The following is a 70,797-nucleotide window of genomic DNA, read 5'->3' on the forward strand; positions in this document are numbered from 1 at the left end:
GCTCATCAGGGGCGGTGGATCCAGGGGGAAGGAAGAAGCAGCCTGGTGTCAATGCTATGGCTACAACCAGCCTCCGGCCCTGGGGGCCGGGCTCCCTGAGCTGCAGCTTCTTCACATGTGAAACACCAGGGCCTGTAAGGGACAGATGCAAGTGTAGGTTTAGGGTGTCACCCAGCCCCAGAACAGTTCTCATTACCCTCCCTTCTTCTGGGCGTGGGCAGCACCCCCGCCCACATGGCCTGCTCTGTGGTGCCCTCGTCCCCCTGCCTGGAAAGACCAATTGAGCAACGGGAGCCAGGCTTTGAACCCATGGGCTGCATGCATGGGGCCTTGCTGGGCCCTGCAGCCCAAGAAGGTGCCACCGGTGATGGATCATGGCAGGCAAATCATTCTGTTACGTTTGGTAGAAGGATTTCATGTGTCTCACCGGTCACTGATGATCAATGCCGTCTCCAGCTTACTGCTCAATTAGCCCTGATTGAGGCAGTGGGGTCAGGGGAGCAGGAGGGGGAATGCAGGGGGAAGTCTGTGCATGTGTGCATGTATGTGCATGGGTGTGTGTGCCTGAGTGCATGAGTGTGTGCCCATGCACACACTCAGGCTGGCGCTGTGAGGCCATGCTGAGTGGGGGAGGGGCCGTGGGCCAAGAGAGGCTGCATTTGGGGAGATGACAGGATGCTAACTGCTGCCTTTGGAGGGCTTTCGGTCAGTGTCACAGGCTGGCTCAGGCCCAGGCCTGCTTCACCACACCTCTGAGCAAATTCCTCTGTGCTTTTCTTCCCCCAGCTGCACCCTCTCCCTCCGGGGCTGTCCCTACAAACCAGCCTTCTGGGGCTGAGAGCTCGGGGAAGCAGGGTGGGGGACATAGCTGACCAGAATGGAATCAGCTGTTACAGTGGAGAGGCTTGAAGTCAGCTGAGGGCATTGAATTTTATTCTGAGGTCAGTGGGGAGCCCCGGAAGCGTCTGAGCAGAAGAGGGCATTGTGGGAGCAGCAGGGGCATAAACCTGACCCTTGTGTGTCTGTGGGAAAGGCAGGGGCAACAATGGCTCCCACTGCAAGACGAGATTGGTGGAACAGAGTTGTCCTGGGGAATGATCCAGATTATGTAGTAAGCCGAGGCCCCAGCAAAGCAGGCCCTTCCCTCTCAGGCAAACATGTAAAATCATATGTATAGGTGGATAAATCAATCAAACATTTCTCAGTCAAGTGACACAGAAAGATCCTGTTTTAACTTAAGCATTCATACAAGGCTTATGCTATTTCACAAAATGTTTCTAATGTTCACATGTGGAAGAGCGGCGCTGAATGCTTCAGGCTTGCCAGTGGACTTCGTTGGAAGTGGTGGCTGGGGTTGTGTTTGGAGGCAGGTGAGGCTCCAGGCTGCACAGGGCGCCGAGCCCTTCCAGCAGAGCAATGAGAGGTGCTGAGGGGAGAGGACAGCTCTGACACCCTGTTGGAAACTGTCTGCTGGGCCCCAGCAAAGGCAAGACTCCAAGACAGAGAACTTGGGGGTGGGGTGGGGAGAAGCTCCAAGTTAGGAAAGGAAGTGACTAGCACAGTCACCCAAAATGTTGAAGTAAGGGGACAGTTTGGTTCTCCAGCCTCCCCTTCCCTGTGCCAATCTCTCCCGTCCCCCACCCTTAGATCCAGCACCTATGCATAGACAGAGAGCAGCACCCATTGGGTGGAGGGCCATCTGCTTTCCTGGTTGCTTCCACAGTGCAAGGCCTGTGGGGAAAAGAACATGACTGTTTTGTCACCTCTGGATCTCTGGTGTGCAGAGCAGAGCCTGATGTCTAGTCAGCTCAATCCATGTCTGTCAAATGAACACACAGGAGGGAATGAAATGGTGATGTTGCATGCTTCACCTGTGATGCAAGGGTTGGGGGGGGCACTGGACACTGGGGGGCAGCATGACTTGCCTCACATCACTCAATCACCTGCTGCAGTGGTCGCTTGGGGACCATGGCTGCTGCCCCCTCTTCACCAGCACAGCCGCACAGCCTGCTGGCACCCCGTGAGGCCATGCCGGGGCTCGTGCTGCGTGTTCTTTCTCTCTCACTTCCCCTTTGTCCTTTCCCCCTAAAATAATAAGCAGGTTTGAGGGCTCAAGGGAGGCTTGTGTCCTTGGCAACAGTCTAGAGGGAGTGGGGTGGGGAAAGCCTCTGCTTCCTACCTGGCTGCCCCTCCTGCAGCGGGACAGTCACTTCCATGGCCCGTCTCTTCCCAAGGGCACTGCTTCCTGCTGCTCCTGCCCTCTGGGTGTTGGGGTGCATGCAAGGGGGCTGCCAGAGGGTTATTTACTTCTAGGCCACACAATGAATCACCCTGGATTTAGGGCTTGGAGACACTGCCCTTTCATGTGCTCTGAGGTCAGGATTGTAGAAAGGCAGAAAGCAGGGAGCAGGCCCCTGTTCCGAGGGGGTGGGCTGGATCCCGGTCCCTTGTTCGGCTGCACTCAGCTGGAGCTCAGCTGGAGCCCACCTGGGACAACAGGACCTTCTGCCCCATGGCGTCTCCCTAGCAGACTCCAGGAGCTTCTTACAAGGCTGCTCAGGGCCCCAAGAATGTAAAAACTGAAGGTCAAAGTGAGCCCTGGGGCCTGCTTGAACTCAAGGGGAGGGGCTGCCCACGGGGTGGGAGAGAGTGGGCGGTGAACCGTGGGAGGCTTTCAGGGCTGTCACCCAGGCAACAGCCTAGCAGCCTGGGGGGAAGAATGGGCAAGGCTACCCCACACCTGACATGACCCCTCTGTCCCAGTGCTGGGGCCCTGGCATTTGACTGATGTGGGGTCTAGTCCCAGCCTGGTCGCTTCTCAGCTGCCTGATCTCTCTCGGGCTGGAGGCTCCCAGCAGCCTGGCTTTGCTACCTCTCCAGCATGCCCCTGGCACCTGTGCGGGCACAGGGACCCTCGCTGCTATGAACAGCTGCCCTGGGTCCTCCCTCCCCACTCCTCTCATCCCTAGGGCCCCTCCTGCTGGCCACCTTCCCCGGGCACCCTGATCCGTTCCTGCACTGGGGCAGTCATCTCCCTGTCATGTGCTCCAGAGGTGCCTTGTGCTCTCGCCCCACTTTCCACGTCCCTTCTGTCACCTGCCACCTGAGTAGAAGCCTTCTGAGCCTAGGATCTGGGGCCAGGGCAGCAGGTGACACTTGCCGAGGTAAATAAGGTAGGCTGGCATCAAGATGGCTGGACAGATGGCCGCTGTGGTGATGGCACCTTCCCAGCTGGGAGGCCCTGGTAGTGGCAACGATAGGCACTCTGGACTCCTGCCAAAGAGGTCGTGTGCAAGAGGCCCAGGGGCTGGCTGGTGAGCTGAGCATCTAGGGGCACGAGCGACAGAGGCCTGAGGCTGGGGCTGTGGGAGGGGGGGTTCTTTTTTGGAGAGGACCCTCTGCCTTTGCAGAGGACCATACTCCTTGGTCTCCTGTCCCCTGCTCAGGGCCAGCCCAGGGCCCATTCACAGATAAGGTCATAGGACTGGTGAGCAGCGGGGTCCAGCTGGAAGTCTAGCTGACAACGAGTCCCTGCTTTCCTACCAGCCAGCATGGACCTCATCAAGGTGGTCCTGCCTCCTGCCCCGGTGGGAGGGGTGTCACCTTTCTTGTTCCTAATGGAGAAACCCCCAGAAGCTGCCGAACCACTGCCAGGGGAAAGAGGGTAGCTTGGATGGCATGAGAAATGGCATTCTTTATTCATAAATAAAAACATGAAATCACCAGAAATAGTTTATATGGCCAAAAAGGGGCATCAAAAATAAAATGAAAAAAAGCTGTCAAAGGGAAAGCAAGTCAAACAAGAAATGACGAAGAGAAAAATAACTACATATTCTTCAAAAGGCTAGTCCGTCCAAAGGCAGCCTCAGCTGCGGGGTCCGGCTCTGTCTGCGGCCAGATGCAGCAGGAACCCCGCACACTGCCGGCAGGGGAGGTCGACCCTCGCCGGGTGAAGCTCCAGCTCAGAACTTGGGCCCGCAGGGAACGCCCTCTCCTGAAGCTGCTGCTCCAACAGCCCAGCCCAGCGGGCCCCTGGGCAGCCCTGGCTGGGTGGGACAAGACCACGCAGGGGCAGAGGCTCACGGTTGCTTCTCAGGAAATGGCCCCCTGGCCCCATAGCGCTCAGTTCCCACAGTGGTCAGAGCGCCCAGCGGGAGTCACCTGGCGGCCAGAGGAGGCGGCAGCAGTGGGTGCCCCTGAGAGTCTGGTCATCCCCAGCCCGAGGCAGAGCTTCCTCCTAGGAGAGGTGGTGCTGGATGCTGTTCTGTCTGTAGACCCGGGAGCATTTTCAGGCCAGGCCTTCTTTGGGGAGTGGAGCCATTGGGTCTGAGTGAGCACCGAGGCCAGCAGCAGTGCTCAGGGCAAAGGGTGTTGAGCGCACGCGGGCCCCGCCCTCCGACCTCCCCAGTCTCTGCTCAGCCTCTGCTGCTCAGGGCCTCTTCTGAGAGGATGGGTCTGGCATGGTCCGGGCAGAGTAAGGATGATTCTCCACAGGAAGGGAAGAAAACCACCAGTGGTGAGGTTGCTATGTTACAGGACACTGATGCACGCTGCTGCCACTGTGGGCTGTCCTGGAGCCTCGGGCTGGTGGCAGCTCAGGGAGGGCATCCATGGGTGCCTGAGGGCAGGGATGTGGGGTGCAGGGTGCAGGCACAGCAGTCAGCAGCCAGCTCTTCTCAAGTGAGGGACTGCTCTTTGGGAGGGGTATCGGGGGTGTCTCCAGCCCGTGGAGGGGCAGCAGTCCTGTCTCTGTCCCATGGGGCAGTCTCACTGGGAGGAAGGACTTGCACGGGCTGGTGGAAATGGAGGGATGGAGGGCTATAGTGCAGGGAATTTAACTTGGGGGTTAGCACTCTGCCCAGTGGAGAGCAGTGGCCTCCAGGCAGGGAGGGGCTCTTGCCTATGGATTCCAGGATTAAATGTAGCTTATGACTAAACCATGGCTTCAAATTCCAGAAATTCTCCTCTGTCATGTGAAGGCAGCAGGACAGGCACAGCTTAACCCTGGGGACCAGAAGGCAGGGCCAGCCACAGAAGAGGTGACCCTACCTTCACCCCAGACTTGGAGAAGGAGTGTGGTGGGTCCTGGAGAGACAGTGGCAGGAAGAGGAGCAGCTCCATTCTCACCCAGGGGGGTCTGTGGCCAAAGGTCAGAAGTCAGAGGTCGGGGACACAGAGAGAGATTGGTGTGGACTGTGGATCGGCTCAGTACCCAGGCGCTCTCATCCCCTTGCCTCGGTGAGCCCCCCAGCAGGCAGGCATGAGGCCCAAGAGTGCAGCAAGGGCTGGCCGTCCTAGGAACAACAGCTGTGCCTAGGGTCAAAAATAGAACGGAGAACAGCCTGGCTGCCTGCTAGATCTGGCTTGCTTCTGAAAAGTCAAGAGGGAAAAAGAAAAAGTAAAAAATTTCTTGAAACAAGCAACTGAGAAACTCTACCTGTTCTGTCCTTCCGCAGCACTGCACGTCTTCAGGAAAGAAACCCCAGCTTCCCAGACACTGGCCCAGCTCCCAGCAGCTGCATCCTCTGGTTTCTTCCCAGTCAGGGCTCTTATGGGGCTCAGGGTTGGGGGAAGCCAGCCAGAAGCCTTGGGGATGCTCATGAGGTTGTGTCTGCACCTCTCCCTCTCCCTGCCTGGGGCTCTGACCACCGGCACCCTGGGGACCCCTCCTGACCAGGAAGGACTCTTGTCTGAACTTGAGGATGAGAAGGGGAAAAGGTGGGCCACTGCCCAGGTCATCCTGAACCACCTCAGTGGATATAGGTTATTTCGGATCCAGCAAAAGCTTGATTCTTGGGAAGAAAACAACTTCAAAGTAGCAGCTGGCCAATTTCAACCACACAGGGAAGCCCTGTCTCCAGACCCCACAGGAACTACCTGGAGGCTCTCTTTGGGACAACTGGAAAGCCATGCCTGCCCTGCGTTACAGTCCTCCGCCCTTCCCTTCCCAGCACCTATCCAGGTCCTCAATGTCTATGGCTTTAAGAAGAGGCTCTCCCACCCTTGCATCTCTCCTGCCCCCCACCCTGCCCCAGTCAGCAGGCCCAGCAGGGTCTGACCATGACCATTCAGGGATGCAGACTCTCCAGGGCTACCCCAGCTCTCCTGTCCTTATCCTTTCTGAGGCTGCCGGGATCAGGACCATGCTGATGGTGCCAAGCCAGGTCTCCACACCCCACTCCAACCCCTGCACCTCCTTGGCCAGAGGGAGATCTCAGGTTATAACCCAGCCAGGTTACAGAGATTCAGGTCACAAGTGGCTTCCTTATGCTCCCAAGGCATCCCAGTACATCCCGGGGAGAAAGACTGTGGGAAGAGAGGTGGTCACTGGCTGGCACGGTGCCACCACCATCCCTGGGGGAAGGCGTCTCTAAGTATTTGAATGCAAGCCAAGGTTTAGGGAGACCTTAACCAGATGTTGGACACCGCTGGGCCCATCTCTAGGGAAAGTTAGAGATCTGGTGGGCTGCAGAATGCTGAGCGCTGGACGCTGGGAAAGGGGAGGAGAGGCCACGTGGCAGTCCCCATCTCCCTTCCACTGCCTCCCCTTGAGGGTCCCAGGTCTGTGCCTGGCAGGCTTCCCTCTGAGGGGCCCAGTTACTGAGCAGGGGAGAAGGGGAGGGGAGCCCCCTGCACAGGCTTAGCATCCCTGCCTCCCAGTGCTAGGTCCCAGTTCTCCCTCTCCCTGGGCCCCTCAGATCTCGGTGGCAATGATGTCCTCGTAGGGGACGTCAGCCCCTTCAAGGTCAATCTCCACAGGCTCCCCAGCACTGTCCCTGTGTGCCAGCTGCTGCAGGGCCTTCTCCAGGCGCTGGTTCCGCTGGTACATGGCCAGGTAGCTCTGCTGTAGCTGCTTCTGGTACTGGATCACCTTCTCTTTCTCCTCCTTCCAAACGAGCCGCTCGTGCTGGAAGCCTGAGGACATCTGGTTGTGGCCTTGCCGCTCCTCCTTCAGCTCAGCCCGCAGCCGCTCCAACTCCCGCTGCAGGGCGGGGATGTCCTCTGCGAAGGCTGGCCCTGGCAAGGCCCCCAGCCCCGGTGCCCGGGACCTGCCATCGCACTGCAGGGCGGCCTGGGCCCGCAGCTCCAGCAGCTCCTGCTCCAGCAGGTTCACCTTCTCCCGCAGGAGCTCTGACTCATTCTTCTTGCGCTGCAGCTCGTTCTCGCAGACCTCCAGCTCCAGGCCCTTGGTGCGCAGGGCACTCTCGAAATCCTGCGTCTTCAGCTCCATGCCCTCCAGCTTGCCCCGCGTGTCCTTCAGCTGCGCCTTCAGACTGAGGATCTCGCTGGCCTTGGCGTTGACCTCCATCTGAGACTCCTTCAGCTGCTGCTTCAGGAGAGAGATCTCACCTGACTTCTGGCACACCTGCCAGACGTGGGATGGGAGAGAAGGAGAGTGCCAAGAGGTGAGAGGTCATCGCCCAGGGCAAGGTGCATCCTCACTGCCTCACAGAATGAAGCTTTTCTGACACGGAGACGCTGGAGAGTCCCCAAGCATGCGGGTCTGAGTGACCGACCCATGAAGGCCAAGCCCCTCTGAGGCTCGTTTCATTCTGTAGTCTGGCTTGGCCATCTGCATGCCTCCCTCACCCCCAGTTCAGAGGTCGAATCTCAATCTATACCCAAGTCTACAGTCATGTGTCAATAACTGACGACCAGTGGTTGAATTTGCCCACTGCTGGCATCTCCACCATCCACACCTAACATTAGTGGTGTCGATGTCCATGTCTGCCATGTTCTGTCACCCCGTTCATGCACATATATTCTGCCTCACCCCTGCACACACCTGTTTCCCTTTCTCCCTACTGGGGTGAAGACTGTATCCACCCATTCACCCCGTGATGAGCACTGTGCCTGAGCCAGGGCCTGATTCCTATCAACTAAACGATGGATGATGGGCTATGGTGTTCTCCCCCAGTCTCCACCATTTCTATTCCTAGTCTCCATCCAAAGTGGGCCAAGGTCCGCAAACAAAACCAAAGGCACTGAAGCAGATCTGTGAGTTTCTGGGCCTTTGCTGTTTAGGAGTGTGTGGCTCAGCAGAAGACCAAGGCCAGTCTGCTTGTGTGTCCTGGGAAGACTGGCGGAATGCAGCAGGCCTGGGCCTCTTACTGGGGGAGATTCTGGGAACCATACTGGAAGCCTCCTCGAGAGTCCTCTCTGTCCTCCACATGGTAGAAGCCCTTTGCTGTCATGAGCCACCTTGGAAGTGGTGACTGGAATCGAGAATGTCTTTCAGGGCTGAGGCTGCAACTGTTTCACGGAGGGAGCAGCACAGAGTCAAGGTGGAGGCCTGGGCCCGGCTTGGGGTCCCAACCTGACCACTCAGGACTGTGTGACCATCAGTGTCATGGCCGTATGGTGGCATGATGAACAGTTTGAACTCTGGGCCAGGCTGTCATGATCAAGTCCTGGCTCTGATGCTTATTATGGGGTGGCCATGGGCAAGTCATTTAACTAGCCATTCGCTATGATAACCACTCTGTGCCTCAGTCTCCTTAACTGTAAATTGAGGATTAGTAACAGTACCTACTCCATTGGGTAAGGAGTATAGAGGAGAGAACCTAGGACCTGGCACTTAACAAACACTCTATACACTATTATTATAAATATGTTTGATTACATCCATGTTATTATAAATGTTTAATTTAATTTATTTGACGTATTGTTTTCCTCTATGGTCTGACTGGACGGCCCGGAATGAAGTTCATAGCAATGTCCAGCTTAGTTCCAATGGGACAGACAGGGTTGGACGCCTGCCTTTGAGCTGCCCCAAAGTGTCCCCGAGCCCTGGCCGGTACCAATGTCTATGAGGGGGAGGAGAGGCACTGCTCCCGTTGGCCATTGTCCTTCCCACTCTGGGGAACCTGGTGAACAGGAAGTGGCTCTCCCTTCCCACCTGTCCAGTCCCCCATCCATCTCTCCCACAGACAGGAGCCTTTTCCTCCATCCTGGTGACACTGTCACTCTCATTTTCAGGGTAGTACAGACAGCTCAGTGCAAACAGGGGGCGGTGCTGCTAGGATGGTGGTGCTGGTCCCACCAGACACCATGACCCTAAGTCCCTTTTTAGGGTGAACTGCAGAGCTGCTGTGCACACGCTCCACCTGCACCGGCACTGCCTCCAGGGGCCTCCCAGGGAGCAAAGCTGCTCCTAGGCAGCGGGGGTGGGGGTGAAGCTCGTTCTCTAGCAAGGCCAGGTGCAGAGGCCCCACTGCCAGGTGTGTCTGAGTGCATGTGTGTGCACGTGAGCCCTTTTCTTTCTCTTCTGTTTCCATCTCGGACACCTGATGGAACCCCCACTGACACTTCTAGGGGGAACTGAGACCTGCCACACATAGGGTCACTCTCACAGTGGATGGGGTCCTTCCCTCAAAAGTAACAAATATTATGCTCTCATGGCTCTTGGACCAGCATGAACTCAGGTGTGGCGGTGCTTCTATTGGGACTCCTGTGAGCGGATGAAATGAGCTGGCCCTCGGACACTTACCCAGCTAGGCCTTGTTTCCCATGGTTCCAGCCTCTTGGTCAGTGACTGGGTCAATACTTTCAATTCTGGGGCCATGAAGCACTGAGACAGGGAGAGAGTGAGAAGCACAGACGGAGTACATCCGCGATATGGTTACCAGGGAGCCTCTCGTCTGGGTCATGAAGCTGGCCCTTGAGCGCAGCGTGCTGGGGCAGATTGTGTCCACACTCCACTGGCCAGAACCCGGAAGGGGAGGGGCTGGGCACCAAACATCGACCACCGGAAGCCTCACCTCCCACTGGGTCTCCTCCAGCGCGGGGACGAAGCTCGTCTTCTCCTTCTCATAGGACCGCAGCTTGGTCTCCAGCAGGTCCTGCTCCTTCATGAGGCTCTCAAGCTCTTGCCGCAGCTGCCGCTTCTCTTGCTGCAGCTGGAGCACCTGTAGGTGCAGCACCTGCTGGGCGCGCTGGCTCTTCTGCGAGGCCGCCCTCGTCTTGCTGCTGCACTTGTGCTCGGGGCCCTCCAGCTCGTCCTGGCAGCGCCACAGCCGCTCCTCGTAGGCCTGGCTGGAGGCCAGCTCCTTCTCCTCAAAGCTGCGCCGCAGCTTCTGCAGCTCGCCCTCCCTCTCCAGCAGCTTCTGCTCCAGCTCCTGGATGGCGCACTCGTCCGTGGAGATGGGCGAGCGCACGCATGAGGAGCCCCTGTCCGCCTTGCTTGGGTGGGCCAGCTTGCTGCCCCCATCGGAGAAGGACAGCGCCTTCAGGCTCATCATGTTGCTGTCCTGGAGGAGGATGCCCTGGGTGATGTTGTGGGCTGAGCCCCCAAAACGGCTGGCGGGCCCCACGGCTGTGACCAGCGGGTCCAGCTGGTAGCTGCTGCTGGTGCTGTGTGTGGGCAGGCTGGACATGGAGTTGCGGCCAGAGTCGGACAGAGCCCCGGAGCACTGGCTGGGCTTCAGCTCCTGCTCCTTGGGCTTGTCTGGAGGGGCGGGATGCATCTGGTGGCTGGTGTTCTCAGGGGAGGCGTGCAGGATGGCTCCTGACCGTGGCAGCACGGGCTTGAAAGCTGTGGGCCTCACCGCACCCTTCTCTGCGGCCTGGGGAGGAAAAGAACTGCATGACCTCGGGTCTCCCTCCCCACCCAGCCGCATGGCACCCTTCTTGGTCAGAGCCGTAGGTGACCTCGCCTGGTGCCTGGAAGCAGGCGAACGCTGTGTTGAATCTCTTTCAAGGAGAAACCCCTCTGTGCCTGGGGATGTCCTTAACAATCGCCCATGAACTGCCATCTGTCACTGGCTCGTCCCAGCCCCCCGAGACGATGAACAGCTCCAGCTCTGTCTCTGGGAGTGCAGCAAGGGCACTAGGCTGCATGAGCCTGGTGTCCCTGTAGAAGCCAACTCCTTGCTCACCTCCACTGCCCCTTCCAGCAGACACCACTGTGGCCTCCTCCAAGGGCTGGGAGCACCATTTGTCATAACCCTTTCCTCAAAGTTGTCATTTTCATTGCTAGAGTACTTTGCAGTTTGCAATCCCTTTAGTCTGAAAGCTTAAGGCTCTATGCAAACATATAGGGCCACTTCCTAGTGCATCAAAGCCAGCATGGGTCAGGGAACTGCAATAGGAATGCGGGTTTTGGCATCCATGGGTGGGCCTCATGAGAGTTTAATCTGGCATGAGGACTGGATTTCTGAGTGTGTAGGACTCTTCTGCCCTCATTTCTGCTAAAGATGATGGCAAGAAACTCAACAGCCCTCTTCAAGCCAGACGCTTCCTGACCTGGCTTGAGCGAGGAGCTGACATACCACCAAGCTGCAAGTGAAGCGTCTGTTAGCCAGAGAAGCTGCCAGCTCTCCCAGCAAATTCTCCACCTGCTCTTCCAGATGATATCAGAGCTCCCTCTCCTTCCTGTGCATTCGAAAATGCTGCTGTTGGTCTTGCCATGACAATCCAGTTACACCCCAGGGGAGCTCAGAAAGCCTTTCACTTCCCCTTTGCTCTCTGCTAATGGCTCACCCAAGACTGACCAGTGGTTCACTTCCCTTGTCCAGCCTCCGATCCCTGCAGTGCGGCTAAGCATTTCCGCACTCACCAAGCCACTCTGGCCTTTCAGAGATCTAGGTGTTTAGATCACCCCACCATCCCTCCCTGCCCTGTGCTCTCCACCTGTTTTGGTCTCTCCTGCCATTCCAACCTACTCGCCCTCACGAGAGATACCCACTTACCATTTCTAGCTGATTGGAGAAGGGCATGAGCTTGGGTGGGGTAGGCGGGCCAAAGTCCACCCCAGCTTGGCCCCCCAAGTCCCCACTGGACAGTGCAGTATAATCAGGGTGGTGGGAGCCCCGAGTCTTCTGGCTGACTTTGATGTAGAAAAAGTCTTCACTCTTTCCCATTTTGGAGCTGGACTTGCCATGGCCTGAGTCCTGGGAGAAGCCGAATCTGAGCAGCCCGTCCGAGTACCGGTTGAGTTTCTTGAGGTGGGAGGACTTGCGTAGTTTGTACTGCGATGCCCGGCAGTGCTTGCTGTGGAAGCCATGGCCGGAGATGAGGCTGCTGACACTGCCCATGGTGATGCGGGGCTGGGCACAGGCAGGGCAGTGTGGGAACTTGGTGTGGCTGTGGCAGTGAGGGGCAGTCCTGGCTCCGAGAGGAGACTGCGGTCATAGCAAACGCCTCGCTGAGCCTGGGACAGCGCAGACCTGGAAGGAGACACAGGGTGGCAGTCAGCCAGGGCTGGTCACTGCCATCCTCAATGGTGACTTGGAGAGGAGTCATTCTTACTGCTGGTTCTGGGCAGTGGAGAAGTGGATGTGTCTCATTAACAATCACTCAGCCCTGTCTCTAGGCTCTCCTCTTCTGGCAGATGCTGTTCTGAGCCCGGAGGACAGGACAGTAATGACTGAGACACTCACTGTCCCTGTACTCGTGGGCTCGAGCTAGCTCAGAAGTGGCAGAGAGTGCCGGGCACATGTGGGACCAGCAAGGAGACCAGGCCGGCTGGAGAGCAGTTAGCAGCAGGGAGGGAAAGAGGAGAAGCCAGGCGCTAGCAGGCCCTGGCTGCGGTGTGGATCTGGGAGGACATGGTGGGCCAATTAGGTTAGGTGAGTGACTACCATGGCTGGGCCAGGGGTTAGTTTTGGAATAAACTTCAGATTCAATTTTAGGGTTCAGCTGATTGGATTTGCTGGAGGACTGATTGCAGGGAGCAAGAGAAAGAGGAGTGAAGGATAACACCACTGGGTTTATCCAGGTAACTAGAATAAGCATGTGGTTATTTATTGAGATGCAAAGACCATAAGAGGAGCCAGTTTTGAGATGAAGTGCGGGTGGGTGGAAGCTAGGAGTTTGGTGATGGCGGCAAGGAGAGGGCCGTGGGATGGGTGGGAGCCGTGGAGGCTGCAGATTTCTGTGTGAACTTGTTTGTATGGAGAAGCCAGCTGTGAGACTAGAGGAGGTCACTGAAGAAGCAAAGGCAGGAAAATGAGAGGTCTGAGGACCAGTTCACCGTGGCAAGAAGGTGAGGAGCGGGAGGACAAGGAACCGAGAAGCTCCCAGCTGATGCAGGAGTCCTGAGCAGCCAGGCAGAGCAGGCATCATCCCACAGGATGGTGTCGGCAATGCGGACGTAAGGTGATGACTGAGAACTGGCCAGTGGATCTGGCCATGGGGAGTTGCCAGAGCAGTTTTGGTGGAGTGGTGGGAAGACAGGCCTGATTGGAGAGGGTTTCAGAGAGAAAGAGAAGGGAAATAACTGTACACTTGAATATCAAGAAGTATGTGATAGATGGTCTGGATTCCCAGGTGTATCCCCTGCCAGCTGTGCCACATGGGGTGAACTAAGACATCTTCAACCTTCAGTTTCATGACCTAATGCTAAGACACACTTAACTTTTTTAAAAAAGTAATAGGAATGTATCTTTAAAAATATATATATATATTTTATTGATTATGCCATTACAGTTGTCCCAATTTTTCCCCCTTTACCCCTTCCACCTGGTACCCCCCTTCCCTCCAGCAATTCCCCCCTTAGTTCATGTCCATGGGTTGTGCATGTAAGTTCTTTAGCTTCTCCGTTTCCTATACTATTCTTAATATACCCCTGTCTATTTTGTACCTACCAGTTATGCTTCTTAATCCCTTCACCTTCTCCCCTTTTCTCCCCCCATGCCCAAGTTGATTACCCTCAAATGATCTCCGTACCTATGATTCTGTTCCTGTTCTGGTTGTTTGATTAGTTTGTTTTTATTTTTTATATTGAATTGTTGATAGTTTTGAGTTTGTTGTCATTTTAATGTTCATAGTTTTGATATTCTCTTTTTTAAATAAGTCCCTTTAATATTTCATGTAATAATGATTTGGTGATGATGAACTCCTTTAGCTTTACCTTGTCTGGGAAGCACTTCATCTGCCCTTCCATTCTAAATGATAGCTTTGCTGGATAGAGTAACCTAGGTTGTAGGTCCTTGCTTTTCATCACTTTGAATACTTCTTGCCAGTTCCTTCTTGCCTATAAAGTTTCTTCTGAGAAATCAGCTGTTAGTCTTATAGGCATCCCTTTGCAGGTAACTCTCTGCTTTTCTCTTGCTAGTTTTAATATTCTCTCTTTATCTTTAACCTTTGGCATTTTAATTATGATGTGTCTTGTTGTGGTCCTCTTTGCATCCAACTTGTTTGGGACTGTCTGTGCTTCCTGGACTTGTATGTCTATTTCCTTTGCCAAATTAAGGAAGTTTTTAAAAATTATTATTTTTAAATAACTCTTCAATTTCTTGCTCTTCCTCTTCTTCTTCTGGCATCCCTCTGATTTGGATATTGGTACGTTTGGAGATGTCCCAGAGGCTTCTTATACTATCGTTGTTTTTTGAATTCTTGTTTATTCTTGCTTTTCTGGTTGACTGCTTATTTCTTCCTTATGTTCCAAATCTTTGATTTGAATCCTGGCTTCCTCCCCTTCACTGTTGGTTCCCTATAGATTTTTCTTTACTTCACTTAGTGTAACCTTCATTTCTTCCTTTATGTTGTTCTCAGTGAGTTCTTTGAGCATCCTGATTACCAGTGTTTTGAACTTTGCACCTTATAGATTGGTTATCTCTGTTTCATTTAGGTCTTTTCCTGGGGTTTTGTTCTGTTCTTTCATTTGGGCCATATTTATCTCCTCAAATTAGCAGCTCCCTGTGTTTCTTTTCATGTATTAGGTAGAGCTACTTTGACTCCCTGTCTTAGTAGTGTGGCCTATGTAGAAAAGGCACTTGTACATTGTGTGGGGCAGAGCCTTAGGTAATCACCAGGGTGGGGCAACTCACTTCACTGTTTTGTGGCTCTGCCTGGTGGGAGGGCTTGGAGAGGGGACAGTCCTGCTGCCTGGCTTCTGGAGGTTTGTCCACACTTGCCCCATTTCCAGTCACTTCATCCACTCCCCACATGTGACCTGCATCCTTCCAGCTGCTGCTCTGGTGCTGAATCCCAGAGTGGGTGGGATGCATATGTTCTAAGATCATGTGGGTTCTTTAAGCGGAGTCTCCTGAAATCTGGCAGTTTATTCCATCGTCCCAACCCCCACTGGTTTTTTACATCCAGAAGTTATGGGGATTTATCTTCCTGGTGCTCTAAAACTGGGCTGTGTGGTCTGTCCTGGGTCTGGGATCACTTGCTCCCAAGGTATCCCTACTGATTTTTATCCACCACACGTGAATGTGAGACTGCCCATTCCGCCACCACCGCCTCTTTGCACCACACTGCATCTCCTCGCCTCTCTACATGTCTGTATGAATGTGGCTTCTTGAAATCCATGGTTGTTCGACTTCCATACAGTTAGGATTTTCTGACAGTTTTGGGTGTTATCTGTTTTCAGGTTTAGTTGTAATTCTCCCTGTGGTTGCATGAGGAGGCAAAGCTTGTCTACCTATGCCTCCATCTTGACCAGGAGTTGGGAATGTATTTTATAATAAATGGTGAAAACAATAACAAAGACATTGCCTGTCATCGGTCATCAGACAGAGGAATACACTGTGGCATTAATGCCAATACATTTGCAGATTTGGGCAAAACTGTAAGCAAAGGAAGGCTGGGAAGTTGACATGCATCATGCAGGAGTATTTCTTAGCCTGTCAAAAGATAGCCAACCCAATTATTAAAGAGAAAACTACAAGTTTAATAAAATAGGAAATCAAAAGGAACTCTGTGCTCTTTATTCTGCTCTAAATGATGCTGTCGATCCTGAAGGGGCAAAAAAATGTCCCAGGCAGGTTATGGAGAGTTGCATGTTTACAGTGGAAGGAGACATTAGACTACTCAGCTCTGAATGTGAAGGCTTGGATTCAATTGTGCATTGTTATCCTGAAGAATAAAGTTGTTATGTTATGAATAAATATGTTATATACTCCATTAGTAAAAGCACAACACAGCAAAACATCATTGGGTAAGTGTAATGTATGTTCTCCTATGAAAAGCTTTGGTTAAGTTGATGGCCTCTTAAAACCAAAGAACCACAGCCATACCTACCCTAGACAATAGATATGAGGAGTGTGAGATACTACCGTAAGCTCACAGATATATACCGGGCAATCAATAAATGGTGGGCATTTTCATCGTTGTCTATTATTATACTACTGCCATTGTTCCTTTCAGCATTCCTCACTCCTGTGTTATCTTCAATACCCACTGCCCCCACCCCTTGTTTTCCAGAATGTGTTCTTGCTCTTCCAAATGCAACTTTCCTGCTTCCCATTCCCCGACAGCGCTACCCAGGAGTATTGGAGTTCCTCTGCTCACTTAATAGGTGACAATGACACAATGTTTTTCCTCCCTTAGGTCATCTATCTCTTACTTAGCTGAGGCCTTTGGGTCCTTTGAGGCAAAAAAATTCTTCTGTGGTCCATATGCAGGAGAGCTATGTTTGGCCAAGAGACTCTCCTGCGCTCTGCACATTATACCCCTTGGGAAATTGGTGACTTACTTTTTGCCCATCCAGTTGTACACTTGTGGGCCTCCGCATGGACAGTGTTGGGGGATAAGGCAGATCTGGATTTGAAAATCAACTTCTCTGAGGTTTTTTTGCTTACCCAATAAAAATAATAGCTACTGAGGATGAAGTAAACTACCAGAGGTCAAGGACAGTGCTCGGCACATGACAGGTGCTCTACAGATGTGTGATCAGTGGAAGGATGAGACGAGGGTGTTGCCCGCAAGAAGCATAGAACACAGATGGATTATAACTAGCATCAGGCAGACACTCTCGATGGATCTGTTTGTGATCTCTTGCTCTACTGCCATCTCCTCAGACCGGCACCTTGAGACAACCTCCAGATTTGTCTTCATCTTATACCTCTGAAGTGGCACAACCATCACACACCCTGATGGAAACCCTTCAAGGTTTCCCATTGTTCTTCGAGTAAAGCAGACTCCTTACCAAGTCCTGCAGGCCCCGAGCAGGACCCGGTTTTGCCTGCTGCTCCAATCATATCTCACCCAGTTCTCTCCTTGCTCATAATTAGTTCCAGCCACTCAACTTGTTTCTGTTGGTTGAACACATCAAGCCTTTTCCCACCAAGGGGCTTTCACACCTGCTCTCTTTCACACAAGTCCCTTCCCTGAGCTCTTCACACAGAACATTCTCTCTCAAACATCACCTCTGCCAGGTAGCTTTCTCTGGTTACCCTGGGAAAAATGCTTCTCCCCCATTACTCTCTATTATTCCAATTTGTTTATTTCTTTCTTAACACTAGCTTTAACCTGTAATAATCTTGTATTGTGAATGTTTCCACTGAAATGTCAGCTCCGTGAGAGCAAAGGGATTGCATCTATCGCTCCTAGAACACAAACGAGGAAGACGAGGCAAAGACTCAGAGAGACTCAATGAGCTGTCCCTTGTTCTTTCACTGACCGGTGACCATGGTGGAAGCCAGACCCCAGGTCCATGAACCCACGCTTCAGCACGCTGCTGAGGGCTATAGCTGAGGCTCAGAGGTGTTAGGGGCCCATCCTGGACAGCAAAATCAATCTCCTAGTTGGGGAGAGAGAAAGGCTGGAGGAGAAATCAAGGTTCTTGCCTCTGGCCATGGCTTTGTTTCCCTTCTGGGTGGACGACAACAAGCTTTTAAGTACAAGTGAGCCCCTTTGCTAACTGAGCAGCAGCCTGGACACTTGTGAAGCCAAAGCGCTGTTCTAGGCGCCAGGGGACTGAGAGGAAAAGACCAATGATGTGAAGGGAGCAAATGAGAGGAGGAGGTGAAGGATGGTGGCCTCTGGTCTGCTAAGTGTGTTCTTGGTCCCTGGTGCCCGCCCTCCCTCCACTCCCTGGGTCTTGACACACAGAGGAGCTTTGAAGTTTGAGATTGTCCCCAGAACCACTTGGAGCTAAACTAATTACCTTTAAATGTCTGGACTTGTTCTGGTTTCAGCTTGGAGAGAACATCACAGATTACTTGGCTGTGGTCCAGCCTAGTTCCCAGCCTAGTTTTCCCACCTACCCAGCCCTGCAGGATTGCATCTCTGTACTCAGGAAGGATGGGGGGAGGGGCACATTTTATTCCTGGGAAACAAATCCCACTGGTCAGGAGTATGTACTCAGGGTGGAAATAAGCAATTACACAAATCTGAAAGATACAGGCAGGAGAAAGGAAGAGGGAAGGACTGGGGAGGAAAAAGGGAAGGAACCACAGAACCTCACACTGAGTATGTTGGAGTAACCTTGTTCTGCATGACGTCCTACTGATTTCAAAGAAGGAATCCAGCAAGAATTAGACTTCAGATCCTAAGAGGAGAGAGGAAGAGAGGAAGAGAGAATGCTCATGGAAAAGGAACCCCCAGCTACACTTCTCAGAATCTGGCCCCAGAGGACACAGGGGACTTCCCCGAGACCCAGTGCCAGCCCCTCCCACTCCTCCACCCAACACAAATGACTGTGGCTGCTACACCAAGGCAGGCAATGACCTGGATCCTGGGGCACCCTCAGCTTTGAGCTGCTTCTGCTCCTGCCACAGCACCTTCCCCCACTCCATTCTGCCCCCTCCTTCCCAAAGGAAGCCAGTGGGACACAGGCCTCTGACTGTCCCTTTCTGGAATGTGGAGATAGAGGCATGAAGTGAAGAGGGGCCTGTCTAGACTCAGGAAGGTGAGAAATAACACTACACACCCTTCCAACCCAAACCACAGAGAAGAGTAGCTCTGGCCCTGCCCACATCAATCCAAACTTCTGGCCCTGGGAGGGTGAGGATCCGTATCTGTCCTCTCCTCTTCCTCACGCCTGGAGAGGTCACCACAAGATCAGGATGCTTAGCCTCCAGCCACCTCACTCCTCAGTCCCCCATATTTCCCTTCCTGCTCCCCATTGTCTCTCCCTCCTTCACCCCTGCCCCCCACCTCTCCTTCTCCCCACACCCTCCCAGGGAGCAGTGCTGGTGGGAGGGTCAACTGGACACCTGCAGCCACACTGTGGGCAATCTGCTCTGCCTCGCCCCCTCCCGCCGAGGAGGCGCTTCCATCCAGTGCACCCCCACAGGCACTCACAGAGCTCCTGGAGGCTGTGCCAGCTCCCTTTGCAGCCTCCTCTAGTGCCACCCACTCCCAGGCCCACCCAGCAGGGTGTGTCCCAGTGACTGCTGTGCAATGCCATCTGCAGGCTGAGCCTAGATGAAGGGGGGTTCATTTCATCGTGTATTCAATAAGTATTTATTAAGCATCTGATGAGGACCAAGTATGGAATGTGCAGGGGAAGGAGGAAAGAAGGAAAGCAGTAAACATAGAATAAAAAAAGCCAAAGAGACAGGTGGGCACACGTATGTGTGCAGTGCTCAGGGACGGTTTCTGAGGAGATGGCATTCAGGAAGAGGCAGCTTGATGACATTTTTTGTTAGAATGGGAAGGCCTGAGGCAGAGCCGGGTGTTTTAGAGCAGTGGTTCTCAATCAGGGTGACTTGGCAAATTTGCAAACAAGACATTGACTATCATGACTGGGGTCTGGTAGATGGAGCCCAGGACAGCCCCTGTGTCAAAGACAAGTCTCTATGACAAAGAATTCTCTGACCCAAACTGTCAGTAGGGATGAGGTTGAGAAGCCTGGTTTTAGAGGAACAGAAAGGAGTTTTAGAACCTCAGTTCTGCCATTGATTCAGTGTGACTTTGACCAAGTGACTTGAGTAATCCATGCCTCAGCTTCCTCACTTGTAAAGTGGAGGCAGCCATGCATGCCCTGCCTCAGGACTTCTGTATTGTCAGCTGATGGTCACTGGTGTCAATTCAACAATTTGGGGTATGGTGAAGGAAACTTATTCACTGCAAGCAGCTTCACAGGAATACAGCATGGCTGTGAAAACATGGCTGCCGCGGAACAGCTCAATGGTACTACACAGTGCGGCCCTGGGGCCAGGCCCCTCTTCAGCTAGGCAGCTCCACTCCACTTGATCCTCTAGACATCCTTCAGTATTTCAGCTGGGGTCAGGAAACCAGTCTTCAGCCTTGGAGAGTGGCTCTGGAGCCAGAGGGGAGCTAACTTATAAAGACAGAAGTCCCGTCCCTGGTCCCTGATTGGTCAGAACAGAGCTGCTCTGATTGGTCAGAGCTGTGCAGCTCCAATTGGATGGGGAAAGCCTCAGTCCTACTGGCTCAAATAGGACTCCAGGACCTCCTTTATAAGGGCTGACTCAGCTTGCAGAAACAGTGCAGGCAGGCAGTTTAGCTGCTCAGAGGCGGGCAATCTAGTGCAGAGGCTTCTTCCAAAGTGCAGTTTGCTGAGAGGCTCATGTGCACAAATGTCTGCTAGGCTCTGTTTTTAAAAATTTGAGCCTAGTTAGCCACCAGGAGCCCGTCTCAGCAGGTGTCTCTCTCTGTGTTTCTCTTTCTTTTTTCCCCAGGGTTCACAGTATGAACAGGAAAGGAAGTGAGAGCTTAGCAAGTATTTGGGAAAAATAGCCAGTGCTGGTTATCGTTATTCTTATTTCTCATTATTCTTCAGGCAAGTTTGCTGAGATATTCAATTATGCAATAGACAGCTTATTGCAGGAGTGCCCTGCAATACCAGATCAACCTGGCTGGCCACCAGCGCTGCCTCAGTAGTCTGAGGACTGCAGCTTCCCCACGATGCTCCCATAACCAGGAGAGACTAGTGGGTGCTAGGGAAACCCTCTCCTTTGCTGTGGAGCTTGGGTCTTCTCTGGCCTGTTCAACCATTGCATGAGGGGCTGGGTTCAGTTCAGTTCTTTGAGACTTCTTATTGACCCCTTCCTCACAAAAGTGTCTCCCCTCCAAGATTTGGCTGTGACTTCTTAGGGTTACTTGACCCGAAACGCCCCTTGATTGACCCAGGTTAAAGAGATTAATATATCCTGCTCTGAGGGATCAAACATGAGCTTGGGGCTCTTGAGTAGGAACAAATAACTTGGTTTTAGATTATTGTCTTAACTAATGACTCCTGGCTTCCCTTCAGGGACTGGGGAAATGGGAGCAAGAAGAGGGAGTAAAACTAAGGAAATTGTATCAGTGCAGCTTGCTCCTTCCAAACTCAGACTCCAGGACACTGCAGCCCCCCTTCCCAGGACTGGGACAAACTTCAGCCCTACTTCAAAGGGGGTCATAAAAGCAAAGGAGGGGTCAGGAAGTCAGAGAGGCAGCCACCTAGACTTCCATGAGTAAGGCTTCTGGTGGGCACCTTACTAATGCTCGCCCCTGGTCCTGACATGATGCTATTGAAGCTTTCTTCTTTTATTTAACTTTAATTGATTATTAAAATACCCAAATCCTATAAAAATAACCTGAGTAGCTCATGCAGAATTGACAACTGTTAAAACGTTGTCATATTTGTTTCAGAAATAAAATATCTAAGTTGAAATCCACATTCCCCATTCCTTCTCTCTCCCCATCACTCTCTCCCTGGCTGGAGGTGGGGGGAGTGGCGTCCCTATCATGAATTTTCTGGGCACATATTTTGATATTAAACATATTTTAATATACCAGAATACTCTATGTATTGCTTTTTCATTTTTTATAAATGGTATCATGTTGTATGTATCATTCTGCAACTCTGATCATTTTATTTAACGTTTTGCATGCTGGGACCACTCACGTTGCTCCTTCACCTGCTGTGCAGTCATTCTACCACAGTTTATGGACCATTCTCTACTCAGGTGTTTCCATTTTGCTGCTAAAACCTTGTATTTGATTACTTCCCCACATGTGTGGGAATTTGTGTGAGATTTATTTTCTTTGAGTCTTGGAAGACACCTTGTTTTAAATCCCCTTCCCCTTAAATTGAAACTCTCAAGAAAAGGTGGCATCTGAGATCCAATTGGCCAATACATCAAAGGAGGGCAGCAAGAGTGGGACCAGAGCCCCAAATTCCACTTGCCCATATTACTCCAGGGTTGGGTGAAGGAGTCACTGTTATAAAGAAGAAGGGGTAGGAGGGAAGATCCTGGTGACAGGGTGGGTGAAGGAGCCTTGGCCAGACACAGTGTCTTGCTGCAGGTGACAAAGGACCTACCTGCTCAGAGGCAGCCTGGACACTGAGAGCAGCAGCTTCCATGGTCAACATTCCATATGCTGAAGCTTTGCGGGGCTGTGGAGATCATTTACCTTGACTCCCTCACCATGCAGAGGCCGTACAGAGGCCCGGAGCAGGGGAGGACTTACCCAGTCACATCAGAAGTTCTGGGCTTGAAATCAGTATCCTTTCCAGTTTACCTATAGGACAGGGCTAACTGATTTCCATTTTGCAGACTGGGGTGAGCAGTTCCCTGCTGTGCATGGCCAAATGCGTAAGGAGGTATGTAGGGAGGGTGCGTGTGAGGCTGCCTGATACAGATGGGATTCCATCCCGTGAGCGCTCAGCTCTGGGCACGGCTCCAATAAGAGATGATCCCCCTGGGGGGTCGGTGTCTGAGCAGGCTCTGAACGGCCCAGCTGTGGGGGATGGGGAGCTGACCTGCCTCCAGCAGTGGCTCATGGCTGCTGTGCTGGGACCAGAGCTCTGCCTGCAGCTGTCTCCCTCACTCTGGGGGCATCAGAGTCCCCCACAACTTCCAGTCTTAGCCTGGGGAGCCATGTCTTTGTTCTCTGGGTTCAGGCCTTTCTGTGGAACCTAGAGAACACACACGCGCTATTACTCATTCACATTTAGACCACATGCCTGGAAGAAGAGGGGCGAGCCCCTCACAGAGAACTTGAACCTAGCAATGAGCCCTGGGCTTCCTTTCAAGGGAAGAATCCTGCCTCTTCCTGCCTGGCCTGGCCCTCCCCACGCCGAAGTCCATCCACTGGATGCAGTCACTGTGGTGCTCAGCACCCTTGGCACTCAGTCTGCAAGGCCTGGGAACAGCTCTTGCATCGGGGAGAAGGGTTATCTCTTCACTGTCTGTAAACCTCCTTGAAGGCAGCAGTGAGAGCAGAGCTTCATCCTGTCCCACACAGATCTGAACAGTGCTAGGGGCACATTAGGTTCTCAGTGCATGTTTTAATAAAATCAGCTCTCAGGGAAAACTGGCTGAGTTTTCAGAAGGGCAGGTGGGGCCCAGGGATATGTATGATTACATTGGGTCCCACACAGGCAGATCGGAAGCAAGATCTACAAAATCTGGTTTCAACCCAAACTTCCAGCTCTCAGACTTTATTTGAGTATCAGTGGTCACCTGGGGGAGACGGAAATTTATCTTCACATATGTTCTTCACATCCCAGTCCTGTTCAAAGGTTTCGGTCAAGGCAACTACCAAACAAACAAACAAACAAAAAAAAACTCCAAAAAACCAAAACCAAAACAAAACAAAAAATGAGGCAGAGTCTCTGTTTTCAAGGTGGCGGTGGGGACACAGACAGGTACACCAAAATACAAAGCATTTTGAAAAGCAGCAACAGCTGAACTGAGGATTACAGGTGGCTCCCTCTGCCTCCAGCACATGAATGGTTTTCAATGTTTTCTTTCAGGCAGAGCAAGGTAAAGGTTCTCACTCTGTCATCTGCCTGTTATGGACTGAATGTCTGGGTCCCCCTAAAATTCAAGTGTTGAAGCCCTAGCCCCCATGGATGGTATCAGGAGGTGGGGCGTGAGAGGGGCTGAGGGTGAGACGAGCATGTGGGTGGGGTCCTTATGGTGGGATTAGTGCCCTTGAAGAGGAGAACGTCGAGCTCCTGCACTCTTGCCCTCACTCTCCCTCTGCCTCTGCTCCCACCATGTGAGGACACAGCAAGAAGGTGCTATCTACAAGCCAGGAAGAGAGGTCCCACCAGAGACAGAACCTGCCAGTGCCTTCATCCTGGACTTCCAGCCTCCAGAACTGTGAGAAGTAAATGTGTGGCATTTAAGCCCCAATCTGTGGTATTCTGTTACAGCAGCCCAGCTGAGACACTGTCCCTCTTCCCCCCACCAGACACCCTGGCAGAAGATGCTACTTAGGTCTCCCTATTTCTGCCATTGCCCTTATAATCTTCCCACTTGCATCTGTCCATACGGTGCCATTGCCCCAAAGTACTCAGACCTGATGTTGTTTGGGGACAGTCCTATAATGGAGTGATGCTTGGTAGAGGTCAGGGAAGCTCAGCTCACTTCTGGTTCTGCCTCCTCCAGCTCTGTAGCAGTTTCTGGCCCTGCCAGCTGTGACTTGTTTGCCCCTCAGGCAATCCCCCTGAGGGCAGGACCCGTGCCTGTAGAGCTTTGCGTCCACAGGAGGGAGGCATCAGGCATCATTCACAGGCCCTTACGTGACACGTGTGTCACCTGCATGATGGCATTAGGCCCTTGACAAAGGCTCACAGATTGGTGGATCTGTCTTGTCACCTAGCATAAGGTTTAACCTTCCTGCATTTCTATTTCCTTACGTGTCAGATAAGCATAGCTGATACTTACGTCACAGAGGAGGTATCACATGATTAGATGAAACATATATAAATGAAAATGCTTGACCACAGTAAGAACAATGTACGTTAGTTAAGTTTACACCAAAGTGCTTGTGAAATTATAAAGCAGTGTGTTAAGATGCTAGAACTAGATCCTCATGTCTTCAAGTTAAAGGAGCATGTTGTTAGGAAAGGATCACCATCCCCTCCACGCCCCACCCCTTCCCCATCTCCCTGGGGAGAGCAGGGCTGGGCCAGACCTGCCTCTCTGCTTGCAGAGTGTGAAAGCAGTCCAGTGGCATCTGCTTGCCTGGGCTGGGGGTGGAGGGCCTTGGATGGCCCCCAGCCAGCTCAACAGAGGTCTCCCTGGGGCTAAATGGCTCCCCTTTCCAGATGACCCTCCCTCTGACCCTCTGACCCTCTGACCCCTGCCTCAGTACACTGCCTGACTCAGCTTTCCTTATCTGGAATTCCAGTGTTTTTATTACTGTCCTTGACCTCTCCTGCCATTTGCTGCTCTGATGAGGATCGGGCCCTGGGGCCAGGGCTGGGGCAGGGGCGAGCCTGGGAGTTGGTTAATCATCTCAGCCCAGTTTGCAACCCTCCCAATGCTTGCTCTGCTGATGCCTGGAGGGCTGCATGTGCAAAGCTCAATAAATTTGTTCTGAGTGAATGGATGAGTGAAAAAGATGCAAGGATGGAGGAGGAAGGAGGTGGGGGAGCGTGGGCAGCCTGGAGAGGCGAGGGGGGTTGGCTGGGAGCAGAGGCCTATGCAGCTCTCAATTAATTGTACTTGGGTTCCTTGGAAAGGCAGAAATCGAAAGGGAAATCACTGGCAGGCTGAGTCATCCGACTGGCGAACAATCGGAAGCAATTCTGCTTCCCACTGCTGGGAGGAGTCAAAGCCATTCTGCCAGGCAGCCTTTTGTGTGCGGTTCTCAGGGGTCAGCTTCTGGCTGAGACTTCCTTGTTCCCTGTGGGCAGTTTGCGTTTTAACAGCGCTGACTGATGGTTCTCCTTAGGAACATGATTACTCACCAATCCCGACCCACCCTTCTCATTTCCAAAATCAAGCCACAGTTACATGCAAAGCTCATGTAAATTTCAGCCCTGCAGCTGGTAGTGCAGCAGCTGCTCCCACTGAGACAGCAGGTGAGCCTCATCGGTGTCCATGACTTCTAAAGAATTGTCTTCTGGAAAAAAAAAAAAAAGAAAAGAAAAAAAGGTCTTCGAGGTGAGGGGGGCTGTGTGAGATGTCCAGAGCAGGGCTGAAGGTCTGGCTGAACTCCTTCCCATCTCACCTGGTCACAGTGAGGAACTCAGGACAAGTTAGGACTTTGTAGGCCAGAATGCAGGGGACAGGTGGCCCCTTTGTCTGTCAAACCCTTGCCACCCTGGGTGGGCACATCCTGGAAGGGTGAATCTGGAAACACCAGGTCTGTGTCTGAGTAACTCATAGCCAGAACCAGTATGGTTTTACCTGCTTCTCATCTTTGTGACTACCTACAGAATTCTGAGGTCAGGTTCAGGTTCAGTAGAGAAGCAATGTTGTTACAGAAACAGGGGAGTCCAAAAATCCCCAGAGTTTGCTGCTGGGGGATGGGGAGAAGTAAGCAGCTTTTCAAATGCTTCCACATGCCTGAGGCTGGTGGCTACTGTCTTTCTTATGCAAATGGATTTAATGCATCCAAAGCCTCAGGCAGATGGGAGGAGTCTTGAACCAGGGGATGGTATGGAAAGTACACAGAGCCTACATAAGAGTCTGCGAATGGTCAGAACTGTTTGCAACGCCCACTGCGTCAGATGACGCAGTCAGGGATATATAAGCAGCTGCAGACATTTTAGACTCTGACTCTCTCTCTCAAGCTCTCGTTCGGGCTCAGACTCTCTCTGGCTCTCGCTCGTGCTCTCACTCTGATACTCTCGCTCTCTGACTCGGGTTCTCACTCGCGCTCTGGCGCTCTGACTCGGGCTCTCACTCTAGCTCTCGGGCTCTCGGGCTCTCGCTCTCGCTCTCTCGTGTGCTCCCTCCACGTGGCTTGGTGAAGGGGCCTTCTCCATGTGGCTTGGAGAAGGGGTCTCCAGGCTGCTTTAAGAGGCTCTCGCCATGCAGTTTTGAGAAGGAGAGAAGATCCACACGGTTTGCAGGAAGAAGGCAGTTTGCAAGGAGGCTGAGAATCCAGGTGGTTCTGCATTGAGAGCTGGAGGGCACCACAGCACAGAAAGGACCTCCCCAATCAGATTGAATGATTGGCAGCTGCTGGTAAAGCTGAACTGTGTTTGGAAAGTAGGGAAACGGTTTCTCTGACTTTCCTAAAACTAGCCTGGTTTGGAAGGGGGGGAGGCAAGGATATGTGTTTGTGGGTATTTTAAAAAGCATAAGACTTAACAACAGAAATCCTCAAATAACTAAATCTATATAACTGTTAAATAAACAATTCTTTTTCTTTTCACCAAACTCTGGTATTGAGAGTTATAATTTTGGCGGCGGGCAATCGGGCCCCTAACTAAAGAGCCCGTGGGTTTGTTTTCAACTGGAGCAGCCCAGGGCTTCTGTAACAATGTGAGCCACGGGCTTGGGGAAGGGGAATGACACACAGCGACATCGCCTCCCTGGTTCAGGTATCAAAGTTGGTACCTAGTTAGCCTTTGGCATATCAGAAAACCCATCATCTCGAATTGGATGGGAGGTGTCTCAGGTTGCCTCCAGGGTCTCTCTGACTCGAGGGAATGATTTTGTGGCGCCATCTCTCCAAAATTCTGACCTTCCTTCACCTGTCCCCAGCTTCACATTGCAGTCCTCTTCATATTCCTTGGTCAGAGGAAAATACAATGGGTGTGCTACCTCACATTCCATTTGATCCCAGGAACAGAGGGAGAGCTTCTCACTAATGGTGTGCCACTTGAACAGTAAAAGGGGTCTAAGTCCCCTTCAATGACATTACAGTGACACCCACCTAATTACTCCAGCTAAGCATGAGGCCCATCTGAAGAGGGCAGGAGCCCTGGACAGTCAGTAGGATGAGAAACAAGGTGACACCAGAGCATAGGCAGACCAGAGAATAGAGAGAAGCTTTTAAAGCCCTGAGGAGAAGTTGCTTCAATGCTCCATGATAAGAGACCACTGAGGCCCAAAGAGGTGACTTGTCCAAGGCCCACAGCAAAGCGGGAACAGAGCTGGCATAGAAGCCTGGTGTCCTGGCTCCCTAGCCAGCAGTCTTCCCACTTCTGTCTGACAATATTGCTCTAAGCAGAGAGGTACAGATTTAAATTTACCCAGACTGAAGTAGCTAGACTGAAGAAGAAATTAAGTTCCGCTTCCACATCCCAGCAACCTGTGACTTCATTGTTATCACCAGCCTTGAACAGGGGTGAGGTCAGGTGATAAGCGGCATTTTTCTCCAATGGGAATTGGAGCTCATATGCTTGGTTGGTGTGAGAGTATGACAAGGGATAGAGGCAGCAAGACAGAGTAGAAAGAAAGAGACAGAGTAGAAAGCCCTCTATCCCTGGGAGAGCTCTGCTTCTGCAATAGAGGAGGGCGCTCTCACAACAGAAGGCACTAACTAGTCCAGAAGGTGGGCAGGTGCGGAAGAAGGATGGAGGGTAGATGAAGTACAGGGGAGAGAGTGCCTGTCCTAAAGAGCCTTTGCTCCTCACCTGCCCCTCATCCCCTCCACAGGCTGGCTTTTGCATCCACCGAGTAAGTACAGTACGCGTGAGTGTGTGTATTGTGGTAGTGTACTTGGTAGTTTTTGAAACTGTGGACCTTGAGGAAGAAGATACTTACTAAGAAGAGCTTCTGGTAGCTAACTGGGCTCAAATTAAAAAAGCAAAACCAAAAACAAACAAAAAACCCCAGAGCGTAGCAGCCACTTCTACGCGTAAACTGCATTTTGGGGAGAAGCCTGCACAGAACTGCCTGCCTCTGCACCAAACTGTCTGCCTGCACTGTGTGTCTGCCATCTGAGCCAGCCCTTATAAAGGAGTTCCAGGAATTCTATTTCAGCCGATAGGACTGGAGCTTTCCCTTGTCCAACTGGAGCTTTCCCTCATCCAATTGGAGCTGCTCAGACATATCCCCATCTGTATATTCACTGACCAATCAGAGTGGCTCCATTCTGACCAATGAGGACAGTGCCTTTGGACCAATCAAACTGTGAGGATTTGGAGGGTCCTCATTTGCATGAGAACAGACCAATCAGAAACTGGGGGTGGGGACTTCTGTCTATATAAGCCAACTCTCCTCTGGCTCCAGAGGGCACTTCCTCTTTCCTTCCAAAATTGAAGGGTGCACTTCCCCACCAAAGATTTTTCACCAGACCTGAGCAGAGAAAAGCAGAGTGAAGTAGAGCCCAGCAGAGCTGACCAGGGCCCTTGCCCGGGGCCACCTTGCTCAAAGGCCACCTAACTAACAACTGTGCTGTTTTCACAGCTTTGCTATATCACAACTGAGCTATTTCCAATGAATACAGTTTCTTCCTTCCACACTCCCAATTGGGGATTCCTGTTGGCCTTGAATCGGCACCAGTGACCACTAGCTGAGAGAACTCAGAAAAGGATTGGAGCTGGGGAAGTGCTGGCAGAGGGCAAAGCTCAGATTTCTGACTCTGGATTCCGGAAATGACCTAGAATGACTTTAGCCTGGTCCCTTAGGGGTCGTGGCTTTGGTATCTAGAGTTGTTCATGTGTGCCTGGGTGTGTTTATGTGCTCAATGTCATGGCCTGCCTGATGGAATCTGTGTGCACAACACAGGAACCTGTGACTGTTCCTGACCAGTCACTACATGTCCTGAGTTAATCCTCTCTGATGTGTCTGGCTAGGAATTTTGACTTCTGTGTCACCTCTGCCCTGATTTCTTACCCTCTCTGCTTCCTCCTTCAGGGCACGTTCCTGTCAGGGGAACTAAGAAGCCTCATGTCTAGCAAAGCAGCCTCAGATGAACATCAAGTAACCCTGCTCCCTGCTAGAGTCTGCTGTCCCTGCTGCCTTGACAGTGAGAGAATTACTGCAAAGCCCAGGGATCCCACAGAGTTGGTCAATGGCTTCCCTTGAAGTCTCTCAATACCATCCCCTTGACCTCTGTGATACTTTAAGTGGTAGGGGTGACCCTCTGACATAACCAGAGTTGCATAAAGAGGCCCTGAAGAGCTGCATGGAAAGGCTGGGACTTGAAGGTTCCTCCAGCTTCGCTCCTGTCCCTCCCTGTGCTTCACATTCCAGGGATGCTGAATGGCTCATGGTTCCCCAAACTGCCTCTGAGTACTTTTACATGTGGTCTGCCCTCTGCCAGGAAGGACCTCCCTGACCTTGGTTGCTTCTCAGGGAAAGGTAGATAAGCACCTCTCTTTTCTCAACTGTGTCTGAAGGAATCAGTGTCAGTCCTATGCCCTGATGGGAAATCCAGTCCAGGGCCACAGATACTCACCCATTCACTGAACTTGGCTGGGCACACAACAGCAGCTGGAGATATGGGAGCAGAAGCAGGAGCGGGGACCTCTAGCTGGGGGGTCTTAAAGAACCCTCAGCAACACCTCCTGTCACCACAACTCTATTTGCAGCTGGTATGGCAAAATGAGTCCCCTAATCCCTCAGTGTCTCTGTGGACAGTAACCATATCTACTTCATCCAATTTCTATGAGGATTAAAGGAATAACACCAGTTGAACACTGACACTTCGTGCCCAGCACATCATAAGCACTCAGTAATTGTTAGCTATCGCCACCTGGTATCCTGAGCCCTAGTCACCTGCCAAGACCCACCTCAAACGCTGCCTCCTCTGTGGAGCTTACCATATGAATTCAATGCACGTCAATCTCTAGATCCTCTTAGGCAACAGATTGCGAAGCATGGCCCCCAGACCAGCTGCAAAGTGTCTCCAGGGACCTTGTTAGAAATGCACATTCTCAGGCCCACCCCAACCCAGATTCTGGTTGCCCAATAATCTGTGTTCTAATGCCTCTTTAGAAGATTCTGATGTAGGGTAAAGCTTGAGAACCACTGTTCCGGTATTTTCTTTGTATTTTATCATTGTATTGATCATAGCCTGACCTGAATTATTGTAAGCTCCTTGAGGGTAGATCTTGTCTTATATTCTGAGGAAATGCTGGGTAAGTCCTTGTGAATTTGAGTTTGATGAGCACTTTAATGAGAATTCACTTGAATAATTCCCAACTTTGCACACACACACACAAACACACACACCCCATCCCCTCAACCTTCCCATCCACCCAAGACCCAGGGGAAAACCTTACCCTCCATCAGGAAGAGAAGATTTCCTTCCTTCCTTCCTTCCTTCCTTCCTTCCTTTCTTCTTTCCTTCCTTCCTTCCTTCCTTCCTCCCTCCCTCCCTCCCTTCCTCCCTCTAATCTTCCAAGATAGCCACTTACGGCTCATGCAAATGACAATGTGGATGAAGGGTGGATGATACTCTGGAGTGTCAGGCAACTCTAGATATTTAAATTTGGATCAGGTGTATAAGATACGGAGCTGTCTTCTCAAAATGCAAAACCAGGGGAAGGGAGGTAGGTCCTAACCCCCTGCACACCAATTCCTTCCAGGATACCCGGCAGCCTGCTTGTTGTAACCCATGACATTACGGCCAGGTGGGAGGGAGCTGAGGGCATGAGAACTCCCTTTAGTACCTTCTCTGTTGCCACTAGGCTGGCTACAGGGCTCATTCCCCAGGCCCTATGGGAAGTATAATTAAATGACGGGGGTGCCTACGGCCAAAGAGACAAGATTTGGCTAAGCTGTCAGCCACTCCTGGTTCTCTCTGTGTCCAACTAAAGCCACCGGTTTGCAAACGTAAGCTTTCCCAGGAACGCAGGTGCTCTGAACACAGCACAGGCTAGTAGTAGGGGGCCCATATAATTTGCACACTTTTAAGAGTGAGCAGGGGTACTTGGATTAATTACACCAAGACAGTCAACATAAACAGACGTGCGGTCACTTTACCCATCAGCCATATTTTTTACCATGAGGTCCAGGCCGGGAGTGAGAATATTGAGGAAGGAGGTGTGGTGTCTTTTGATCCCCTGCCCCCTCCCCTAAGCCACTTAGCATTCAGTTGACTACAAGTGATAAGGAATGGGAAGCAACCAGGAACTGGGGAGCTCCAGCTGAATGGACTACTTTCCTGGGGCTCTGGCTACAATGATACATAAGGTGCTGTGGCACCTTGTACTTCAAGCACCTTCACACTGGGTCCTTATGTCATCTTTCCTCTGCACAACCCCGACAGGTATGGTGACAGAGCTCTAGTCATAGCTGGAAGGGCTGGTTCTCGAACCCAGGACTTCTGGCTCATTGGCCAGAGCTCATCTACTGCTCACACAGTCCACAAGCAAGGTGAAAGCAGGACTGATATGCCTGGCAGGGCAGGCACAGCTGTGCGTCACCTCCCAGGATATGTGTCAGTAGTTGCTTTGACAGGTAGAGATCTGTCACGGTAGCTGAGCTGCTGGGAGCATGTGTGCCTCTGCTCATCATTCCCAAAGTGTTTGGTGAGCATTTACTACATGCTGTCACAGTCAGGGCCCACAGACAAAGCAGTGGGCAGAGCACAACCTGTCCTTTTCAACGTGGACAGACATCTCAGAAAGTGACAGATCCAGCTGGCATTCCAGGCCCTGTATAATCCAACCCCAGCCTCTCTTCTCATCTTACCCACCACCATTGTAAGCTACACAAACTAAGCATGCCTCCCAATGGGTCCAGGACACAGGGTCACTGACACTCAGGGCTGCATCTGACACCTGGAGTGCCCTCCTTGCCAGCATCCCAAGCTCTCTCAGAGGTCCACCTAACCCCTTCCCTTCTCTATGCCCTTGTCATGCCACCTTCTCCCATCTGGGCACAGCCCCTGGCTCCTCCCAGATCCATCGCTCCTGGTTTCTCCTGTCAGAAGGCTCTGCATTGCTTTTGTCACCAGATAGTAAAGTTTTTTTGAGCCCAGATTCTGATGGGCACACAGAGAATCAATGTCCCCCAGCAAGCCTGGGCTCTTACGGTTGGCTTTGCATTTCTCAAGTCAAATCCATCACCTCTGCTGCTCTGTGAGCCTGCACTTGTCTGCCTGCAGGTAACTTCATCTCCACACACACAGATAACTGGAAGCACTGTATGGAAATCTCTCAGCTCCTCAATGAATGGAAGTGCTCCCCTCCCTCTTTGTGCCTCTCATGGCAGCAGGTCCTCATGCCAGGTCATCCCGCCAGCCGTGCCAGGACTCCATCAGCTCCAACCTTCTCAGAGGTCTTCCTCCAAGAATCATGCTCTCTTTCTTCTATCTCAAGGTCTTGCTGTCTCTTATTCTCTCCCATGAGCACTCACACACGCACAAGACTGCCAACTTTAAAGCAACACACTAACTCCTAAAGTCCATTCCCCCCACCCCCATCCCCCCAAACAACCATTTCCCCCCTGTTCATAGCCACACTCCTTGAGAGAGAAGCTACACTCACTATTGCCATCTCCTCATTTCTTGCTTGTCCTCAGTCCACGAAGGCCTGACTTCTGTCCCTACCACCCACTAGTACTGCTCTCCAGGGATGTTATCAAACTTGACCTCTTAGTGGCTCCATATTTTTTTTCACTCCATCCTTCTGAGACTATCTCTCCTTGGCCTCTCCTTCTCTGTCACTTTTACCTCTTTCATCCAGAAACCCTGGTTCTCTTCAGGGTTCCATCCTGTCCTGAGCCTGTCCTCTGCTCCTGGGTGGCCCCTCGTTTCCCATGGTTTCAGTTGCATCCACAGGGTGATGGTTTTTGAATCTGTGTCTGCAGCTCAAACCTCTCTCCTGAGCTCCTGACCTGAACGCCTACCTGCCTGCTGGCCAACTGCCCTTGGATGGGCTACCACATCTCACGCTTGACATGTCCAAGATGGAATATATCAGGTTCTCTTCCCTGCCCTCACCTGTATTCCCTCAACACATCCATGCTTCTGGCTCCCAGTCTTAGCGAATGGCACAACCAGGCCAGAAATCTGGCTCCAAGAAATCTGACCAATAGTTGGGTATTAGATTTACTGGGGTGATCACTTTGTAGGTTATACAAATGTCTAATCACTATGTTGGACACCTGAAGCTAATATAATATTTATGTCAACTGTAATTTGATTCCTTCCTCTCCCTCACCCCCATATATGAGCAATCACTAAGTCCTGTCTTTTGGCTGATTTTACTCAAAACCAACATTTCCTTCCAAGTCCACTACTGCTACCTTAGTCTAAGTTTCTGTCATATTTCCCTTGTTATTTGATTTTTTCCCAAGCTCTCCCCAGTATTCCCTGTTCGTCTGTGCATCTTCTTGTTGTCTGGCACCACGCCCCAGCCCCGCCCCCAACCCTTTTGACCAATGGGAGCCCTGTAAATGTGCATGGTCTCCACTGGCCCTCACCCAGGTAAGAGCGCTGCTGAGAAGGGCTTGGGCGGGCGGGGGGGGGGGGGGGGGGGGCTACCTCTATGTCTTCAGTGCACCCTCTGCTTGCTCTTTTAACAGCATTCATCACACTATAGTGCAGGTCCTCTTGCTTCTTCTCTGTTTCCCAACAGACTAGAGGACTGTTTTATTCAACACTGCATCCCTAACTTCCGGCACAGTACCTAGCCCAGAGTTCAGTAAATGTTTGTGAAATGAATGGATAAGCATAAGTTTAAAATTCATATTCTGTTTTATGGTGTGTGGGTCCCATGAACAGCACCCTTTCTTAGCTCAGCACGACACAGTGGGTGTTTAAAAATTTTTTCAGTCCTAACCCCCCACCCCAGGGAGCTCCCTGGGCACACAAGGTAGCCTAGAGTGTGACTGGGACAATCCTTCCCGGCACGCTCTAGAGAAGCCTTCTCTGTGTGGCACTTGTGCCTCAGTGGTACGTTAGTCTGAGCTTCTGGTCCAGGACTAGTGGGCCTGTGTAAGACCGTCCTCGAGCTGGAGGAGCACAGCTAAATGACCTGACCTGCTGGGGCACACGTCTGTGCCCTGGATTCAGTCTTCCTGTTGGTGTTGGGTTGTTCTAAGTCATCTGCCCTCTGAGCTGCATTTTGTGCAGAGAATTGGGGACACACAGAGTGACCAACTCCCCAGATTTGCTTGGGACTGTGGGAATTCCTGAGATGTGAAAGACTTCAGTACCAAAACAGGGAACATCCCAGGAAAGCTGGGATGGATGACTTGGTGGCCTTTTGTAGTCGGAAGTTGGAGTTGGTACAAAAGAGGATTGAATTAGCCTTAGTGACATTGTGACCTGACCCTTCGCCCCTCACTGAGTGGCTCCCTGGGGTGATGTGATAGAAAACGAGTAGCTGTCTGTGTGTACGTGTGTGTGAGTGTGAGTGTGTGTTACCCCTCAGGGGTGTGATGTTGGGCTCCTGAGGGGCAGTGTCTGTAAGTCATGAGTTGGGGGCAAAGAAGGAGCCATGTGGAGGGGGACAGGTGAATCTCTGAGCTGGGGATAAAAAGGAAAAGGAAGAAGGCGGCATATTGGTTAGCCCTCATTCCTTCTCCTCCCCAGATGAAGAATGGCGCTTTCCTGAAGACCCCAGAGAGAGGTGAGCTGGGAGAGGGGGCAGCGCCTGAACTGGAGGAGGTCAAGGGGATTTGGGAGGGGTGGGATCCCAAAGAGTGAAGGGAAATCTAGGGTGGGGGAGGATGAAGGGAAATCTGGGGTGGGGGAGGATGAAGGGAAGAGGGGGTAAGGAGAAGAAAGTTGGTTCCACCTGGGATGCTCTGTTGGGAAGGGCTTCATTGTGACATAAATACAGCGACTGAGAAGGGGAGGAGCTGAGAGTGAAGCGAGGGTCCCTGCAGAAACAGCGGTGGAGATAAAGGCAGAGATTATGTCATAGCTGCTGGTTAGGGACATCTGATTTCTTGTGTGCAGCTGTCATACGATGGGTGAGCTGTTACTAACTAAAACAAGTCAGGGCTTAGGAGAGGGGAGGAGTGTGGCTGAGTGCGCATCAGCACGATGGAAGAGACCCGGAGCACAGAAATGAAGGCAGCACACTTTACAATAACAGAGAGAGACACCTGCTCACCAGTAGCTGCCTACTCCCTCCCATCACCAGCACTAGCAGCACAGAAAGTAAATAAAATAAGTGAAAGAGGCCGCAGGTGATCAACAACTCATATAATTCTGGAGTAGACTTGTTTCATTTTATTCATTTTAAGGTACAATGGCTTGAAGAGTGGATATTTATTAAAGGTATCCCCAGGAGAGAAGGGATATATATAAGGCTGAAATTACTTTTAACAGGACAAAACCAGGAAAATAATGGCTTATGAACTGGACCTTTAAGTATATGGTGATGGAAGATGATGTGACTTTTGGGGCTGGGCACACGATGCAGCATACAGATCACGTGTCACAAAAATGTGCCCCTGAAACTTATATGATCCCATGAACCACTGTCACCCTGATTTTAAAACAAAACAAAACTGGACTTTTAACTGGGCATTTTCACTGTGGAGGTCGCTCTGAGTAGAAGGGAGGGGGGAGAATGCTAGAAACCCCCAGAAACCCCAGGCAGACGAACTGTCCTAGAAGTACCCATTTTCTGCTTTTACCCACTGCAGAGCCAAGACTCTCCTATAAGATCCAAAACAACAGGATTTGTCAGCGTTTTGGACATTTTCCAGAGGGGCTATCTGTGTCTATTGCCAATTCTGACTTGGTGCAGTGGGGAATTCTGGGACTGCAGGCAAGGTGGCAGGAGGGCAATGCGTGTGACAGCCTGCCATGCAACCAGGAGAGGCCCGGTGCGTCCTTGGGAAAGACGTGTGGCAACAGCTCCACTGACTGGGAGTCCCTTGAACTGTCTAACCTAGCACAGGGCCTGGCACATAGCTGGAGCTTGAGAAGTGTTCGTTGAATGAATGAACAAACCTCCTGTCTTAGTCCCTTTTACAGAGAAGGAAAACTCTGATTCCAAAAAACCTCCGCTGCCTTGTGGCATACCTCTTCAGGGGAAAGGCTAAGGGAGTAAACCCCGACAGAAAATCCGGAGCCGGAGTCCCTAAGGCCGTTTGACGTTGTAGTCAACACCGGCAACTCCTGCGGCGCACCTGAAGCCAAGCTGTATTGACTCCGTCTTTCCCTTGGACCCTTCAGCTGCGAAGAGAGGGGGGGTCTGCTGCGTGGGCAACAGCAGATCCTCCATATCACCCTGCCCAGGCTCTGTAGCTTCAGCTTCACTGGAGAGGACACTCCAGCGTCATCACAAGATGTCGATTCAACATGGGAGGAGACATATACCGTGTCACTCCCGAGTTGGACTGCACAGCCATTCTCGGCGGTGCAGATAGACTCTTAAGAAGCTACACCATCGTCTCTCGAGACGGACGGCTGCCGACGACGACGAGTCCCTTTTAGCTCAAATGGAGCTCCTGCACTGCATGCTGCCTTTCTGGTGACAGACCCCATGACTTCAGGCTGAGGTCCTTTCCAGTCTCTCTCCTTTGGGTAAAGTGTCCTAGTTTGCTTCCTCAGACACCTGCACCCCCAGGGCAGTCACGACTCTATGTGACCTGGGCCCCACCCCTCTTTCCAGTTCTGTGCCACCCCCCACCCCCCTCCCCTGGTTCCTCACCATTTCCCCCATGCCACTTGGTTTATAATCCTGCAGCCTTGCTCAGGTCGTTCGTTGGCTCAACCTGGAAGAATCTCTTTCACAACTTGCCCCTGGAACTCCAGCCTTCGGCCTGTGATAACCCACTCTTCAGAGTCCCACACAAATGCTACTTCCTCCACGAAGCCCTCCTATGTCTCCCCTGCTTCTTCATCTGTCATTTCACTTAGGGGCCTGAAGCTATGGCAGCAGCAACTCCAACCTCTCTCTTAAATTTGCTTATTCTTCACCTACTACCCTGCACTAGTCTTTGGGCTTCTTGAAGACTAACATTGTTTTATTCGCCTTCATATACTCAGCTAAATGACTCTTATAGGAAGGAGGGAGAGAAGCCAGAGAGGCCTAAAGAGGTTGGAAGAAGAAATATTGGGCGTTGGTGTTAGAAAAATAAAAAAAGGCAGACACCTAGCTATTTGCCTTAGAAATTGCTGTTACCCGCAGGACTTTCTTTTCCCGATTTAGCGTCCGTCTCAAGAAGCAGAACTGCTCCTGAAAGAGGGGAGATGAAAGATGCCCCCCCCCCCACCCCGCACCACCACCAAGTATCGTCAGAGAAAAGATGACCCTGAGTTTGCCTCCCTTCTCAGTTCTTTCTTTCGAAGAATTGGCCCTGGTCTGCGGGCTTCCCACAGTGAGGGTAGCCCCCGCCCCCGGCTTTAATCTGCCCAGGAACCGTGCGCATTGGCGGGCTTCCGCTCCTGCTGCGGCCCCGCTGCGCTGCCGCGGAAGTCCTCTCACTTTCGGGATGTGGATACTGTTCCGGCTGGCACCCTTCCTTGGGAATCCAGTTGTCATTCCGGCCCCATGAAAGGCCTCTTACAACTCGCTCATTCACTGGCCCTCATTGTTCCTGTCCATTCGCTGACATTCATTAGGATAATTCCTCCCGGGCCACAGGCATAGAGGCGCGTGCACATGTGTTCAGACCCCGTGTTCCATCCATTAGCAGGGAGGACACTTGAGATAAAGGGCTGCGCTGCCTGAATGCAGGTCCGCCCTCCCCCTCTAGTAGCCGGGGCGTCTGCTGCTCTAATGTTGTTTCAAGAAGCCCCAGGAAAACTGGAGGCCTCCGCAGAGCAGGCAGGGAGGAAGGGGCGGGGGCAACCCGACAGCTCCCTTCTCTAAACACTGGCAGTGACATCCCTCCAGACAGGCACTGCTTTCCCCTCCCATGCCTCCCAGAACCAGCTAGTTCTGGGGATCCAACCTCTGCCTTCCTCTTAGACATTAGCCTGGCAGTCAAGGCTCTCCAGAAGCTGCCTCTCAAGTATTGTACCTTCCAGGTTTATCTGCTGCCTCCTCCCTACATAGAGTCCTACCCCCACCAGCAGGTCTGCATCTTCAATCTGCCTGCGTCTTCTCTGAATCGCTTCTGAGGGGCCAGGCGGGTGCAATGGAAGAATGGTTGTTCTGTCTCAGCAACTCAGAGGAAATGGTATCTTTCAACATGCTCTAAGGCAAGGGTTAACAAGGTGGTTGTTAGGGCCATGAAGTCACTAGAGGAAGCCAAGCAGATGTCAGACTGTGAAGTGGGAGACGCAGAGGAGAGAGTGAGTGGTCTGTTCTATCACCAACCTGCCACACTGGAGCCCTGCTTCCCCCCTCCCCGGCCTGGCCTCATTCTCCCTGGTGTCAGGACCCTAATTCTCCTGAGTACTGAGGCCTCACCGGAGACTCCCAAGACCTACTCTAGTCTCGCTCTCCCTTCAGGAGACATCCCTGATCCCTAATGAGACCCACAGTCCTGAGGCCCGTGGGCTTCTGGGGGATCCCCTCACCTGACACTTAGCAGGCCCCTCCATGTGCATATACTGTAACCACTTGGGTGAGACCCCCGCGTTTATGGAAGCAAGAGGCAGAGCTCATACCTCTGCAACCCTGCAGAGCACTGGTGGGCAAAGTCTGCACCTGAGCAGCTGCTCCTGCCCTCACGGGTTTCTGGCTGGCAGGCGCAGATGCCTGTTTGCTTGCAGAGCGCAAAACAATGACGTTTGTTCTCTCCTGGGACAGATGGGACCTGGTAGGCATTTGCTCTTGACCGGGGCATTTTGTAACCAAAGAAGTACATACAGGCTCTCAGGTCAGACAGATGTGGAGAGCACACAGCTTGGCCACTGCACAGCTGTACGGTCTCAGGGAAGCAGCTTGGTTTTGAACTCCAGTGTTTCTTTGTGTGTTTATAAATTGCACTTGGGTTTCTCAGTCTCAGCATATTGATGACTTGGGCTAGATTGTTCTTTGTTGTAAGGGGCTATCCGTGTGTTGTAGGAAGTTTAGCAGCATCTCTGGCCTCTATATACTAGATGCCCATTGTACCCACTTTTTGCCCCCTCTCTTGCTCAGCTGGGACAGTTAAAAATGTGTTAGACCTTGCAAATGATTCCTGGAGACAGTCTTTCTTGGTTGAAAGGCACAGAAATGTATGCCCTGGGGTTCTCAAGATTAGATGATGGGATAGCACATGTAAAGTGCCTGATAGAGAGTAGGTGCTCAGTGAATGTTAGTCCCATTTGGTATTTTAAGTAAAATTTGGCAGCTTTCCTTCCATCCTCACCTGCCATGGCATGTCCCTGGGCCTCAGAGGGGGTGGAGTGGGGACAGGTCTGGAGAAGAGCTCAGTGGGAGGTGTTTGAGCCCCATTATCTTGCCAGTGGCCTCACTGGTCTCAGAGAAGATGTCTGAGGTGTGCCTTGGAGTGTCTTGTGGGAAACAGGGGGTATTGCTGGAGGTCCAGAAAGTTTTGCACAGACAATCTTTTCCAAGCAGGAAGACTACTGCTGCTTTGATCCCTCCTCCCCACCTGGCTGTTCTGGGTAAACACATGGCCCTTTTTAGACAAAGGACTCCGACTTACGTGGAGTGGCAGTTCCTACCAGCAAGGAGAGAGTGGAAGACACTGCTGAGAATCGAGCTTGTCCGGAGCGCAGGAAGGAAGGACTGAGCCTGCCAGCTGTAACGGCAGGTCCAGAGGACAGATGGCCTGCCCACCTTGCCCTCAGCACATCTGGCCTTCGAAGCTGCCACATCCTGTCTGCCCAGCTCCAGGCCTCTCCAGTGGGGCGGAAACACAGAAGCAGGAGAGGTCTTTAGAGGCTGGGCTCCATGGAAATCTTCCTTGTCCACAACTGGATGGTGTGAGAGGCAACGCTAGCCCAACACAGGCTATCTCAGTGTTGCCCAAGCTATAGCCTCCCTACCTCTTCTGGTTTTGTTTCGTTTTGTTTTTTAATGGTGGAATAGAAGTGACAATGGACTAGGCACTTGAGTTTGCTCCTCTAGACAATTGACTAGTTGTATGGTCTCAAGCAGGTCATTCTCTCCTGGGCTCCCCTTCACCATGGATCTGGGGCAGCAGCAGGGCTGCTTTCTCAGGGGCAGGCACTTTGAGAGGCTGAGATGAGTGACCACACATGTTCTGAGAAGAGAAGAGAGATTATTGGTGTTGCCACACTAAGCTCAGCCTCAGCCAGAGGGAGCACAGGCGCAGCAGAACCATTTAAAAAGGGAGTTGTTGGATGAAAGGACTGAGCTAAGAGAATGAGGGTGAGCCAAGGTGGCCATCTCTGGGAAGCTGAAGGGAGTGTCCCTCTGAAGACCGATGAAGTCAGTGTGTAACAGGAGCTGGGAGCCGGACGCCCTGGAAGAGCAGATCCAGCTGACCAGATGCAGGGGACAGTTTATGGCTTGTTTTGGTTTTAGTTTTAATCATGAGATGAGCTGAGAAAGGATAAAGCCATGCGAGTTTCACTTTTTTGTTTTAAATGGGAAATTGAGATCCAAAAGCCCCAAAGGCACGTTCTTCACTTGCATGTATTGTACTTGGGGAACTGGGGCCTGACCCCGTGGGGTGGGCGCCTGGCCTGTTCTGGCCCTGGGGATGCCTGGCCTGGTCTGTTCTGTGGTTCCTTCCTCTGCACTGCTCCCTCCTCCCTCCTGAACCTGCATCATCCCAGGCCCAGTATGTGGCCACACCTTCAATGGCCTGCTGCCTCTCATTCTGCACAAAGGTCTTCCAAACACACATTTCAACAGTCTCATTACTGACCTTCCTGAAAACCTTTTCTGCTCTCATGGCCTATCTCATCTGGACCAATGCTATCATCTGATAGTGTTAGAAAACCTCTCCATTCAGCTGATTTCTCAACAGAGAAGGGACTGGCAAGATATATTCAAAGTGATGAAAAATAAGGAACTTCAACCAAGATTGTTCTAACCAGCAAAGCTATCATTTAGAATCAAAGGACAGATAAAGAGCTTCCCAGACAAGAAAAAGCTAAAGGAGTTCATCATCACCAAACCAGTATTACATGAAATATTAAAGGGTCTTTTTTAAGAAGAAGAAGAAGAAAATAAAAAGTCAAAAAATACATATCTATTAACAACTGAATCGAAAAACACCAAAATAAACAAGCAAGTAGAACAGAAACAGACTCATAGATACAGAGAACATTCAGACAGTTGCCAGATGAGATGGGGGTTGGGAGCTTGGGTGAAAAAGGTGAAGGGATTAAGAAATACAACTTGGTTGTCACAGAATAGTCACAGGGAATATACAGCACAGGGAATATAGTCAACAACATTCTAATAACTATGTGTGGTGCCAGGTGGATATGAGATTTATTGGGATGATCACTAGGGTATATATTTGAAACTAATATACTATTGTATTATCAACTGTAATTGAAAAATGAAAAAATTATTAAAATAAAAAAAGAAAACCTCTGCATTAAGTGATGAAGTCTACCTAACCACTTACTTCCTCATGGAGAGACTTTGGTCAAGCCTCTTCACTCTCTGAGCCCTTGCCTCATCTCTGAAAATGACATGAAAAGATTTTACATGTGACCTCATAGCTGTGCAGTAAGGGTCAATGACAGAGTGGATGTGATAGGGCTTTACAGACTATAAAGTGCAGCACCAACATTACAATCCATTCAGGTCTCTTCAACCTCTGTCAAGGTCTCTCCAAAGTGGTTTTTCTTGTGCTGTTTCTCTCCATAGGGATTCTCCCTCCTTTCACTGGCCAGGCAAACGCTGCCCTCAAGGGCTCTCGGACCCTCCCATTCTGGTGTCCTCCTTCACTAACTGCATCTCTGGCACCCAATCCCGGTCCTGCCTCAGTTCTTCTGCACACAGATGAGTTAGTGAGCCCCTTGCAATACGCTTGGGGTTTATCCATTATCTCATTTGATGCTTGCAATAAATTTTAGCAAAGTGTCTGGATTCAAAGTCAGTATACAAAAAAACAATTACACTTCTATCTACTAGCAACAACAACAACAAAAATACCATTGGGAAAATGTACGTGCCTGGGAACAACTGACATTGTACATGATCTCCACACTGAAAACTGTAAAGTATTATTATGATAAAAAAGACCTAAACAAATGAAGACATATGTCAGGTTTATGGATTCAGAAGACTTAATATTCTATAAAGATTCATTCTCTCAAAATCAATCTATGGAGTCAATACAGTCTCAATCAAAATCCCAGCAGCGTATTTATCAAAATGCAAAGGGGCAAGAATAACCAAGACCATCTTGAAAAGGAACAAAGCTGGAAGGTGTATGTTACCAGATTTCAAGACTTATGAAGTATGAGTAATTAAGACAATGTGGTATTGACATAAAGCTAGAGAAATGGACCAATGGAACAGAAGAGAGTCCGGAAACAGTCCTTCAGATATATGTTCACTTGATTTATGACAAAAGGGTCAGTACAGAGAGAGGGAAATAAAGTTATTAATTGCTGCTGGTCAGCTGGTATCCATTTGTAAAAAAAGTAAATTTTGAGTCCTACTTCACACTACACAAATAATTCCAGATGGATTGTAGCTATAAATATGAAAGGTAAAAACTAACGTTTCTAGAAGAAAACAGAACAACTTCTTGGCTTTTGGATAGGTAAAAATTTCATAACCAGGACATAAGAAAAACCCCCACTAACCATAAAGGAAAAATATTGAAAAATTAAGAATTTCTCTTTCTCAGAGGCGCAGTGAGAGTAAAAAGGCAAGCCAGAGAGTGGAAGGAGGTATTTCTATCAAAATACACCTATCTGACAAAGGATTCCCATCAGAATGCGAAGAACTCATGTAAATCGCTAATGAAAAGACAGATACTAAATTACAAATGAACAAAAGATTTAAATTAGCCACTTCATAAAACAGGATATGCAAATGGAAAAAAATGTACAAGCAGGTGCTCACCGTGATCTGTCATCAGGAAAATGCAAATTAAAACCAGGATTAGCCCTGGCTGGTGTGGTTCAGGGGACTGAGTGCCAACCAAAGGGTTGCTGATTTGATTCCCGGTCAGGGCACATGCCTGGGTTTCAGACCAGATTCCCAGCTGAGGACGTGCAGGAGGCAATCGATCTAGATCGATGTATCTCTCACACACCGATGTTTCTCTCCCTCTCTTTCTCCCTCCCTTCCCCCTCTTTCTAAAAATAAATAAATAAAATTTTCGAAAAAAGGAAAACATGATTAAATACCACCAAACCACCAGTATGGGGGGTTAATGGAAAAGGCCGATGACCTTGAGTTTTGGCGAGAACTGAAGCAGAGAGGCTGTGCAGGGTGCTGGTGGCAGGCGATGGCCTCAACCACACCGGGAAGGGTGGGCATGTGCACACCTCGTGACCCAGCAACTCCACTTCCAGGCATCCAACCAAAAGAAATGTTCACATGCGTTTACTATGAGACTAGCCCCATGATGTGTGACAGTCCCAGCCTGGAAATGCCCAGACCCTCCATCCTCCTGTCCACAGTGGGATATTCGTGCAGTGGCCCAGCGATGGCAGGGACAGAGCTACTGCTGCACACGGCTACGCGGACTGGCCTTGCGCACAGTGATGCCTAACACATGGATTCTTGTAACGAGATGCTTACAAAAAGGCAAACATAATGGCGTCCGGGGGAGGAATGGACCCCCTTGCCAAGGGTTCTACTTATGTGAGAACTGTGAAAAATCACCTGGCTGTTTGTTCATCCACCATGTGTGCATACTTCAGTATGTATGTTATACTTCGACAAAACTGTCACTTAAAAATACTCTCACAATAACACACAAGATAGTTTTTTTCCTTTCTTCCTAGGTCACCAATGAGGAGACTGGGCTCAGAGGGAAGGAGGGCCTGGCCCAGGTCACCTGGGGCGGAGTTAGCGAAGGACTGAAAGGCACACTGTGTGGGTTCTGGAGCGCCATCTCCAGCCCTATCTCCTGACTTTGCCGATAGCGGCTGTTCTCTCTCCCTCAAGTAGCTCAGTTTCTCACAGGGGCTTTGCACCCTCAGAGCTGGGACCCCTGGCTCCCACTTGCGTGGCGTTCCTATCGTTGTCAGCCCAACAGATGCTTGGGCTACTGACTGAATGTTTCCGTCACCCTCCCCAAGTTCATGTTGAAGCCCCAATCTCCAGTGGGATGGTATTTGGAGGTGGAGCCTTTGGGGGAGATTAGGTTTAGCTGAGGTTGTGAGGGTGGAGCCCCATGATGGGACTAGTGATCCTACAAGAAGAGGAAGAGCTCAGAACCCTCTTTCTACGCAGCAAGAAGGCGGCCATGTGTAAACCAGGAAGTGGGCTCTCAGCAGACACCAAACCTGCCAGCACCTTGATCTTAGACTCCCCAGCCCCCAGAACTGTGAGAAATGAGTGTTTACCGTTTGATCCACCCTGTCCATAGTGTTTTGTTACAGCAGCCCCGGCTGACTAAGACAACTCTGTAAGGGGAGGAAGACTGGAAGCTAAACCTATAAATTCACCCATCTGCCCTCTTTCTCTCCCTCCCTCCTGCCTTTACTAAGTGTTCCTGAGCTGGCCTGGTTCCTGACTCAGCCTTCCAACTTCGCAGAATGGTGCCATTTTTAGGATGGGCTGGCAGGGTGGCTTCAGCGTGCTTCCAGGACACAGGTCTCCTTCACTCTGCTGCTCCTGAGAGATGCTCACAGGACCCTCGCTGAGCACTGGACCACAGCATCTACTCAGCTCTCACCTCTCCAGCTCCCACAGCTCAGTCCTGACTCCTCCCTCTCCCCCTCAGCCTTGAAGCTCTTTTCTCCCAGAGAAGAGGGAGGAAACTGTGCTGGCAGGTCGCTGAGCAGGGCTTCCTTCCCGCTGCATGCCTCCCCCACACAGCTGGGGATCCTTAAGTCTATGCTTCCCTGAAGAATCAGGACCTGGATGCTGTCAGGAGCCTCCTCTGAGAAAGCCGATGGCCAGCCTCCCACAGCCCAGGAATGGGGTCGCTGCTGCCCAGGAGAGGCTGTCGGAGACTGCCACCCTGCCCTCCGTCTCCTCTGGCCTGAGGAGGATATTCCAGCTGGACAGCAGAGGCCAGTGATGTGGAGCTGGGAGAGCGCTTCCTCTTAGGCTCCTCAGGTACTGGACTAAGCACCATAAACACATGACTTGGGGCAAGCCGCACTCCAAAGCGCCCCAAGAGGGAGGTACTACTGTTACCCCCCTGACAGGTGCAGTGAAGGAGGCCTCGGGCTTTACGCCTTGCCAGCACAGGGCCTGGCTTTGAACCTGAGTTGTGGTCCACAGCACTGTGGTTCTTTACCTCCAGTGGCATCAGTGCAGGCCTCGTCACTGGTGGTGGTGCCTCTGACCCCTGTCTGCCTACCCGTGTCCCCCACCCCACCCCCCAGGCCCCACCCTCACTCTGCCCTGCAGCCCAGCCCTGGGCCACTGCTGCAGCCCCTCCAAGTTGCTGCCTCCTTTGGCCCACCTCACAGGGCTTTGTATGTACTGAGTGAAATTTTACTTGTAAAGGCACTAGGATATAATTAAGAGCTTAATAAATGACAGCTAACCTTTTGTTTTGTTTTGTTTTGAAACATATAGGACTTGGGGACTCAGGATATTGCTGGGCTCTAAGGCTAGGCTTGAACTCCTGATATATTCTTTTCCCCCTTGGCAGGTCCCTGGGCTCTATTGTTATTCTTTCATTGTCTAAAGAACTGGAGACATTTCCATTGGGGGCCTTTAGAGATTAGATTTTTTAAAAGGTGCGTAATCATCTATCCATTGTTTATGAGGCTTGCTCTCCAAGTGCTTAGAAATCACTGATCTGACGATGGGATAGGAAACCCCAGAGGACACGGGTGTCCCTGGTTCCGCGGGGAGACCTCTGGACCCCCAGGAGGGGAGCAGGCAGATGCTCGGTGTGCAGGAGGGGGCAGTCCTGGCTCTTGGCCTTGCGGAACAGGGCCAGAGGCCTGGGTTTGTTTACTGACAGCTACCTGCAGGCACCCCTGCAGTGCCCTGTGCTCTGGCCACAGGCAGCTGATGGCCCCCGGCCCCCGAGGCATGTCTGTGGGTCTCTGCCCCGCTGGCCTCTTGGGCTGCAGCCCTGTCTCTTGCCTCTGCTGTCTGCCCACCTTTTCCGCCACTACCTCCTTGAGGAAAACGGAACAGGAGCACCTGTGGGGGTCCTTTGCCCTGAGTCCAGGGAGGGGCAAGCAGAGGACAGGGTTGGGGGGCCCCAGGGTGTCACCGCAGCTCAGGCGCTGGGCTGGTTTGCCACGAGCCAGGCTGTCTTGCATGGGGGCTGGTGCACAACAACACCCTGTGGTTTCCTGGCAAAAAACAAACAAACAAACAAAAAAAACACCCCACCAGAGTCACGAACCACACCTAGAAGCCATACTCTACCTTCTGCCAGCACCCTTCTGTCCTTCTGTGACTAAGTGTGGAAACGTATTTGCCTGCAAAGGCTATGATCCTCCAAAGCCTTTCTGGTCCTCAGGAAAAGTGGCTGATTCATTTGTGGGGACCCTCGCCACTGCGCCCCTGAAGACTGCCGTCCTGGCTGCCTCAGAAGCATTGTGCAGCCAGCACAGGTGGGGACAAGGAAGAGGGCAGCACAGTGATGAGACCAGATCTGCCACTGACTGCCCCCAAATCCCTGCCCACCTCTCTGTCCCTGTCCCTCAGCTGCTTGGGGTTCAGGTAGTGGAGCACAGTCCTCAGCTACTGGTGGAATAGGTGTGGGGGTGGGGTGGGGTGGGGTGGGGTAAGGTGGGGCTCTGCCTCCCTGTCCTGGAATGCATCTCCCGAGGGACCTACGGGGCAGAGACATCTTAAGCGGGCCTTGTGTTCCTTTAACAAGTTACACACCTCTGTCAGCTCCTCAGTCAGCAGAGCACAGTCAAGAAAGAGGGAGGTTCACAGAGACAGTCTAGGGACCATGCAGTGACCGAGCAGTGGGCAGTCCTTTGAACTCTGTCTCAGGCCCACGGGAAGGAGGTGGGCAGGTGGCAGGTTCCCACTTCCACCTGAGTTAAGGGGTGGGGGTAGAGATTGCCCCAGGCTCATGACTTCCTTGTTCCTGGTAGCTCTTTGATATCTCTTCAAACTCTCCTGGCCCTAGAATAGAGAGGCTCTTGCAACTGCGCTGGCGTCCCCTCTCCCAGGTGGTCCTAAATGCCATGTGAGCCCCTAAATACCACATTGGTAGAGGCACTGCTTCCTCTCCAGTAGATGCCACCTTGCTAGGATGGAGAAATCGCCAGACTTGTTTGATCAGACACCTAATGGCTGCATGCTGTGTGCTTGGAGGAAATCATGTCAGTTCTCTGGGCCTCACCATTAAAGTGAAGAAGCTTCTTCCACTTCAAAAAATAAAAAAAAAGAATCCAGAGGAAGAGGAGAAGGCAGGTGAAAGGTGCGTCCAACATCAGCCTGCTTGTTTCACCAGGGAGGATCCGTGATCGTGTTCCTGGTGGGCACTGTGTGCCACACGCAACGGGAGCAGCTTCCCCTCGGTCCACCCAGGCTCCTGCCCCATCTGGCTGAGTGCCAGTTAGGCGGAATAGATGACCTTCTAATTTTCCAGTGCAGAGTCAGACTTCATCGTTTGCATGGATGTTATGCAGCCAGACCTCGGCCCTCTCACATATGCGCATCCCCACTAAACTGAATGCACAAAGAAGTTTCATTTCATTTGTTTTCTTTTTTTCCTCTCTCCTGACCTTATGTGCTACATAATCCAGAAAACAATCCAGACGGGAAAGACATTGGCTTTGAAGCAAGAGGCAGGAGGAAGGAAGAAAGAGACGCAGCATACACCCCTTCCATCCAGCCCTTCACCTTGGGGAGAAAGGGTCCTCTCTGAACTCTGTTCCACACAAGCACTCGAGATGACGTTGTGGGGTCCTCCCTGAGGCAGAGGGAACAGCCGGCTGAGCCCTGGCCTCCCAGCCCACCTCTTACCTCCTCCTCTCCTTCATACACGCGGCAGAAGCCAATGTGAGCAAGAGATCCACTGTGGCTCTGAGTCTCGACTTGAGACGTGCCATGATGTCTCACTCACTGATTCTACATAATATCGTAAGTGGATTTTAATTCCGTCACATCGACAGTGTGGATGGAGATCCACAGTGACAAAAGCAGAGTGGTTCCCTCTCATACTGTTTTCAGTTACAATGGTCTCCCTTTGCAGAGCAAGCAGATAAGAAGGTAGTTATTACAGAGAGCACTTCCTGACTCCAGAGCTGTCCCCCCATGAGCCCTGGACATGTCCCTGTACCATGGGCTCGGGACTCTTTTGAATAGAGAACTTAATCTCATGCCCGGTTTCCTTCCACTGGAGCTGATGGGAAGGGGCCGAGGCTAACACAAATAGAGCTCCTTTTACTTATATTGGCTCATGGGATTTTCATAAAAATTCTATATGGAACACAATACATTTTACGGATGAGAAAAATGAGGCTCAGAGAAGCTAAGTGACTTGCCCAATGCCACACAGCTAATAGGTGGTATACCTGGGACCCAAACGCTGGTCTCTCTGTCCACTCCCAAACTTGCTCACGCTTGTTTCACGAGATTGGCAAGCACAAGAAAGCCCATGTCTCACTTTTAGGACCTGCCTGCTCTCTCTGCCAGGGCTGTGGGTTGCCAGGAACGTGGCCAGGGCTGAATTATTTCTGGAGGAAGGGACTGTGTTCAGGTGTCACCTCATCAGAGACTTCACAGGACACTGCCCTGGCATTGTCCCCCAACTTGGCTACGTAGGTTGTTAGCAGTCAAGAAAGAAGCTCTTGGGCAGGTGCCAGGCTGAGGAGCCTTCTGGAAGAAGACGGGAGTGGTGTTCTGAGACCTTTATGGCTGTGGGCAGGGGACCCCTGGCACCATGTTCTTCTGAGAGTAAAGGTCCTGCTTGAGGAGACCTGCCTCCTGTCTGCACATCTCTCCTGACGTGGCATTGATGCCCTGGGCGGTTAGCTTGGCTGACTGGCACCCACAGCTTTTGCCTTTTGTTTGGATTTGGTTGAAACTGAGCAGGCATGAGACAGAGGCAGAGAACAGGTTTTTCATTTCTGAAAGGTGCCAACTTGTGGCAACTGCAATGACATAGTAAACCTTCACTGTCACATTTGCTGGGAACTTCTCAGAACCTTCAGAACAAAGGAAACGGCAGAAGAACAGAGGGAAATAAAATGTCTGAAACAGCCCAAGAACAAGAAAGAAGATAGGAGAGAAAAACGGAGATCATGGGGATCAGCTGTTATTGACGTCCCGGGTGTCCCTTGATGGGTGAGGAGAGATCCACGGAGGCTGAGGGCACCGATCTCTGTGTCCCCTGGGGCGTGCCTGCTCATCACTCAAGGCTGAGGATCTGATGGAGTCTCCTGGCCCTGCGTCCCCATTCACGATTTCCGGTAAAGAGCCCTGAGGTGGGTGCACAGCTCTGGTTCTGCCACTGGCTAGCTTGGAGATCTTGAGGCAGGCCCTCCCCAGTCTGGCCTGTGTCTTCACCCGTTAAAAAAAAACAAAAACAAAACAAAACCGACAACAACAACGCAAATCTCAAGCCTTCTGTGATTCATTCCTGGTCCAAAGCAAGGTGTTAGCTGTGTCTCCTGTTATAAATAAGTCCTCCACAGAGCACATTAACCCTGACCTTTGGTCTTGGCCTAGGAACTCTCCTCTCCTTGAAGCCGTGGCTGCCCTGTGTTTCCAGGCTGCACCAGATCTCTAGGAACATGTGCTACCCACCAGCAGACAGGGAGCACAGAAGGCATTCTAATAAATAATGTTATTTCTAGAAAGTCTCTTCACCGTCCTCTCCATTCTAAGCTCCACTGCTGGATGAACTTCCTAAAACCCAGGTCTGCAATAAGCCAGACCTCTCCTATTGCTCCCAGGGACCCCACTCCCCACCAAACAGCACACAAACCCCGGGCTGCGTAGGCAGGGCCGTCCTCCATTCGACGCAGCTTGTCATTGTTTCCCTGCCACCTATTGTCCCCATCTCTGCCACCCTCTCCTTCCATCTCTTAAAATCACACCCAGCCCACAGGTCCTTCTCAAATTCTGTATCTTTCATGAAGACTGTTTAGACTGATTTAGCTTCGAATAGTAATTAAAAAAAAAGATTTTATTAACTTTTAGAGGGAGCGGAAGAGAGGGAAAGAGGGAGGGAGAGAAACATCTGTGTGCGAGAGAAACATGGATTCGTTGCCTCTTGTACCTGTCCTGCTTTGCGGGAACCAACTGAGCCACAATGGTCAGGGCAACAGTGACATATATTTTAATGTGTTAGTTTCCTCTCCCAATTCCTGGCCAGCTATGCCTTGTGGAAGGGTCTCCTCCCCAGAGACGGCACAGCACTTGACATGAACATAGCATTCTGTGGCTTTAAGAAATAGAACTGAAGTAGAAACAACTGTGTGCCTGTGTCCAGAACAGCAGTTCTTGGAGGTAAGTAGAGAAAAAGACAACGACCTGGGGGAGAAGTTTTGGGGGGTAGGGTGGAGTGGGGCAGATAGAATGGGACTTAAACATCCTTTCAATCCTGAGATTTTGTGTTTCTATGCAGAGTACTGTACTGGTCATTTCTTCAAGGCAGGCTCTAGCATAGAAGTAACCCCATCTTCCAGAGAAAGTTTCTAAGTCAACAGATGCCCCGACGCTGCCAGGAGGCTGGGAGAAGTGGAAATCCTGGTGCTCCAGTCTTCCAGGTCGATGAGGAAATGTCGCGTCAGGAAAAGCCCAGCATCCTGTCCCCCAGGCACAATCCCAACCCCCCTCCCCTAGCTGGTGCCGAGCTCTGGGGTCGGCACAGGGAAGCTGCAGGGAGGAGGCAGGCAGCTGGAAGCCCTCCTGGCCTTTGGCGCAGCTCCCTTTACAGGGCAGGTGGAGGCTGGGGGCTGCCTGGGGCTCCTTCCCCCCACCTGCCTGCAGTGCGGTTTTTCTGCTGGCGCCACTGAGGCGTTGGGGCTGGGGGAATTTGATCGGCAAGGAGCGGGAGGCTGCCTCCCTAAGATGTGAGCCCAGTCTAATCCTTCCCTCCTCCTCATGCCCTGCTGAGATGCCCTTTCGGGAAGGAGCAGAAGGGAGCCCAAGGGGCAGAGTCTGAAAGTTGCAATAAATAGGGGAGGGTCCTGAGTGCTTCAAGTGTCCTTCAGAAACCCTGCCGCCGGGACCTCCCTTCTCAGGTGGCGGGGCGGACGGGGCAGGCATCCATTAGACGTTCAGACAGTCTGCCTCTCAGTGGGGGGTGGGAGGTCAAGAGCAGCTCCAGGGCTCACTCTCCGGCTTCTGACCCTTGACACTTGACATTCGGAGTGTGGTTCCCCAGTGTTCCTGCCTCCCTAGCCGTGTGGCAGCTTTTGTTCTCAGGGTTTCCCATTATCTTACAGCAGAAGAGGGTGGGAGGGAAGAAATAGGGTTGGGGGTAGGGGAACAACACCAAGTTCCAAGCTAGCTTGAGTTGCTGCTGTACCCTGTCACTGGGAGACCAAACAAATGTTATCAGTGACTCAAAGAACCACCCCCCCACCCCCACCCCGTCAAGGTCACTCTGCTCTTCCCTGACGCTGTCTCTGCTGTGGGACTCAAGGGTCAGTCTTTGCCACCTTCTGACAGCCCCAGTGCCACACCCTGTGCTCTTGTGCCTGTGCCCCAGGACAGAGGCCTCTAAGTGTCTGCTTCCCTCTGGGTCTGTTCTGTGGCAGAACCCATCCTTCCCTGAAGCTTCCTCACTGCGTTGGCAGACCGAGCCCTGGAAGCTCCCTTGTCACTCCTATTCTTGGCTGCCTTGGTTCCCAGACGCTGTGGCCCATGGACAGCATGAAGCGGTGGGGTAGGAAGGGACCCCACCCCACCCCGCCCCCCGCAGGCCTCACCATCATCAGTTTCAGCCATTTGAGGCTGAGCTCTGACTGAGTCCAGGGCCTGGTGCCACACACCTGGGGGATGACACACTTTCTCTCTCAAGGGGCTTATGTCTAGGCAGAGAGGAAGGAGGGAGGGAGCAGATGCTCACTGGGCGTGACAGCGCCTACTGTAGAATTTAGGGAACAAGGAGCTAATGGAAGGCGAGGTCTTTCTCCCTCTCCAGACCAGGCAGGTGCTGGCCCCCAGTAGTGAGTGCGTCCCTTTCACCCTAGAGCCCTGCCTCCCCTGCTGCTGAGCCAGGACCCACACACCTGTCGCCCGCTGCCCCACCATCCAGCAGTATTGGGGTCACGGGAAGAGGGGAACTGGGAAGTGCTGGCAAGCCCAAGCTTTGTTTCCCTGCCTCCTTCCCTCTCTCCTTTCCTTGCCTGCCATACTCAGCTCTCTCTCTTTTCAGCAGGAAGATAATGTTCGGCTGCCTCACACCCACTCTCTGAATGCTGCCAGTGAATAATGACTAAGGTGGTGGGTGGAAGTACAGCAAGTTGAGACCAATTTAGCAGTCCGGGGTGCCAGGAGGAGGCTGACTGAGCAGCAAATGGCTTTGCCACAGCAAGGAGAGTGCAGATGCCCTGAAGCCAGGGGCCAGCCAGCCGCCCGCACTGCCCTGCCCTGCCTGCGGGTGGGGGAGGGTGGGGGGGCGGCAGGCACTGCCTCAGCCACCCGGAGTCTTCGCACAAGGTCAGATTCATGCACGGGACTGGATTTGTCCTTAGACACCAGTGGATTTCCACCCCTCCCTGATCTTTGCTCCACTTTTGACGCCCTTAAGGGGCTGTTTTCTTGTCCAGTTCCTGGGCTGGCAGTGTGACCTAGACTTTTCCCTTTTCTGGAGGATACTTCGGCCTGCGGGCTTCTGCAGCTCTGAAGGGCTGATGGAAACCTGACAGACTGCTCTAGGCATGGTGGAAATTGAGGTTCTGGCGTGCCAGAGAGGGGGCTCCCTGAGCACACTTCAGATCATGCCACTGAGAGGCCCACCCAGGGAGACCCACAGGTGTGGGCCTTGCAGGTCCTACCACCTGGAGTCCCTGAGGATTCCAGTTATGGAGTATGACTGTGAGTGTGGCAGCAGAGGAGAGCATGTCTCAGAGGGAGAAGTGACAAGACTGGGTGAATGAATGTGGTGTGTGTGTGTGTGTGTGTGTGTTGCACTGGCAGCCACCCTGAAGGCAGCTATCTTCTCCCACAGTGACTGACACGGGAGCAAGTCTATGGGTGACGCGGGTAGGGTAGCGCCTTACAGCCTCTGTTCCAGGCACTAGATATAACCACGTCACATGTGTTCAAACACCAATTTGGCCTGTCACTTAGTAAGAAAAATCACCTCTCAGCTGCACTGATTAGAAGAACAATGAGTATCGGCTGTCAGTGAACGCGTGTGCGCGTGCACACACACACCTGTCCTCTGTCTTTCTGCCTCCCTCTGCATCCTGCTGCACCCTCCTCCCATCCACACTTCTCACTGGAAGCAGCCTCCACGTTCGGTCACCTCCCAAGCCTGGTTTCCACACACTGCTCCCATCACCAGGACAGAGAATGTGAGCCCAATGTAGATGGGAACTCATCTGCCCATGGATGAGGTGGAAACACTGAAATAGAGAATGGAATAAAGTTTGGTGTTCCAATGAAATGTCATTAACTCAGATTCTGTGAAGGCAAATATGCTACAATTTCAATGTGGAGGGGATTAAACCTTATGAATTGACTAGCTAAAAAGAACCAATATAAGATAAAGTTCATTTCTTAAAGTACATCTCAAACAGACATTACATTATGCTAGATCCTTCCTAGTTTATTGTTTATTGACTTAACATATGTGCGTAATGAGCACTTAGGGAGAAGAGGGGGCACACAAACAGTGAAGAAAATGCTGACTCTCCTCGTGCTTGAATTACAGTAATTTCGAAAGTGACTTAGTTTTCATACTAATTTTAAAAATCTTTTTTTTTCTTCACACTAAATACTGGTCAAAAATTTAGTGAACCTAAATCTGTTTAATTAGTGAGTCTTGATAGCAGGATGGCTATAGCCTCCTTAAAATCTCGGGTAAATTCTTTACCTCTGACAGGCTCACTCAGTTTTCTCATTTGTCAAATTCTAGAAGCAATCTTTCTACAGAGTTGGCAATAATAATGTCCCTTTTAAAGTGTACAGTCCTGGACAGATAGAAAGGGCTATTAAAATCATTATTCCGGGAAGTCTAGGGATGGTGTTCACTGTCTGGTGGAAGTCAGTGTCTGGCAGGAAGCAGGAGAGAGAGCCGTGGGATGGAGATGGCAGATACAGGCAGCTGTGCCAAACGGCAGCTCGCCCGAAGCCCAGGTCAGCGATGCTCCATTGACACGTGCCCACGCACTGCTCTGAATCCTTGGGGGAGAGGTTAAGGCCAGTCTGTACACTCCTGTGGCTGGAGGCAGTTGTAAGAGGGTAGCCTTCCCACCTTTCGTCCCCTGCTGTCTGGTCACAACTGGCTGAGCTGGGGGAGGAGGTACCAGGCTCCCCCTAAGGCCCTCCCTGGAAGAGAAAGCCCCTTCCCCTCAGCTCTCAGCTTGTATCCTGAAGCTATGACCTGGCTGCTGCCATGTCTACTCTTCTATACCTTCCTGAGGTTCAGTCCGCAACCACCTCCTGCCAGACATCTTCGAGCTCACCTTCCTCATGCTGAGTTGTGTTCAAAGGTAGTTAAATGCAAGTGTCAACATCCCTGTCATTGATCCTTGTGCGCTGCTTGCCCTTCCCAAGTCTCATCACAAAGTTTAATCTCAAACCATTAGTTAGTTTTTTTTTTTTTTTAAATCTTCCATCACCCTGGCACCTTGCATGGATAATACTTCTAACCAACAGTGAAATACAGTTTTTCAAACTTGAGTGACAATCTTTGAAAGGAAAACAACTAAAATCATCACAGCCCCAGACAAGGCACATGGCGACCCTGGTATGAGAAATAACAGGGTGGTCCAAAGGGCATGGGAAGGCAGTCACCAGGCTGTGACAGTGTGACCTTGGGCAAATCACTGCCAGATTACCTCCCCAAACATGGTAGCGATTCACACTCCCAGCAGCAGAGTAAGTGTCCGATTTAGATCTGTGGTTTTCAAACTGCAGCAACACAAAGATCTGGTGAAAAGCAAACTCAAAGACCTATCATGTAAATTGCCTAAAGATTCCCCAGGCCATTGGATACTTCTTTGCTGGCAAAGTCCCAGAAACACCTCATCATTGCCCTGGATGATGCACAATTAAAAAACCCCCAGTCTAGATCACACCTAGCACCTCCCACTTCATCATTGTACTTGTGTTTGAGCTGGAGATAGAGTGGGTGGGTGGGGGCTAGGTTTTCCTCAGACTCCTGAACTGTTGGGAGGCAGGAGCTGGGATGCAGAAGCCCTTTCTAGGCAGAGTCTCTGAAGGAGCTGGCCCAATAACAGAGGTGGGAACATCAGAGGCCAGACCAGCAGGGTGCCCCTGGCACGAATCCACTCTCAGGAAACATGCTCCCTATGAAGGGTCCCTGACAGTTCTTTCTCTCCCATCACTTGATTAAACAATCACTTACTAAGGCCTACACAGTCGCCAGACGCTGTCCTTTGAGCTGGGAATTCATGACACAATCTCTGCCTCTAAGAATGTTGCTGGTTCTTCAGGAGCCCATGGGTAAAGGTGGGGTAACATGGAACGATGGCAGGAACCCAGAGGATGGCCCGTGACCTGGACTTAAGGACAGGAGAGGGGACAATTTCTAGGAGGAGTTGATTCTCATGGTTAAAACCGGAAGTGCCAGTGGGAGTTAGCTAGGTGGAGGGACTGGACAAGGACATTTCACAGAGAAGAAACACATATTTCTATGTACAAATGCAGCAGGAGAAAGTGGGAGAGCCAGGGGCTGAGGAGAGTTCAAATCCTTGCTCTTTCCTCTATTTGCCATCCCAGCTATGTTATTTAGGTCTCCTGCGCTGATCATACCTGCCCTGCAGGGCTGCACTGAGAATTAAATGAGATAATGGATAAAAGGTGCTGGGCATACAGTGAATGTTATTACATGTTGTGAACCATTTCCCATTATGCTTGTCTGTGAGCTGCTTAATGACAGGTTTCCCATCATTAATTTACTTGTCTTTGAAGCTTTGCTGCCTGGCCCAGAGCCTTGCATTTTGTAGGCACCCAATGAATATTTATTAAATGAATGTTGAATAAGTGTAAAGGCATATAAATAAATTTGGGGGACTAGAAAGCCATCTTTTATGGCAGGAGCCCATCTACCTCTTGCCCATGCAGGCAGACACATGGCTTCTCAAAACTGCCTGGCGAATCTTCCCCTCAATACACGCACAGTGCACAGGCTCTCCCAACACACGTTACATGCAGCGCACCTTCGATGGTGTCCACCCCACTACACATCCACTGAGGCACACACACAGCCACACATGCACAGGCTGAGGGACTGAAACAGGCTTTGCCATGTGAAGAAGGCAGAGGCTACCATACATGTTAAAAAAGAGCCATCTCAAACATCCTGTCCTCCCTCTTGCTTGCTCATGGACACCATCAAGAGACACCCTTCTTTCTCCACCTGAGTTTCTTCTCACCTCAGAGTGAGTGTAGCCCACTCACACCTACCCAGCTGAGAACTTGTACTCGAACTCCTAGTTGCCGAGTCTAACTTTGCTCGCATTAGCTGTGGACCTTGGGGGAAGCCTGGCCCCTCTGGTGCCTCAGTTTCTTCCCTGGTAAACACAGAGAGTTAACCATGCTTCATGCAAAGCCGGTAGTTATGTTGTGAGGACAATGGAGATAACAAAGGAGATAATGTGTGTAATGTGCAGAAAGTGCCTCAGAAGAAAGGTGCTGGATAAATACAAGGTGTCGACGCCATGCCTGATTAGTGTGTACGGTTCTGCCCACAGACTTGGCTCTTCTCCACCCTGGAGCATAAACACCCTTCGCCCTGTGAACGTTGTCTCTAACACCTATTTCACATGCGCAGAAATACGTATATTCTTCCAGCACCTGCATTTTCCCCAGTATGCCCCCAGCACATTGCTTTTGAACTTAGAGGAAGCTCAGGTTACAAACACTCTTGCTCCCACCCACAGACTGTTCTCAAGGGTCTCCCAAGAACTGCCAAGCAGACAGCTCATCTCTCTGTGGCTGGGCTCTTCTGCTCCCATGATTATAATTAGGCTGCACTTCCAGCAGAGCAGGAGTCCCTTATCTGGCACAGCTCCTGCCAACAGCTCTTCGGAACTCCGTGCCTCCTCCCTTGTTTGCTAGGACCCAAGACCAGAGCAGAGGGGCCGAAGGCAGCAGGAGGGTGTGGATGGAGTGGAAGAGAACCCAGGAACTTCAGATGCTCAGATCCGCAAGCACTCCTTGCTCCTGGGAAATTGAGGGCTCTGAAGCTAACAAGTCTGAGGCACTTTCCAGGGCTGACACATTCGTGGGTGAGCAGAACACTCACTTGCTCCACAGTTCAATCCTTTCCACTTGGAGCAGGAAAGAAAAAGATCACCTGGTGGCTCTTGGTGTTTTGGTGCCTTAAGCATGTAGAAGGGTGTGTGTGTGTGTAGGAGTGGGGAGAGTGGGGGGCTGGCTGCCCATGGTGGGTGAAAAAGAGAAGTGAATGTGCTGTGTGTGTAGGTGTGAGACTATGCTATTTTGGCTGAATCTCATGCTCAGGACTGATCCTGGTGAGTTGCAGCACCAGGGGCCACTTAAATTCTGGGGTTCAGCACCCACCTCTATCTACCTCACCCCGTGTGGCATACTCCTTCAGTGAAATATTCCAAACCTCTAACTGTATCAGTGCCCCTGACACCAGTGCGGACACAGCCTATCACCAAAGTTCCAGATGGCCGAGTTCAGTGGCCAGGTTCCAGCAGCCACACCCTCTGTCTGGAGCCAGGGCTCCTCCGGCCTCACGGTCACCTCTGGCTTCCTCATCTCCAACACCAGTGTCACCCAACACTTATGTCTGTCAAGATCAGATTCGAGGCTGGGAGCAGATAAACCCCGTCTGCAGGAGACGGAGACGAAGACAGAAAGACATAAGTGCCATTCTCCCTTCTGGGCTGGGACCAGCCAGCAGCACCCACCCTGGGAGAGGGGAGACCCTGACAGTTACGTGCAGAGACAAAGACACCTAGACAGACCTGGCACAGACAAAGACCGACGGAACCGCAGGCGCGCTGCACGCCGCGGGGAGCGCGGTGTCCCCAGAGCCTGGTTGTCCACCGCGGCTGCGGACCCTATGGAAGGGAGCGAGACCCCTTCGTTCACCGCACCTTACCTGCCTCCTGCGCCTCGGGCTGATTTGAGGATTATTTGTCAGTGTGTTCTACAGTTCGTTCTCGTACGTCTTTTCCTAGAGCTGCGGGGTGGCTCTGGTTCGCCGGACAAACGCAGGCAGAGAAACTTCGGCCGCTCCACCCGCGCGCTGCCCGCCGCTCATCTGCTCGCTCCTAGCAAGCCAGCCTCTGTGCTGGATCCCCGAGCCACTGGCGGACAGGCGGGTGGGGCCACAGGAGGGAGGGGCGGGGCGGGGAGGGGCCGACGCCGCTCATTGGCCGGTCCTGGAAGGGGCGGAGCCGTGGGAGGGGCTGGGCGGGACGGGCGCCAGGGTCGTTCATTGGCCTGACCGGGGCGGAGCTGCGGCGGGAGGGGCGTGGCGTGGCCTTTCATTGGTCTGGGCAGGGCGGGGCGGAGCGGGGCCAGCGCCGGCGCCGCTCATTGGCCCAGACGCAGCCAGCAGCCTCTACCCTCGCTGTTCCGCAGCCTTTGTTTGTGGCTGACAGCTGGGGCTGCTCCCGAATTTCCCGCTCCCCTGCGTACGCCGTGGGCGCAGGGTTCCAGGGCCCCCATGTCTCGGTTCGCACTTCCAGCAAAGCCCGCCGAGAGGCTCTTCTTGCTCAGTCTTTTTCCTTTCTCTACTGTTCCCGTCTTACTCTTACCCCTCCTTTTTTTCTTTCATTACTTGCACTTCGTTCTTACTTCTTTAGGTTTCCTTTATCCATTCCTCCTCTTTCTCTTTTTCTCCGTATTTGCCCTCTTCTTTATGACCCCTTTTTATTCACCAATGTCCTTTTATTAGCAACGTTTTCTCACTCCAACCCCAAACCTCGCAAAAAGACTGGATTTCTAGGTTCAAAGACTTGACCAGCAGCCTAGTGAGGGGCATTGCTTCACCCTGCCAGGATTACAGACCTGAAGGCAGAGCATGGGCACTCCTACTGCCAAGACATTTCAAAGGCAAACTTTTTCAGTTCCCTCCCAGGGAAAGGCTGAGGCCTGTTTCAACTTTATAGCTATTGATCTCACCCAGTACTTTCCTAACACTATCATTTTCTCTACCACACTCACTTTCAAAGTTTAAAAATTGAGCTAGGAGGAAAACCAAGCTTACGGGGAGCCAGGTGTTCCATGATGCTCTGGTCTTGAGGATGCGCTGAGGCTAAACCTCTAAAACCCAGGCATGGCTCTGTCCAGGCAGCATCGAACGCAGCCGCAGCCGGGGAGATTGAGGTGGCTGAGCTCTGCTTATAAGTAGAATGGAGGAAGATAGCCCTAAGGGAAGCAGCACCCTTTTGTTTCTGCTGCCCCCTGTCAATACCCTATGGCGGATCCTCACTGCCAGATCTCGAAACTGAGGACTCCCAGCTCTCAATTCCAGGCATCCCGGAAGGCAGCACACATGGGTTTTGAGAGCACAGACAGTCTCTGCCACTTACCATCTGTGTGACCCTCAGCAGTGCTTTAACTTCCTTCTGTCTCAGTTTTTTCCTTATAAGATAGGGTGACAATTCCCAGAATGTAAACTCTCGAGTACAACGACCCTTCTCTTCTGTTTGTGGCTGAGGGACTTGGTCTTGTTTTGTTCACAGATGTATCTCTAACACCTAGAATTTGCCTGGCACTTAGTAGGAACTCAATAAATATTTGTTAATTAATGAATTCATAGTTTCTAGTTTGTTGTGAGGATTAAGAATACCTGGCATGTGGTTAAGTACTTATTCATGGTAGCTATTACAAGCAACACTACAACTCTGTATCAACCCCAAAGGCTGCTCTAAACTTCACCTCTTCTTTTCCACCTTTGTACGTGTGTCCCTTAGTTTGAAAAGCCTTTCTCGATCTGTCAAAATTTGACACCTAAAATGCAATCTTTATCCACACCTTCTCTGATGACGCCAGGCAGAATGATGGCTCCTTTCTCTAAAGCTGCATGCTTCCTGTGGCCCATTCATTGACACAGCATATGTATGCTTGCTTGCATGGTGGCTGTGACTGTGACGGTAGGTCTGTCTCCCTAGTGTAGTCTGGGGTCAGGGACTAGATTCCATTCCTATCTCCAGAAACAAATGTGGTGCCTTAGAGCTGTGAGTTTCTCAGGAATATTTGCTAAGTGGGTTAATATGGATCAAATATCCCAGACCCTTAAATAAAGGGCAAGCTCTTGAATGGTACAATAAAGGATTAGGGGGGGGTCCAGACTTCAAACTCATTTTTGTGTCTTCAGATGTGGAATTCCATGGAAAGAACAAATGCTGCTGGAGGGCTGCCGTTCCTGTTTCTGACCCTACCAATGACTACTTAAGCCATGTCTCTGGCTTGGCCTAGGTTTCCTCATCTGCAGAGTGTGTTGTTTGAATGAGCCTCTAAGGACCCTCCTCCAGCACTGGCATATTGTGGTTCTCTGTCAGAGGCATTCCAGGTAGAAACATGCAGCCTTCTTATAATGACTGAGTTAGGCAAAGAGTGTGGGCACTGTGTTGGTGTGTGAGGGAGGTGGAGCCAGGATCTAGTACGGAACAACACAAACGCCCCGTGGAAAAGGGATGCTTCAGAGATAAAGGGTGCATTGACAATGGAGGTGGAAGGAAGTAAAATGGGGGGAGGAGACCTGTGACAGTACAGCATGTGTATGTGTGTTCATAAAAGCCTCAGGAATATGGTCTGCAGAAGTACAGAGCCATAATTAGCTCCCTGATTCAGCTGTTGGATATGGTACTGCAATGGCTGGGTGTGTCTACCCCTAAAACCCATGGTGAGACTTTCAGTGTGGCTCCTCTTCCTTGGTCTAGTGAAGGAGTGCTGCTGTTCCTGGGCCCTGGGTACCCTGTTTGGACATCTGCATCCCTCAGGCTCTCCCTTGTCTGAGCTGAGTCTAGAAAGCTGGCTTATAAAACATGTTTTTATAAAAAGTTTTCTGCCATCCTCATCCACTCATCACCTGAGATTCACATAGTTTACTTTTCCGGCTTATTATTCTGCTCTTCATCCCTAGAACCTAAGAGTAACTGTATATGACTAGGTCTATGGACCAGCGAACCCAGAAGCTTGTCTGGACTAGAAACACCTCTGCCTTTCCGATGGACTTTCACCTATCACAATTTAAATAACTGTCTGTCTTCTGGCTCACCTTCAACTCTTCTATAATTTTCTCATTCAAGACCACTTGTTTCTTATTCAGCATTAAATCCCCAGCACATTGTTGGTACTTGGCAAACACTCAAAAAATACTTGAATGAACTCTATGGAGAGGGCAGGATGATGTTTCAGGGAGGAACAGACTCACACACAGGAGACCCACATCTACTCCCCGTCTTCAAACGTGTGCTCTCGTCACAACCTTTTCGAGACTCAGTTTTGTTCATTGGTATAATGGACCCAACAACATTTGCCCTGTCTTGTAGCAATGACATAAAGATGAAAAGAATTAATAAAGTTGAAGGTGGTAAGAAAAGTAAAAAATATTAAATAATTGTTTAATTTATTTTAAGTCCAAAGTTCCAGGGCCTTGTGTTGGGAGATCAGAAAGGGTGACTGTATTTAACTGAGGTTGAATTCTCTCTGAAAGTAGATGAGAAAATGTTATAATGCTAGATCATTGAGAAAAGCATTCAGGGATCAACAGGCTGCCACTGCTCCATGTATCTCCCAGCTATCCTGAGAAAGTACAGACAGGCTGCTTCTCCTGTGGGTCAAGGCAATGCCTTCTGACCTTCAAGGATTCCCATCAGGGTCCTGTTTCCTTCCAGGGTACAAAACAGTTCTCCGGGAACTGCCCTGATGTGTAGCTCCTATAACTGGAATTTACCAGTAAACTCTCTTTATTGGGAGGAACTTCTCTTCCTCGACTTCTCTGGGTGTGAAATGAGATAAAATGCAAGTAGTATTTCTCCTTTCCTAGAAGGTACTCCCTGACTTCAGGGAATTGTTTACCATTGTTATTATCCTCCTCCTCATTAGTACCATGATTATCTATAACTTTATGTTGAATACTTAACCTGTACTCAGGTTCAGGCGACCAGAGAATTTGTACAGAGAGCAAACTCTTAGGTGCCCTGGGGGAAACGTGCTGACCTCACCTCTCCAAGGACAACTCATCCCAACGAACATGCTCAAGTTACCTTAGGAAATACATATGTCCACTTGACTCTTTCATTGAAAGGAAAACAGTCCACGAGGGAGGAGAAATGGGCCCAGTTTTACTGGAGCCGGGACCCCAGGGTTCTAAGGCATGTGTCCTAGACCTACCTCAGAAACCGTGTGCCTGACGCAGTGCCTCTGTGGTTTGGTTTGAGCAGCGTAGACTGCAGGCGGGCAGCCTTTCCTTGAACAGAGAACAGTGAACCAGATACCTTGGCTAGTGCAAAACCAGGATGCTAGCAGCACTAACTAGCTTCTTGTGCAAACGTACTTTGTTTAGCTACCAGTTGACAAGGCTCATGTGATCATTGTTTAGTGAAACCTGCAACGTCAATGAGGGGTTGAACTAGATGGCAGAGAAATGAGAAGGAAGTATTCTAATTTGACTTCTCTCAACCCCAACTACTATTTTCAAAAGGATGCAATAGATTATTTATAATTCATTATCCTAGCTCTGAAAGGTCCTTCCCATCACCTGTTCTGGAATCTGTCTCTTTCATGGTTTGGGCTAGTTTGTCTAAAGCTATGAATCAGAAAGATGTTTCTGTTTACAACTAAAACAACAACAACAAAAAAGCCTAATCAAACAGGCTTAAACAATATTTAAAAAATCTCATGAATTAATAAATTAAGAGATCAACTCCCAGGTTGCTTCATACCTTGGCTGTATCATGTCATCAGAGATCAGGTCTTTCCATCTCTTGTTCTGATGTCCCCAGAGTACAGGCTCTGCACCTAGGGTGATCATTTCATGGCTGTAGGTTGGATCTATCAGCCCAGTTGTTACACCCAGAACCAGCAATGCACTGAGCAATACAAGACCTTTGTTCCTGCATCTCCTTCCTAGGATCAAGGAATTCTTTCCTGGAAGGCTCCCAGCTGACTCTGGATAGGCCTGGCAGCACCATCTGACAATTACTGGCAAACTCAAGGCAATTGCCATGGTTGGCATTGACCAGTTGGTTCAGGTGGCACAGATATAGGGGCATACCTGCACATTTCATCTGTGTCTTCAAGGAGACGTGGGAAAGCCATGGAGAAAAACAGTCATTGCTGCCTATTATGTACTACATTTTAATCTATAGTATCTTACTTAATAACTATACAAATCATTCTATCTCTAGTTTCCAAATGAAAAAATTGCAGCTCAGAGTGGTTAAATAACATGCTCCAAATTCCGTCACTGGTAAATGCAGGAAGAAGGACTGGGGTCCAGTCCACTCACAGCCTTTGCTCTCCCTGCTGTTCCAGTTGCCTCCCTTTAGAGTTGACTCATCTCAGCTCTGCCCAAATCTAGAGACCCAAGACTGAGCTGGAGCCTTCCAGAACCACTGTAAGTACAAGAGATAAAATAGATTTCCCCTCTATCATCAAGTTTAAACTTCTTTGCTTAACTCTCAAACACCTCTCCAATGCGCCCCCATCCTTACCTAATCATCCCTTTTTCTCCCTGTTCCCTGACGTGTAGGTCTCCTCAGTTCCCCAAGCCCTGACCCAGCCCTGCTGGATCCCCCACCCTGACCCCACTGAAATCCCATCAAAGAGCCTATCCACATCCTGCTATCCCTTCCTTCACTGTCCACTTTGGAACCTGGGTTCTGTCATTGCAGGTGAATGGATCTCATTTTCCTACTAGATTTTTAAGTGTTCGGTTCAATGACTGGCATATGACAGACACTCAACAATATTTAATGAATGAATGAGGGCAGGGGCCACCTCCTATTTTTTTATATCCCTAATAACACTCAGCCTGCTGCTGTGCACATGGGGTGTGTGTGTGTGTAGGGGGTGACTGATGGGCTAATTGACTTTGGGCTAATTTCTCCCCAGGGCTGAGAAATGACCTGCAGACAAAGAAGCTGGCATAACCTTTGTCAGTTCTGAGTGAGGCCTTGGGCACATGGTTCCTGGCAGGCTCACATTTACTTGTAGCCCTAAACTCACTTAAGGAAATACAACCCGTGAGACCCCGTGAGACCAGGATGCGGGGAAATCACTCAGTTCCCCTGTGGGGAATGTTGGCTCCTCATTTCCTCCCCCCAGGGGCAGAAACAAATAGCAGAGGCTTTTGAGACCCTGTGTGTGGGAATTTAATTTGCACATCAACTCAGTCATTTGTCAGGAAGTCCTAGACAGAGAAGCCCACGCTGTCCTTTAAGAGTTGGTGGGATCAGAGACTGGTTGTCTGGGATGAAGGATTGCCCTGGGCTTGGGCTCCTGTCAGCCTGGCCTGGCTTTCTAATTGAAGTGACTTCTCAGCTAGTACTGCTGTTCTTCCCACGTGTCTTCTGGGATTAACCTCACTCCCTTTACTCTGTGTATCAAATTCTCTAAGTGTTGACCACATACTTTGCTTTATTTCCAGACTGAATGTAGTCTCCATGGAAGGCCTCAGTCTTATCACCGGCAAAAAATAGAGGAGGGGGAGAGGCCAGAGGCGTGGAAGTGCCAGTGGTTGTACAAGGTTGTCTCCAAGGTCACTTCTAGCATCTTTTGACTATTTTCAGCTGGCACTAAAAGCTTCTGACTCCTTTTAGTGCAAAGGTTGCTGGGAACAGCACAGAGGACTGTTGCAGCAGTGGGATGAGCATGCCATCCAGAAGAGGCTCTTGGTAAACTTGGAGGAATTTTCCCTTTTGCCTTGAGTAAAATCAAGGCAAAATGTGGAACAGCATCAGTTAGCTTGAGGTTTCCTAGTCCCAGTGCCCACTGCCCAGTGTTGCTGTGAGGGGTGGATGGCTTCATACTCATGCACAATACTCCTCAGGCAGGAACCTCCTGCATTTGTTCCTTGTCACCTGCCTGTTCTCATGCAGACCCAGGGCCTTTTCTACCCTAAATCCTCTGATTGGAAACAGCCTCGTGATCTGGCCTGAAGCCAACTCAGCAAAGTGTAATGGGAAATGAAGAGCATTTGAGTCTGTAGACTGGAGGTGAGACCTGGGTTTGACTTTGACTCTGTACTTAGTGGCTGTGTGAACTTGGACAAGTCTCTTGCCCTCATCTCCTCAGTTTTTGGCACCTTTTGAGTGATTTTGACAATGTAATATAATTCCACAGGCAGGGACACAAGAAAGCATATAGAACAGATGAAATGGCACTTCGTACAATTCTTGGGGATACTACGATTGCTATAAAATAGAGCCCTGCACACCAAGGTGTATATGACACACACAGCTCAGTGCTTTTCCTTCCCAGCTCCACCTCCCACCCCGTCCCTAAGGTCTTTGAATTTTTGAATTTTATCAAAGAAGATAAGCTAAATGAATGAGGCATGAACTTTCTGGCACTAGCAGTGGGCAGAGGAGGTAGTTGTGGGAGTCCATGGGACTGCATCTTGTTCTTGAGGCCCCAAGGCTGAGTTCTGAGCAGAGCTGGAGTGCCGGGTGCAGAAGAGTGAGCTTTAAGTCAAGGGGAGGCAGCCGGGGAGCCAGTCCAGAATGGCAGCTTGAGAGGAAGTCGCAGGCTGCCTGTGCTGGAACCTCCCAGAGCAGTGTTTAGAATGTTCTCTCTCATTAATCCTATTTAAAGCCTGGCAGCTGAGAGGGGAGGTGGGGAGTCCTGTTTCAACTTGTCTCCGTGAGGTTCCCTGGGCTGAGCCCAGCGCTAGGAGTGGGGGAGGGCCCTTTCTGGGGCCACCTCTGCTGGCTCCCACAGCGTCCTGAAGTGCTTCGGACTCTCCCCCTCCCCACAGACCTGCATTTCTCCAGCTGGCCCTGACCTGTGTTGAGGGAGAGGCCACTGGCTCTGAAAGCAGAGGTGTGGGCTGGCAGGTTGGCTGGTTGGGATGCAGTGCTGGTGACAGGTGACTTCACTGAAGTGCATGTTGGGGAGGGAGGGACAAAAAGGAGGGGGGTCTTGTGCAAGAGTGTTTTCTGGGAAAGTCCCTCTCCCTCTGGGCAGGGGACATCTCTAGCTGGTTTGAAAGCAGTAAGCAAACACTCTCAGCTTCTCTCTGTGGGGATCTCCTTGAAGAGCCCCATCTAGGAAACAGAGCCTCCATCCCCTCAAGGGGAAACATGGGAGTGAATCTGCTGCTGATAACAATGCAGGGCCAGCCTTTTGCAGAGAGGGACTTGTGCACAGCGTTTACGTCTATGGTATTGTTTCGGGGAGACCAGAAGGAAACTTCCTAAATCTATCACTGTCAATGAGAGTCAATGCTTGAGATTCATCTAGGGCAGGACAACACCTTCTAGTATTGTCCAAAGATCAGAGTTCATGGCTAGCCCTGACATTTACTAGTTACATGACCATGAATGTCATTTAACCTCAGCTGATTTTCTATAAGTGGAGAGAGCCATCCCCCTCACCGTCATACATATCTCAATGGGTTGTCACCAAATTTGTGACTAAATCAGGTAACAGTGTGAAAGTTCCTTCATTTTTAAAAAATATTTTATTTTAATTTTAGAAGGAGGGGAAGGGAGGGAGAAAGAGAGGAAACATGAATGTGTGGTTGTCTCTCACACACCCTCAGCCAGGGACCTGGCCCACAACCCAGGCATGTGCCCTGACTGTGAATAGAGCCGGTGACCCTCTGGTTCACAGGCTAGTGCTCAATCCATTGAGCCACACCGGCCAGGGCTGAAAGTGCCTTTAAATTGCAAGTCAATGTTTACATGTGGCAGATGCACCCCTTTCACTGAGGCAGACATTAAGGTCCCAGTTTATACTTGTTCCCTATTATTGTGATAAGCTTCAAGGGGCAAACAGTGGAACTTCTCAGCAGAGACAAGCTTGCTTTCCTAGTTACCTCTTCTTGTTCTGAGGATCTTCCTTTGCCTGGACCTTTTCTAGATAGTCTGAGAAGGAGCCCTGATGAAGGTCAGAGCCTTTCCCAGCGAGACCGGCCAGTGGGGGAAGGACCTGCATGCCGTGGTCCGGAGTGGATTGGAGTAGAATCAGCCCACGGAGAAGGCAGTCATTTGACAATACCTGAAGGTTTAGCAGCGAGAGTAGCACGCCAGTAGGAAGCCAAATTTGTGAGCTTAGGTCCAGCACTGGTGGGACTGAGTGACCTTTGTAAAGGCACTTAATTGTTTTGTATCTTAGTTATTCCCCTCAGTAAAATGGGGATAAGAAAACCCACCTCGTGGTTCTGTTTGGCTGGCATGAGGGTGCCGGGGGGCTGGGAATGCAAGGCTGTTGGATGTAAGGTAATTCAGACCCCTGGCTCTGTCACGCTGTCCTTGATAAACGCCCATTTGATGGGGTGCTTGCAGTCTGGAAGCACAGTCAGCCTCATTCTGATTTGCATTAAACTCCCACAGTGCCAGGCACTATTCTCATTGCCTTGAGAGCAGGAAAGCAGTTGGGCAGAATATGCTATTTTAGGGCTTGAAGCTAAAAAAAAAAAAAAAAGAAAAGAAAATCAGTGTGAGCATAGAGGGATAATTTAACAGGATTGTACTCATGAGGAAAGGGAAGACATTATACATTAACTTCTCGTCAGGTAGAACTTGACATTTATGTACTAAGTGGAATCATCACCGCGACTAAAAAACACAAGTTAACAGCCCTATTATCACCAGGCAGGGAAAGAGAGAGAGAGATGCAAACTATCACTAAGAGGTCCAGAGGGAACTGAGGAAAAACATTCTTGTTTTAGGCCGACAGACTCTTGGCCTGGATATCAAGAAGACGTGGTCCTTCAGGGTTTCCGTTTCCCCCTCCAGAGCAGAGACTTGATCTATTTGTTGAGCACTTTATCCTTTGAAACCCAAACATTGCCTCATTTGATCTTTGGCAACCTTTTCATGGAGAAAGGGCTGGTATCATTATCCCACTTGGCAGCTGAGAAAACTGAGGCTCAGTAACATTGTCACATACTTAACAAGCCACTGAATAAGGCAGAAGCCACTTCCTTCTTTGGTTCCCATTTTTGTTGTACAAGCGGAAACATTCGGCTGCAATTAGAATTTCCATAGAATTCCAAATGCCATAGAGTTGACGGGGCTAAATGTCAATCTGTCCAGCCTCACCCAACACTAGAATCCTCACTACAACACGCACAGCAAGTGGTTATCCAACTCTGCTTGGAGATGTATACTCACAGAGAGCTCACTATTTTATGAGACAAACCACTCCATGTTTGACATCTGTAAATGTTGGGGCATTTGGTGAAATAAAAAAAAAACCTCTCTCCTCCTAATGTCTGCCCATCATTTGCTAGGTCATTAGATGTTGAATCCTGAACAGAACTTAGAAATGATGAGATGATGGCTCAGGTCTAAGTGCTGCCACTGCTGTGCATTGGCTGTGAGCTCGGGGCTCGGGGCCCTGCGGGCCAACCACACCATGCTCATTCTGCTCACGTGAGCAACTCAAACAAGCTTATGTCTTCTTTCCCCCAAAAAGCTTGTACATACTTGGAAACCACAGTCCAGTCCACTTTAGTTTCTTTCTTTCTAAATTTAACATTGCCATGTTACTCCGCTATTACTCATTCAATATGGTTTTCTTATTCATTCAAGAAATATTTCAAGAGAACCAACCCTACTCCTCACTGTGCTAGGTACTAGGAACAGGGCAGTGAACAGACAGATATGTCCTTGTCTCCATGAAGCTTACAGTCTGGCATGGAGCACGGTCACTGAGCAAATACAATAAGGTGTGGTGAATGCAATGCTATGGGAGGCAAGGTGTAGAGGAGGTACCAGGCCACCTAATCTATGCTGCCATTAACCACTCTTGTTGCTCTGTGCCCACACACAGTCTAGCTAGGGACACTCTCTTCTCCCCTCTTTCTGGCTCTCCACACTAAAATTTTGTTAAGACAAGCTAAAATTGAGGTTTTTATTTTTATTTTTTTAACCAGATATACTGTATTGCTGGATTTTAATAGATTAAGGTCCCCTCAAATCTATACAACCTACTGTCTAGCCAGACCCAATTAATTTTTTATTTTTTTATTGAAATGAAGCAGCTTACAATTTACTCATATTACATTTCATCTATTTGGTTTGGGCCCAAGATTCTGGTCTGTAACAATCTCTTCTTGTCTCTGTTTCTATTGCAAAGATGTTTGCAAGAACTGGAAACCTGCTCAGGCCATCTTGGTTACGAGAGTTTATTGTAAGGACAAGAGAAGCTGCTGAAGACCTCTAGTCTGCTGTCAGAGGACGTGGAAGAGGTGACCACAGCAGTTACAAAAGGAGCCCCACCCTGGGGACCCATGCACCACCAAGCCTTCTTGCTCCTCTACCTCTCCTTCCTGCTCCCTGTCTACTCTTTTCCCTTCTACTCCTGCCTCTGCTTTCTTCTTATTCTTGGTTTCTTCCTGTTGTCTTTTCTCTATGTCTTTCCATTTCTATACTCTTCTGCCAGCTGCTTTTGACCCCCAGAAGCTCTGATCAAGTCAGTCAAATTTCTCAGGAATCAAAAACCCTTATGGCCCTGGCTGTTTGGATCTCATCAGATATGGGCAGGACTGTGGGGCATCAAGTGGCTACAAGCACACTGAACTACATACAAGGAATGTCTCAGCAGAGGGACCCAGAGCACAGACTCTTAAACTCTAAGCGTCTGAGGGCTTCACCATAAGCTCCTTTCCTATGCAGGGGTTCCATTCTCTTAATATTTGTGTTTTTTAAAAAATTTCCAGGTTTTATTCATTTGTGTGTCAGTTTCAGCCCTGGTGCTGCCCTTACAAAATGAGCAGTTTCACTTTTCCTCTTTGTGTACATGCTGAAAGCAAGGGTCATGATCCCAACCACTTGTCACTTGAACCAGAGGAAATTTATCACTTTTAATCTAAACGATGCCTGTAATAAGAGGAATGTCTTATGCATCAACGAAGATACTGTCCAAACTTCCATTGGAATGGGCAGTTATTCAGTTTTTCTTCTCATCACTACATCCAGTCTTTGAAAACAGCTGGGAAAGGAGACTTAAGACTGGTTCCCTGAGGGGTGGAGACATATGCAGCTGAGGTCCCTCTGGTCAGCCATTCCAACACTTTTAAACTTTTGGGAGAGTGTCACAGTTTCTGCAGAACTTGAAGGCTGCCATTTAAAATGGCGTTCGGCCAAGTGGTCATTGGCTACTGGCTATTGGCTACTTCAAATATGGGATACAATTACTCTTCCAGTTGTTAGCGAGCCAAGAGTGAAGGTGATCAACTAGTGCTGGCCTTCATAAATTCTGAGCTTATGTGCCTGCAGACATTACAACATATATTAAGATCGATAAGGCAAGAGAGGTCCTTTAAGTATGATATTAAATTATTATCAACAGATAGTTGTGTCTGTGGCATC

General features: G+C 50.7%; 1 protein-coding gene across 2 annotated transcripts; it reads right to left on the reverse strand.

Annotated features, from left to right (window-relative positions):
- Window positions 1-4,102: 4,102 nt before the first annotated feature.
- LZTS1 (leucine zipper tumor suppressor 1) lies at window positions 4,103-58,576 on the reverse strand. Of its 2 annotated transcripts, none has more exons than XM_090290079.1 (4): window positions 58,468-58,576; window positions 11,691-12,167; window positions 9,762-10,565; window positions 4,103-7,366 (listed from the first exon to the last, which is right to left on the reverse strand). In XM_090290079.1, exons 2-4 carry the CDS (start codon window positions 12,033-12,035, stop codon window positions 6,695-6,697), a joined length of 1,821 nt encoding a protein of 606 aa, XP_090146205.1. In that variant the 5' UTR covers window positions 12,036-12,167; window positions 58,468-58,576; the 3' UTR covers window positions 4,103-6,694. The 2 variants fall into 2 exon arrangements, with proteins under 2 accessions (XP_090146205.1, XP_090146206.1); XM_090290080.1 differs by having other exon boundaries at window positions 58,401-58,576.
- Window positions 58,577-70,797: the final 12,221 nt, after the last annotated feature.

The sequence above is a fragment of the Furipterus horrens genome, unplaced genomic scaffold (assembly GCF_987537825.1).
Source record: "Furipterus horrens unplaced genomic scaffold, mFurHor1.1.pri manual_scaffold_10, whole genome shotgun sequence".
Classification (NCBI taxonomy): Eukaryota; Metazoa; Chordata; class Mammalia; order Chiroptera; family Furipteridae; genus Furipterus; species Furipterus horrens.

Excerpts from the sequence above, each read along its gene's own strand:
- LZTS1 (XM_090290079.1), bottom strand. The coding sequence starts at position 12,035 with ATGGGCAGTGTCAGCAGCCTCATCTCCGGCCATGGCTTCCACAGCAAG. Across the intron at positions 10,566-11,690 it reads TCTCCAATCAGCTAGAAATG|GCCGCAGAGAAGGGTGCGGT; the intron begins GTAAGTGGGTAT and ends TTTCCTCCCCAG. Across the intron at positions 7,367-9,761 it reads TGGAGGAGACCCAGTGGGAG|GTGTGCCAGAAGTCAGGTGA; the intron begins GTGAGGCTTCCG and ends CACGTCTGGCAG.